Source organism: Mytilus edulis, chromosome 1, assembly GCF_963676685.1.
Source record: "Mytilus edulis chromosome 1, xbMytEdul2.2, whole genome shotgun sequence".
Taxonomy (NCBI): Eukaryota; Metazoa; Mollusca; class Bivalvia; order Mytilida; family Mytilidae; genus Mytilus; species Mytilus edulis.
The window spans coordinates 72,367,288-72,418,386 of record NC_092344.1 but is presented as its reverse complement, the minus strand read 5'-3'; the positions used below and the strand labels follow the sequence as shown (position 1 = coordinate 72,418,386).

Here is a 51,099-nt window from a genome sequence, read left to right as displayed (position 1 = left end):
CGTCTGTAAACTTTTACAAAAATCTTCTCCTCTGAAACTACTGGGCCAAATTTAACCAAACTTGGCCACAATCATTATTAGGGTATCTAGTTTACAAATTGTGTCTGGTGACCCGCCCAACCAACCAAGATGGCCGACATGGCTAAAAATAGAACAGAGGGGTAAAATGCAGTTTTTGGCTTATAACTCAAAAACCAAAACATTTAGAGCAAATCTGACACGAGGTAAAATTGTTTATTAGGTCAAGATCTATCTGCCCTGAAATTTTCAGATGAAGCAGACAACCTGTTGTTAGGTTGCTGCCCCTGAATTTGTAATTTTAAGGAAATTTTGCTGTTTTTGGTTATTATCATGAATATTGTTATAGATAGAAATAAACTGTAAACAGCACAAATGTTCAGCAAAGTAAGATTTACAAATATGTCAGCATAACCGATATGGTCAGTTGACCCCTTTAGGAGTTATTGCCCTTTATAGTCAATTTTTAACCATTTTTCATAAATCTTAGTTATCTTTTAGAAAAATCTTCTCCTCTGAAACTACTGGGCCAAATTGAACTAATCTTGGCCGTAATCAGCATTGGGGTATCTAGTTTACAAATTGTGTCCGGTGACCCGGTCAACCAACCAAGATGGCCCCACGGCTAAATATAGAATATAGGGGCAAAATGCATTTTTGGCTTATTACTCAAAAACTGAACCATTTAGATCATATCTGACTGTGATTAAATTGTTTATTAGGTCAAGATCTATCTGCCCTGAAATTTTCAGATGGATCGGACAACCCGTTGTTAGGTTGCTGCCCCTGAATTGGTAATTTTAAGGAAATTTTGCAGTTTTTTGTTATTATCTTGAATATTATTATAGATAGAGATAAACTGTAAACAGCAATAATGTACGGCAAAGCAAGACCTAAAAATAAGTCAACATGACCAAAATGGTCAATTGACCCCCTAAGGAGTTATTTTTTTTCCTTTATAGTAAATTTTAAAGGTGAGCGACACAGGCTCTTTAGAGCCTCTAGTTATCTTCTCTCAATATTTATATAATTGTTTTCACCATTCACAAATATAACAAATTTACTGTTCAGTATGAAATATTTTGAAATTAATTGAAATTATTATTTGTTGTAAGTATGTACATGTAGACTCATTAACAGAATCAATAAAAGGACAGAATGTTTCATTCTTTTTAAGTTATTAGAAGAGGTTTCTCTATAATGTGATATGATACTTTGTCCAATTATGATCACTTGTGACAATTAAAATTTTTTGATATATTATATTTCAATTTCTTTGAAACTACACGCATTAAAACTGGTTCTGACCTCTTTCATCAGTCTTGATATACCACACTTGAATAAATTTGTCTCCTGCAATTTCCTGCCAAATATATTCTGAGTATCGCACTTAAACTTTTCCATTAAATAGTTAGTAAATAATACTTCTACCACTTAACGATTGTGACAACAATATTTGTCTACCATCAAAAGTTTAATTTTAAAATGCTTTTAAAATCTTGCATTTTAATGTATGTAAATTTATTTGTTTCAAATGGATAAATATTGAATCAATTAGATGGTAGAATTTTAATTATATATATATATATAAATCGGTTTATGTCTTTTCCCATCCTTCATCAGTTCGTCTGGCTGTATGGTCATCTGTGTTTCTGTCCTTTCGCCCCATGAATTTTTTTTGTCACACTTTTTTCAGGAACTACATTTCAGAGCTTTCAGACATTTTGTATCTAGCTTCTTGTGAGCATTTGATTGTTTTTGATGCTTTTTCAACCATCCCTATCAACTTCCTATTAACTGAATATGGGTACTTCTAAAAGAGGGTATATTCAACTTGTTACACACCACAGTCAACAGTTATCAACAGCTTTTCAATTTTCAATTATTTGAAATTAAAATGTTAAGAGTAGGAAATATAGTAATCGCAGTAAGTTAAAATTGATTTTATCTTATTTGATATAAAAATAAGAAGATGTCAAGTACTATTGCTATTGGGAAAACAATCTAGTAGAGTTCAAATAATGAAGATAAATGCAATTATGAATTTGCCACTGTGCAGACAAAAGATGCCTTAAAGTCACCTATAACAGATCCAGAAAAAAAAAATAAAAAAAAAAGATTCAATTGAAAAATTGACTGCCTAATTTGTACAATACAATTTATGAAAAACTAATATGAAACATAAAAAAACAACAACCACTGAATTACAGGCTTCTGATTTGGGACAGGCAAATATAAAGAAGGCGGATGAGTTAAAGAAATTGTTAGCCCTTAACCTTTCCCTTTCATGGGACAGTAGTGTTACAGCACAACATAAGAACAAACTAAAACTCAGTTGCAGATGGCTTAAGGGGGTAGACCTTGGTTCAGGGAGATAACTCTTTAAATCAGTTAAGCGTTTGTAATAGTCAAGTTCATCAATGTATTTTAAGCATTTACCTGAAACAGATTGAAAAAAATAGTCTCTGTAACCTAGAAGCTTAAATATATTTTTGAAAATGGTTGACACAAACGTATGGATGATTTTAAGAGTTATTTCCCTTAACCTAGGTCTACCTCCTTAACTCAATCAATATTTCAGTTTAAGCTCAAGCAAATCAAGTAACATGTGTGCACATGCTGAAATGTCTCACGTGTTTTACTTAACATTGAATTTATGTTGAAAGTCTATTAATACATGAAGGCTTTACTACAAGTATCACATAAACTTAACTTTATCAATGTTCTATGATAAAGAGGTCATGGTCAGATGAACCAAGCCAGACAGACATGTACACCTTACAATCATTCCGTACACCAAATATAGTTGAACTAATGCTTATAGTTTTTGATAAACTGACAAAATTACAAAAATGTATTATTCTCTAATGAACAATGAAAATAAGGTCATGGTCAGATAATAACTGCCAGACATGTACACCTTATAATTCCATACACCAAATATAAATGACCTATTGTTATTAGTATTTTCAGAAAACGACCAAAATTCAAAAATTTAACATTGAACAATGAACTATGAAAAAGTCGAGGTCAGATAATACTGGCTAACAGACATGTCTACCTTGCATTCATTCTGTACACTAAATATAGATGACATATTGCTTATAGTACTCGAAAAACAGATCAAAACACAAAAACCTTACATTGACCAATGAACCATGAACATGAGGTAAATTTCTGATAACCATGTACACCGTCCTTCATTCCTTACACCAAATAAAGATGACCTATTGCTTATTTTACTTGAAAAAAGACCGAACACAAAAACTAGACATTACCCAATGAACCATGAAAATGACGTAAAGGTCTGATAATACCTACCTGACTGACATGTACACCTAACAGTCATTCCATAAAACCAAAGATAGTTGAACTATTGATTATCCTACTTGTAAAAAACAACCGAAATATAAAAAACTTAACATTGGCCAATGAACCATGAAAATGAGGTCAAGGTCAGATAATACCTGCCAGACTGACATTTACACCTTACATTCATTACATATGCAAAATATAGTTGACCAATTCATACAATTGATTATAGTACTTTAAAAACAGTCCAAAACTCAAAAACATTACATTTGCGAATGAACCCTGAAAATGAGGTCAAGATCAGATTAAACCTTCCGAAATTACAAGTTACTGTTACAATCATTCTCTACACCACATATGCCCAGTAGTTATATATAGATATAAGATGTGGTATAAGTGCCAATGAGACAACTCTCCATCCAAGTCATAATTTGTAAAAGTAAACCTTTATACATTGTAGGTCAAAGTATGGTCTTGGACGAATGACTGACTAAAATTTCATAACATAAGGTATCTGCAATATCCAATTATGCATTTTAATTTGGGAAGGGGGGAGGGGGGTTCTTGTGTGTGTGAACTTACTCACCATTATGCTATTTTCAGCTCTTTGTAGGATTGATAATTGCCATTAACATTGAAATGTAGTAATTTTGTGTATTTAGATCTTCATGTGAAGTTAAAGATAGTGCTGATCAAATTGTAAGACAATTATAGACATCAGAATGTTATAATAAGCAAAACACATGGTAAATATCCAACAAAATACCAGTAGTTTTGTCAACTGCACAATCTGATAAAGAATCTCACATTAGCTTGAAAGCTGTTAGAACAAGTCTCAAAGGAATGCTTTCACAAGGTGTCCATATGCAACAATAACCAAGTCTTTGGTCAAGTCAGATCCTTATTCCCAATCTAGTTCACTACAGTACTTTATAAGTCATGCCTGTATTGTATGGCTAATTCCAGATCTCAAAAACAGGTATTCTTCACATATATTTATTGATATTATAAAGCTTATAAATAATAAATAACAATTTACATAATTTCAAATTCATTCATATTTTTTATCCAACTGCAATACCAGCTAAGAGTTTATAAGATTTTGTAATACATGACTCCTGACAAATGTTAAAGAGTATTGAACATAGTTAGTCACTTTTCACAATATATATGAGATTATATATTCTTTTTATAAGTGGAGAGAATTTTATCATATCCATTTTCTCCATATATAGTTTGCCTTTTTACCTTTCACATATGATCATTACAAAAAACCTGATTATATCTTGATTGTTAAAGTTTCTTGTATTAGTTCAGCTATGAGACAATTATTTGACTAAAATTTGTATATTTAATTTCCTTGGATTTTATTAAAGTTTGAATGTATATGCCAATAGAAAATTTGCACTTTATTAAACCTGATTTTTCTATACCAACCAAATTTTGTATCCAATGAATAATAATGAATCCCCAGTATCAGTGGAGGCTGGGGTCACGACAAGCAAACCTTAAGTTGACGAGACAAAAGTTAAGCTCCTGTCCAACATCTTGATGACAACATATAACTGCATGCCCTAAGTCTAGGTATGCATACTAATGAGCTATAACTTGATCCCAATCAATTTGATTTGAAAAAACTTCAATATCTAACCATCGTTCATAATTTTGTTTAAAATCTTCACAAAGTTCAAGGTCTTCTCCCAACACACTTTGTGTACAATTATCAACTGGTTTAAAATCTGGATCTGTTCCATTGTTCCCATAACGCCTGTTGTTAAATCTGTCCACACAAGCACGTAAGGCACATTCCTCAGCTTGGAAATCCCATGGTCTTGCATCCATATCTATTAATAGATAAAAGAGTTTATAAATGTCAATTCAACCATTAGATTGTTTTATATTTTACCAAGAGACATAATGTAGTTAGTTAAACATTCTTTAGATCCTATCCATTTCCACATAAACAATTTATAATATATATATATACTAGTCAACAAAAGAACGATACAAGACTTCAGAATAAATTTTATTAAAGATATTAAATGTAAAACAAAATGAGATACACTATTTTAAAGAGCTTTCATTTGCAATGTATGCACATATGATAATGAAAATCAAAACCTGTTGGAAAGTATCAAAATTCCGTGTAAATGATCGTAGGGTGCAAATTAATTTTGCGGAAAGTTGGATAAAAAATCGACACACAATTTTCTAAGTACTAAATGAATTTTCAAATTTGTTTAAAAATATTCAATATGCTAATCATGTTATGTTCATAATGTAAAGGTTGAAATATAGCTTTTTTTCATTTGTTGGTAAAATCTCAAAAAATGCAAAAAGAAAAAAATGTTTTCGTCTCAAATCAATGCTTTAGATATGAAAACAACACACGGTTAATTTGGAACCTTTCCTATAAGCTTTAAGATTGTTACAGTTTTTTTCAATTTCACTTTACATATACTGTCTATCAGGTAAATCAATGGATTATGTATTTATTTTAACGATTTCTTGTAGGGCCGACCTTTGCTTTACAAATAAACAAAGAAACTGTGCGATTTTTAAAAAAGAATTGATGGCTAACATGGTCTTAACCTTTAAATGAGAGGTTGACATCATTAGTTGGAACATCTGTTTTTAAAATTGTCGTTTTATGTAAATTTTGTCAAAAAATTCAAATTTAGCCAAATGAAGTCATGAAAGCAAAAAAAAAAAAAAATTTCTAAACAGATTTATATTTCCATGGTTATTAAGTATTACTACCTTCAATATTGGTCTTCTAAACGGAAAACTTCATCTTGAAATTTGAAAAAAAAAGTCGTGTATCGTTTCTTTTGTTGACTAGTATATATTCAGATTTTCAAATTACAAAATGTATGAATTTTCAAGTCAGATCAGAAATTAATTTTTACAGTGTCTTGCAATGTTTCAAAATTGAAACCCCATGAAAATTGAAAACAACATGTTATAATTTTACGTGTCAGAGAGTTCTTTTGAATTTACCTTGAACAGGAATGCTGAAGCAGAACATTGCAAGTCAAGGACCCTAAAATGAAGATTCATATCTTCCCCTTTGTTTTTAATTTAAATCTTTCTTTTATGACCTGATTGCAGTTGAAAAACTACTATATGAATGCTATAAAATGTCTTCCACTTACCATTACCAAAAGCCCAGTCATCATTTAGTCTGTGTCTGACTTTCTGATAAATAGCAGACATTGTTTTCATATTACTCTTTCTCCATTGTCTACCTAAGTACTTAGTTTGCATCTTGAGTAGTTTTAGAATATAAAGCTGCATCATGGCTTGTTTTACTTTCAATCCTCTTTTTAAGATTGGTGCAGATTTGAATACTACTAGCATCTGAAAAGTATGATTGTTACATTATAACAATCTCAAGGCAACCAGTTTTCTGAAACTGGTAACTATCACATTTCAGATTTTGTTTTTTTTTTCTTTTAAAGTTATACAAGAAAATATCTATAAAATCTCATCAATCCAGTGAATTTTGTTTTAATCCTATTTTTTTCCCTTATTTTTTTTTTTTTTGCATTAAAAACTTTATTCAAATTGAAAAAGAGTATTTCTTACAAATGATATGAAATTTAAGTCTACTTAAAAAAAAACACTGTTTGTTGGGATTCAACTTCACTTTCTTCACATTTACTCAATATCAAGGTAGTCCCTCTATTTACAAAGCAAATGTGAATATGGTGAATTGATCACACTATGTCGTATAACCATTGCAAATTTGCAACTAATGATTCTGAAAATGTTTGAAGTCGGTCTCAAATCCTTACCATTGTTCTTGAGTGCTTCCACTTTGTGAGTTTATTGAGAATTCTCAGTAGATTTATACAAGAAAAGAGATTCCTCCAACAATACTGCTGATTGTCACCATTCTCCTGTAAAAAGATGATTCAAATTATATAAAATTTTCTAAACAATCACAAGTCACAGTCTTGAATAACTCCATATAAACATATATATACAGATTTCTCTCAATCAATATTTATTACCAGTAATGCAGATTTATTTATGTTTGTGGATTTTGGAAAAAATGTTTATTTGTGAATATTTGATTAAGTGCATTTGCCAAAGTCTGTAAACAAGCATTATTAAAAATAGATACTTCATTTAACATCTAAATTAGTAACTATTTCACATAAAAATTTGAAGTTTTTTAACAGCTGTTGTATGTCTTGTAAGGAATTTTAAAACCATTTCTTTAACTTTATATGACTAAAATATATAGAACAGTTGATTGACTTACCAATGCCTCTGCTGTCAGTTCAACTTGATCTCCAATTACACAACATGGGAAATCTAACACTGGTATACTGTATCAAAATAATGAAAAATAATATAAGTGCAAATCAAAGTTTTTTTTAATCTTAAAATAAAAAAAAAACAGAAAGGTATTTCTCTATTTTTTTTCAGCTGTTGGCTCACTGTTTCACAGATTTTGATCCCACTTTATCTTTTATTCAAATATGAATTCTCACTATATTAATGACCTGTTTTAATTTCGAAAATTAATTTTTATTCAGTTTCAAATTTGAATTTTTTTTAATATGTAACAGAAATTCTTTGGAAGTAAAATATTAACATAATTTTCAAAGAACTTACCTATTTTTAGCACCAATGTAGGACATGATATTCTGGTTGAAAAACTTGAGCACTAATGGTATACAGTTGGCAAACACAAGATGTTGACTCATAAACTCAAACTGAAAAAAATCAATAATGCTTGTCATAAACATTTTTAAGTTCAAACATTTGTGAGAATTTTTTGTAAAAGATAATTCAATTTCCTTATGTAAAAAGATATTTTTTTTGATGACCTTCATCATATCAAACATTGATTGGTTGTTGGTTCATCATATCAAACATTGATTGGTTGTTGGTTCATCATATCAAACAGCTTTGGTTTAAGATTTTACAGCAATTGTGACTAACAACTTTTGACTGTTCTGTTCCAATCAGGAAATAAAAGATATACTTAACTCCTGATTGGTTTTACAAAGGAAAGTTCAAAGTTCCTGGGAAATATTAAAAGATAAAACAACAAAAATTACCTTTGTACTCATGGATCTTTTTTTGCATTATGTCGATTTAAAAAGTCAAGTTATTTCGAAATGATTTTTACAGTTTGCTCTTTGGAAGTTGTGTTGACTGTCTGAGGTCAGGGCAGGTTAAGCACTAACACAAATGTTAAACTCAGCCACATTCTATATGTCAGGATTAATTAATTCAGTGGCTGTCATTAGATGCTGTCTGTCATATTTTTTTTGTTTTGTCCTAAATCAGGCTGTTGGTTTTTCGTTTAAATTGCTTCACATTTTGTCATTTCTTTTTATAGCTGACTATACAGTATGGGTTTTGCTCATTGTTGAATGCTGCATAAGGACCTATAGCTGCTTACATCCAAGTTATTTGAACTCAGGTGCATAAATGTCTCTGACTTTGGCATCTTATTTTTTTTTAATTTTTATTTACAAAAGATAAAAGTAATAAAAGTATATTCATGGCACAAAATCTCTCTAATGTATGATTGTATTTTAAAGATGCATCAGTGGAAACTTTCAAAAAAAAATAACACAAACCCAGTGAAAGAACAATATATTATCTTAAAACAAAATGCAATGACCTTTTAAAAGTAGACCATAACAAACTTACCTGATATACATGGTTCAATTTAAAATGCTTCAACAGTAACAATGTCAACCCTGATATGGCCTTGACAATGATTTCTTTGTGTCTGTTGACATCTATACCAAGTTTCATTGATTGCAGCACTGTAGTTCTATAAAGCAAACAGAATTTCAAGTATTTTATATACAAAATTGGAAGATCATGACCACCAACTTAACTCGTGGCGCATACAAATGGTGACTGTCAAGCTGGTTAACATAACTGTCATGAGTTTAATCAACATGGAAATGAGAAAATCAACTATTTTGATACTTAAACAATAGAAATCCTTTATTGCCAAATTTAAAGTGTTAATCATTGTACTTATAGTGTCTAAGTACATTGTACTTATAGTGTCTAGGTACATTGTACTGATAAAAAAATGTGAAGTGATACATACAGAACATGGACAAAAGACTTTGACACATGCAAATTTTCCATATATATTTTATATATAACAATTTCTTTTTCTAATTATCTTTATATTATTTTCAGTTTAATGCATAGTTGTATACTTATTTCATCTATAAATATTTTTTCATCTCCAAATAAAAATATCAAACAGTGTATTGATACTTACGGCATTTCTTCAGGTAAAACATCAGACAGGATATTTATAGAATCAGTCTTTGTTTTAGATGTAGGTGCTGCTGCCAATAAAATCTTCAGCAATGCAATCTGTAGATAGAAAGGATCTAATTAGAAGCAATTAAAACAATCTTCCATAGTAGATCACAACGACTTACTTTCACAAGATAGTGCACCTGCATAAGTTTCTAGAGTAAAGCTCAGTAAAGATCATGGAAATAAAAAACTAATAAATATCTACCTATAGTAAATTTTAGCAACAAAATAACAGAAAACTAGCGTAATAAAAATAAAACAAGATTCTGTCAAAATGACATCAGTGGAACAGGACTGGGATCAGACATAATGCTAGGATTGTTATAAACCATACTTTATTTCGTTAAGTTTTCCCCTGTTGTTAGATATTTACAACACAAAAACAATTTATTGTTTAAGTAGTAACATACCATGTACTGTGGCAAGTTAGGTAATAATTCCTGATAAAATATTTCTACAGGAGTACTCTGGATCTCTCCTTCTGGCTACAAACATAAACAATTCTGGATGATATATTTCTGATATTTGTGGGTCCAACTATAATTTTAGTCTTTGTTTTAAATGTAAACAACATTTTATTATTAGCATCTAACTGCTCATATACATGTGAAAGACATTGAAATTCATATAAGAAATTCTTCCCTCAAATTAATTAAAGTTTTTTAAAAATTTTATCAGGTTAATTTTGCTTAATCTTAATCTGTAATATTTCAAATTATGGGTAAAGAATTGACAAGAGTACATATCAATCTATATTATTTTGATATGAGCGTCACTGATGAGTCTTATGTAGACAAAACGCGCATCTGGCGTACTAAATTATAATCCTGGTACTTTTGATAACTATTAACATAGATTGTGAATAATTTGCGATATTTTCAAATTTCATGTAGCAGCAGCAAATGATATCTAAAAACTTACCTTTGACAAAGGATTCTTTGCCATTTCTTCCTCTTTTTTTATCTGAATTTCTGTGAGTGATATGTATAAATGCTGAAAAAATATAAAATTCATTATATTACAATTCTGATTTTTGCCTTTCTGTGTAGACCGTTTTTCATTGTGCTTTTGAAAGCAGTATTTGGCACCCTAAACTGTTTATCTTGACCACACCTGTTAAAGGTGACTGAGGATTCTTTTGTATTCCTGGGTATAAATTTTCATGGAACTGATAGATTCTGCATACAGGCCTCTAGGAATTTGTATTTTGTTGGAAACCTAAATTCATAGGTCACTTTTTTCTAGAAGATGAGTATTGAATGAATAATTTTGAATCCAGTTATTTTAGAAGCATGTGTCATATAATTTTAAATCTGTATCATAATTAGGTTGCATTGAAAATACGAGTTTATTTTTGTTTTCACTAACATGAGGACCAGAATCTGTTTACTCTTTCAGAACACCTGAGATCAACCACAGGTTTTGGTGGAGTTTGTGTGTTCCTCAGTTTTAGTTTACTTATACTATTGTTTTTTTTTCTTTTGGTCGCTGTTTTGCCATGGCATTTTCAGTTTATTTTCAACTAAATTATGAGTTTGAATATCCCGTTGGTATCTTTTGCCTATCTTTAACAATATATAATGCATATGTACAACTGGCTAAATCTGGTCTGTTTACTTTATACAATGCTTTACTTTTGAATAGAGGCCAGCAATAAACTCCTCTTATCTGTACATGTAGGATTTTAGATTATGAAATGGTGGCCTCTTTAATACAAATATTTCCATTTTCAAATTGATGAAAGATGCAGTTGCTTATGTTACCATTGTAGCATGGATAATATTGTACCTGTTTTAGAACCTTTACACCTTCATGTATTGGTCTTGGTAACCCAGCTAAAGATGTAAAATCATTCTTTACATGGAAACCAACAAATTTCTTCCTTGTGTGCTCTAAAAATAACTCTAAATCTTTTTGTCTGAAAAATATAAATAGATAAACTAAATCAAAATTCAAAGAAACTTGTAGAACCTCAAAATAAATATAATTAATATCATTTCCAAAAACAATTCATTACAGAAAATCAGAATGGCTAAAAAAAGAACATGTTAGTTTTTTTTGTTTTTTTTTTTTAAATATTTCCCATTTAGAAAACTCTAATATATACCAAACCACAGACTCATAAAATTAAAGAGTTGAATAGTCCCAATACAATTTTAACCCTGCAGTAGGTTTATAAAGTGGCTGTAATCTCTCTACTGTTTTTTTCTTTTTTTATGACATAATCACTAGATGAGCTCAAAACCTACCTAACTTTAGGTTTCCATGGTAATATTCTATACTGTGGAACTGTTGGTGTTGAGGGTCTAGGTGGTGTTGGTGGAAGCTGCTCATCATCCCCATTGGGTTTCATCCCATCTACATCTTTCATCAGATCATCTGTACCATTCTCATTCTCAAAGGGGTCATCATTCAAACTACTCTGTTTAACCAAGATCTTTAAATTGCGATGTTGCCGAGCAAGCCATACAGTGCCCGTAGAAAGATAGGATAGATGGCGCACAGAAAAGAGGTTAGAAAAGCAAGCATATTAGCAGAAGAGCACACATATTAATATATTACACCATTCTAACGTACCAAATACACAAGCTGTCTCTATTAATAAAAATTAAAGGGGAAGTGTAGAAGGGGTTTCATCCTGAATTCCAGTGAAAATAAAATTTTGAATCCTTAATTCCCATGAAAATAGTGTGCCCATTCCCACATCACAATATAATTGTATCTGAATTAACAAAGGTTTCATTGGCTTTTCTGTTATTCCAGTATTTAGTGAACTAAATGGCTCAAATAACAAGTTCCTGAAAAAGGGTCTTTTGCCCCTAATTTTAAATATTAATTTTCATATCTTTCCTCTCCTGTTTAATCGTTTGAGTCCTTGACCCATTAAAAACAAGATTGCTGTGTACATTTGTTACGTGTGACATTGTTAGTTATAGTTATATATATACAAATAAACAAACCCAAACCAAAGTCATGCACTCTTACAGATCGTCATCAGACAAAATACAATTACATACAGTTATGTACATCAACATATTCATTAGTGATGTAAATGGATTATAAGATAGCCTAAAACTACTGTATTTAACTCATCGAACAATGTGAATTCATTTATTGTCATGGATACTAATTTCTTAGACAATGGAAAATTTATAATTTTCCAGGATATTTGACAAAGTCTGCATACATACCAGTTAAAAATTTGTACTTCTATGAACATTTAACATCTATAAATTCATGATTTACAAAATCAATATAAATTAGTATTCCATGAATAATAATGAATCCACAATACTTTTTTCCAACAACCAGTATTGCTTATTGTAAGTAGAACTCTTTTTTTATCTAATATACACTAACCATGGGACAATTTGCGAAAACTTATTGGCATTTGTTGTTATATTATATGATATCATATGTAAAGAAGTGAGGTTTTTTAAGGCTTTTCTAAAACTGACATATAATTCATTATGCTTTGGTTCCTTTTTTGAATAACCCATTTCTCAGCCTCAAACACAAGACCTGCATCACAGACAACAACTAACCAGCACCATTTTTTTGCAGCTGCATATATACATAAAAATATTTATTGCTGTTATATTTAGTAACATGAAAAGAACAAAGACATGCTTATACAACAGGACATTGAACTAAAAAAAGGTTGAAAAAATGTTAACAGAGAAAAAGAAAATACAAGGAAACTAAAAACAAAGTGTACATTAATCGTTATTTTATTATCTACTTAGAATGCTACCATTAACTTTTAACTTGATTTCAGATCAATCAAAATAAAATCTCTGACTGAAAGGTTATATCACATTCTCTATATAGCTAAAGTCTGCCAAATTAAGCTTTGGACATGGCCATACTATCCTAAATTATGAATCAAATTTAGCTGTCTAGCAGTTCCTAGCAGTCATGGCAGTGTATCACCTAGCACCAAGAATTGTGATTTGAGCTGACTACCATAAACAGATCTTTTATAAGGACTTGTACCAACACATAGGTGATTCCAGGGGGCTTGGGGGTCAGTCCCCCCCTTTTGTGGGAAAAATTTGGTTGGTTATACAGAAAATCACTGAAGCATGACTGGAGTGTGCCACTCCCTTAGGTCAGTCAGTGGGTTCCTTATGAAAAGTTCTGGATCATTTTTATATAAGTGTAAATTTTAATGTGAAAAATTCAATTCATGTTACAGAAATTGGACTGGTGAAGAATGTACTTAAACGTTATAGTCAGAGGTACATAATCAAAACAAGGAATCAGTTCCACAAAAGATCATGTGACCACTGAATTATGAACTACTAATTCTTATAGGCAAACCATGCACTAAACAACTTGCTTCAAATCCTTTTAAATATTAAACAGAATATATCACATAACTTGTTCACATAAATCATCATGCCAAAATTCTCACATCATTATACAATCTCTGAAATTCCTTTGGTATGGACTTTCTTTTTTCTAAATTTTCCACAGAGTTTAGTATATTTTTTATTTTACATTTTACATAACTGAATAAAATATGAAGAAGCACCAAATACCAACTTGTTTGATCTGAATGAGAAGTGAGTCCATATTTCCCAATGAGGTACATATGTTCATGGTGTATTGTCACTCTCTTTTATCTTCCTAAGACACTTTTGCAAGGGAGACAATTTACAAACTGATAAAAGCATAGCTTTGTCTACTAATAAAGAACTTGAAAAATATAAACTACATGTACAAGTGACACTGTTTAAAACAATGTTAGTTTTAATTCAGATCAGTAAAGTCTGTTAGTCTTAAAAAGAAGATTAGGAAAGCCTAAGTCACTAATGTGGACAAAATTTGTATGCTGTTTCTTTAAATAAATTGGAATTAGATCGAAGTTACAAATGTGTTCCCTATAGTGACCTTAACAGTATTACTTTATTGAAATAGCAGCTATATTTTATTTTTTTATTTTTACAAAATAATGGTTTAAACCAGCAGAAACAAAATATGAAATAACTCATTGTGTGAATACATGTACTGGTATATCAAAATCAGGAATCCAAAAAGTTATTGATAAAGATGTCATCTTTTGCATGTTTTGTAAATCTAAATTTTTTGTTGTGATTTTAATTTCATTTATTTAGTAGATAATATCAATACACCTGCTATTTTGTGTATATGTATATTCGAAGAAATTACAACCCTAAGGAAAGTTTTAACTTACAAAGAATATTACTTTTAAAATCTGGAATTTTAACCCCCATTTTAATTTCATTTGAGTTTCTACTGTAAATACTTTTGAAATTCCATGCAGAAAAATCAGTTTTAACTACTACAGTGTAACCTGGTTAATCCGACACCTAAGTATTCCAATATCCTACTTTAACCGACACATTTTCATGGTCCCAAAATATGCCTACCCGTGCAGAAAAAAACTGAGTATTCCGACACCCTGCTTAATCAGACATTTTTTTTCTGATCCCCCAGTGTGTCTGATAACACAGGTTACACTGTATATATACTAGCACATGATTAGTAGGCCATGCAGAGGATTCTGTTTATAAGGATTTATTTATCATATGATGCATTGCAATGCCAAATATTGACAAACCTTCATCATAAACAGATCATCCTATATAAAATAGGCAGAAATTAATTAAATATAGGTAATATTAGTTTTAAAAAACTCTTATATATTGTATTGGTATTTTATTTTTTGTTAGCATGGAGATATTATATTATGACTAGAAATTCTAGAAAAGTTGAGAGAGTAAAAAGATGGTTAATTTAGTTTTATTGCATCTGGCATCCTATATCTAAGATTGTTAAGTATGTTTACGTCTAATACAAGTTATGGGCATTCAGTAAATATAAAACATTTAAAATAACCATGGAAAATTCATCTTGTACTTATAAAATTGGCTTGCAAAAAAACTTTCCATGGCTAAATCAAACTTATTATCATAGTATGAACATCATTTTTTTCAAAAATCGGTCATAAAAAATAAGTTAATGTTACGACAATGCTATATGTATTTATCCAGAGATAGTTATCCAAATTATTTGCAAATTTTAAGAGGTGAATTGTGAATTTTTATAATTCTGAAACTAAGAATAGAAGATTGAGTGAAACTGAAAAAAGTTATAAATGATTTTTGAACAAAACATAAATCACTAATTTCAAAATTAAATTTAATACAGGGTTAGGTGGGATCAAATGGAAATTTTTCAGTTCAATATGAGATTTAAAAGAGAGATAAATGTGTGTATACATACCCGCTTTCCTCCCCTGAAAGCTCTACGTGGAAGTTGTTGTTCAATCAAATCAACAGCAGATGCTGGAGGAGATGAAGCTCTCATGTTCTTACAGACTTCATATGTATCCTCTGGTAGGGGAGATATCCCATGAGCCTCTCTCACTTTATTCTTTGTGTCTTGTAAATCTTTTAATCCTCCCAAACAAATCTGTAATGAAAATTTTTATGTACCGTAATCATGAGATAAATGATTCAAATATTTGTTATAACAAATTTTGCTTTTTTAGCTAATTTCATTGATAAAAATGTTCACATCGTTAGACCTTCCAGTGGATAGCTTTGTTTGTTCTTATTAACAATATTTCAATCAAAATAACCTCTTAACCTTATCATATTTGTCTGTAAATTTGCAAACAACTGACCAATTTAGCTTAAAACCATCAAATCAAGCAACTAAAGTGAACTCTTTCCACCTCTTCAAAATTTTTAGATAAGATATTAAACAAGAGGCTCTCAAGAGCCTGAATCGCTCACCTGGTAAAAAATGCCTTATTGAACATATTGAACCATGCCAGGCAAACATGTACAGCTAACAATTCTTCAATATTACAAATATATATGACTTACTGTTTATAAATAAAGAAAATGAGACCAAAACACAAACACTTAAAACTTAGCAATGGACTGTGAAAATGAGGTCAAGTTCAAATAAAACCTGCGTAATCGACATATAGATCATAAAATATTTCCGTACACCAAATATAGTTGACCTAATGCATAAAGTATTAAAAAAATAGACCAAAACTAAAAAAGTTAACTTTGACCACTGAATTATGAAAATGAGGTCAAGGTTAGATGACACCTGTCAGCTAGACATGTACACCTTACAATCATTCTATACACCAATTATAGTAGACATATTGCATATAGTATAAGAAAAACAGACCAAAACACAAAAACTTAACTATAACCACTGAACCATGAAAATGAGGTCAAGGTCAGATGACACCTGCCAGTTGGACATGTACACTTTACAGTTCTTCTATACACCAAATTTACTGGACCTATTGCTTATAGTATCTGAGATATGGACTTGACCACGAAAATTTAACGTTGTTCACTGATCCATGAAATGAGGTCGAGGTCAAGTGAAAACTGTCCGACAGGCATGAGGACCTTGCAAGGAACGCACGTACCAAATATAGTTATTCAATTCCGCCGCCGGATCACTATCTCTATATCGAGCTAACTGCAAGAAAAGTTGCAGGCTCGACAAAAATGATCAAGACAATTTTTTTTAACTAATTATTTATTAAGAGAAAAAACTTGCATACATGTACTTACTGTACATCTTTTTCTAAAATAAAATTTTACCCTGCTAGGTAGAGAATAGGTAGGTAGATTATGTTGGACATTGTTAAACTTTGAAGCCCTTAACTAAGAAACATTGACTATGAAGATTACTTCAGTACCATAGTATTAGTGTGTTAAAATATGGTTACAATAGAAAAATCCTCAATTCTCATCCCCTCCCATATTGATTTTTCAAGTCTCAAAAAAAATTATTACGATTTTTAGCCAATTTTATGTGATTTTGTTTTAAATTGACATCTCTTTCAATTAAAATAGTTGACTGCTAAGCATTGTACAACTGACCACTTCAAAATGCCAAACCAATCTACAGCATTTAAGCTAAGAAAAGTGTTACGAAAATTTTAACATTTTACAGTATCGACAAACAAGATGAAGTTTGTTGATCATGCCAAAAGCACTTATACTTTACAAATTGTCACAACAAAGCTGAGGTAATCTTCATACCAAATATCAAATCAATCTGATGCAAAGTAGCTGAGAAAATCTCAGTTTTCAAGACAAATGGAAGGACAGGCATCTGTAAACCTTAAAACACAATACAACGGTGTTGTTTGAAGATAAAAATATATCGATTTATAGTTAATCATCATAAATACCTGTAGTAAGGGATAGACAAAGAAAAAAGATGCATGCAATTAAGGATGTCTGCTGCTCAAATTTAAAATAACAAGGATTTCATGCGGTTGCTTACAATGAAAACAACTTTGATATTCAAACAAAATAAAGTAATAAAATCTTTAGTCTCGTGTGTAGTTTTCAAAATACGAGACATTTAGAAAATGGCAGGAAAAGGGTTTTCTCCACTTTGCTATTTGTTAACATTGGAATTGTTTTTTCCCTTTAAACCAAGAAAAATAACAAGGATTTCATGCCGCGGATCACTATCCCTAAGTTTTGCTAGGCGAGACAAAACTTCAAATTGTCTTAAAAGATCTATTGAACAAATTTAATGCATTTGTATGGATAAAACCTGAGAAAATCGAAAAAATGACAAGAATTCAAAAACATGATCAGCAGACATCCTTAAAGTAAATAGAGAACTTTGTCTCTTTTTGAACATATTTACATGTAAGTATCTTTATAATAACATTAAAAGAAAAATACAGTCAAGTCCATAATTATTATTACAGAAAAGTTAATTTCTACATGTTGTATAACATTTTGCTTGTTATTTTAACATTAAAAATTCTAATGACCAATATTTTTTCTTAAATTTTGAAGAGATACACAAGTATTCACCATGTTAGTATGCGAACAAATGGGCAGAGTGAAGCAATGTCAAAACCAGCTTTAAACTGTTCATGATGGAGGGAAAAAAATACTGATTTAAAACTCTTGACAATATTTCAATAATCATGATCATAGTGTCAACATAAACACATGAAGTACGTATACTTGTTCATTTGTATGCAAGCATGTTACTTGTGCATGTTCATTTTTTGTCTACAAAGCAAATTTTGTGACAACGTCTTCATTTACAGTGCACTTTATAGAGATTATATCAAGAAAATAGTCTTCCAGCTGGTCAATGTCATTTAGATAGTCAGATCTGTTCTGACTATTAAGGAAGTCAGAAATTGTGTCGTGGAAGGCAACAAGATGTGTGGTCGTTTTGTTTTCTTTCAAGTTAAATCTGCTTGTAACCTTGAATTGAAAACTTTCAACATTTCCTTTCAAATTACAGTGAGGGCATTTTATTTTTTTGATTCCCTCTGGAATGTCCATTTTCTTGTTGCATGATCCACAATGGAATTTTTTCACTATTTGTATGTTTTGGATCTGTCCAATCTTTTCTGGTAGTTCATTTTCCTCTATATCATCATTTATTTCTCCTAGGTCATCATCCTGAACAGTAATTTTTGTTGATTTTGTGGTGGTAAGGTAAAAATCACTATATTTTCTTGAAGACAGATTTGTTAGTGTGCAGCAATTATCAAGTTGTAGTTCGGCAATCAGGTTTTCAAAAACAGCAACTTTAACATTCCCAGTGGAATCTGCAATTATTATTTCTTTTTTCTCTTTCGTATTACCGAACATCTCCACAACTTTCGTTTCTCCTATTGAAATCACTTTTCCTTTTAAGTTGTACTGAAAAAAAATTATATTTAGAAATAAAAGAAGTTTAGTCAGTGATTGGGAAACTAATGCGTTTTACCTACAATGTAAGATTCTCACTAAAAATGCCTCATTAATTAAGTTAGTATATTGTGTGCATTGAATTTTTGGTTGTTGTTGTGCTTTGTTTTTGATAGTTTTATATTTATAGTCATAGTCATACCAGTACAACTAGAAGTAATATGATCAACTACATGCACTAGTACATATGAAGACTTACAATCCTGCAAAAGTAAGGGTCTCAGAAGAGTTATGTTCAGGAAGAATACATTGAAACAGAAATAAAATATATTTAGATGATTTTTGTGATACGCAGATGTACCCTAGTTCGTTTAAAAAGCGAATTATGCTTTAATTAATGATAGTTGTTTCTGCTGAATGGTTGGGTTGTTGTCTCTTTGACATATTTTCCATTTCCATTCTATTTTAGAATCAAAAGGTTTTTCCATACATAAAGTGTGTTGAAATATAATATTGGAAGCTGGTGAAAAAGCAGTACAGAAAAAATTAAAATGCCCCAATGTTTTTTAAAACAGCCATACATCTTAGATGGCATAATATAATATTGAGGACTTCACTGTCTATGTTGTGAATGTTAACTCTGCTCCTAATAAGTAAGTAATTGAAATTTAAAGCCTGCATATGTTCAAAAAAGAAACATGAGCTCTTTAATCGACTACAACAGACTTTTATGCACTTTGATTTGATTTGTATGTCCTCAAGGCCCCCTTGAGACCTAAATAAGATAAATGGTTTGGTTCTTTTTTAAATTTTTGATGCCTTTGTACCAGTCCAAATAATTATGATGTCTTGAAAGTCTTTTTCAGGCATATATAGGCATGGTAGATATAACAAGCAGAGAATGTATATATAATGAATATGCATGTTTCTGACACAAGCTTAAGATATTAAAGGCCTGATTAGTTTTCATGGCAAAATTTTGAAAGATCAAAGGAAAGTGGTGCCCAATAGGCTTGTCTATGCTAATTTCATCAAAGTTACGTGTTCGTGAGATTTGACAGCAGTGTATTGTTTGAACAATCTGTATCTATAAATATACGTTGAAGATACGAAATCTAGGTTTTATTCAAGGGGGAGAGAGACACCTATTGACGGTGTTGGAGGGCTGCCTTGACTGTATTTGCGCATACAATAATATCTTAGTTGTTTCCAATGTATTATGCTCTCGACAAAGAAAAAGTTCTTATAAGGATCTGTATTATATGGAATAGTGACTACTGCCTTTGTATTGTTCTCAACTGAATTAGTCACTATGTTGGTACTTTCAAAGTTATCAAATTTTTTGGGTTTAATTTTTCTCTTGGGTTTACTTTTAACCAGAACAAATATTGTTTTGGGTCTAAAATTTAGAATAAAGACATAACTGATATAATTATAGCTTTACCATAATTTGAGTTGATGATCGATCAATATTGTTAATGCTGGTTATTGTCATACTGCTTTTACCCAATCCACTAGTGCTTGGGGCTGTGTCTGCAAATTCCAGTCGCTTCTGAAATTTTACGCTTTGAACGAAGTCCACTTTGGTGCGTGTATTTACAAGAATGTCCATATCCCCAGTTTTACTGTTTGGGGAAAGACTAAAGTTTTTCAATTTTACAGGAGAACTGATCCTTTGAGCAGTCATAAATTGATTGTGTTTATCTACGTTGAAGCTGACAACTTTGTAATCTTTGGATTTGGTTTGTAATGAGGCATTAAAATATCTATTTTTCTTTGCGGACATCATAATTGGCGTTACACTAGTCAGGTAGCCTTCTTGTTCATCTTCGGGAGCTGGTAAAGCTCTTTCGTACTTCCTTTTTTCGGCCATGGTTTCTCTGCTTTTCCCGCGAAATTCTGCGATGCCTATCGTAAAAATCCAAGGTGTCTGGCATGTCGTAAAAGTCCGAGATCCCGAGTGATGAACATAAAACAAGTAGTGCTTTTTCGACCACTGCACGTTATTGTTGTAAAAAATGTGTCGGCGTCGGTTTTATTTTACATCACTTCTAGTATTTTTGGAGAGGACCCAAACTGTTCAAGTCAGTTTTTTGCAAAGTTTATTTATATATAACACCTTGTATAAATATATTTAAAGAGCTAAAATGGTTAAACTTCATATCTAGAATTTCATATCATAAACTTATTCTTGTTCATAAAATTTTCAGCAATAAAGCACCAGATTACCTAAAGGAACTATGTTTTCTTATTGTTAACCTACAACATAGAAATCTAAGGTAATCTGAAAATAATAATTTAGCTGTTGTGCTTTTACTTATATCTATGTACCCCTTTCAATTTTGTGATAAGGGTTTAAAAAAATAACAACAGTGGGATCATGGCATCCATCTCTTTAGGCCCTGCTAGTTGAACCATTTATGTTGAATACACACTGATAATCTTGGGTTACATACTTAGGGAGCTACCATTTGATTTTTATGGGGGAAGGGGGGGGGGGCTAGGAAGAATTTGTGTCTTGCCTTTTTTTTCACTATACTTGATCTTGCCTTTTTTTATAAATTTATTCTGTTTGTTTTTTTTGCCCAGTTGCTCATCCTGCCTTTTTTTACTCAAATTTCCTATCCAGCCCTTTTGTCTTTACCTAAACCCTCTGTCCTGTTTTTTTTTTGTCAAATTTTATCCTAGTTTCTACCATCACATACAAATCAAATGGTAGATGCCTTAGATAACATGCAGGATATATAATTGTGGATTTTTATAATTAAGTGGTATATCAAAGATAATAACTTGACATTGAAGTTGAAGTTCAACTAAGAGTGATTACCAAGATGAAGAATAGGAGTTTATATCAAATTGCTTTAATAAAATTATTGATTTTGTAACATAGTCATTATTGGCATTCCAGATTTGTGCCATGATTAAAGTCAGACAAGAGTGGATACACTGAAATGTTTCGCCCGTTCTAGTGTTCATAACATAACTAATGTTGAAAGTATAAAAAAGAAGTATATACCACAAGCATTACATTGAATTAAATAAAACATGTAAATAACCAATGTACACGTCAAGGTGACATCATCCCTTTCAGACAGACATGTGGGCCATACAATCATTCCATACAAGAAATCTAGTTAACCTATCGCTAAAAGCATGTTTGAAATTAACCTCATAAAAAAATGACTTTGACCAATGAACAATGAAAATTGGGTCTAGGTCAGATGATTATTGCCAGACAGACATGTACACCTTTCAAACATACCATAACCATATATAATTGACTGGATGCTTAAAGTTTCTGAGAAATTCGGTTTATATAAATAAAAAGATGTGGTACTAGTGCTAATGAGACAATTGTCCACTCAAGTCACAATGGTTAAAAAGTTAACAATTATAGGTCAAAGTAAGGCCACCAAGGTCAGATGACACCTACCAGTTGGGCATGTACAAGTCAGGAGCCTGTAATTCAGTGGTTGTCGTTTGTTGCTGTGTTATTTATTTGTTTTTCGTTCAATCATTTGTATCTTAATTCGGCTGTTAGTTTTGTCGATTGAATTGTTTTACATTTGTCATTTCGGGGCCTTTTATAGCTGACTATGCGGTATTGGGTTTGCTCATTGTTGAAGGCTGTTTGGTGACCTATAGTTGTTAATTTCTGTGTCATTTGGTCTCTTGTTTAGAGTTGGTCTCATTGGCAATTACACCAAATCTTCTTTTTTTATATAAAGTTTGTTACATAAGGCATTTATAAACCAAGTATGCAGCATCCAGGTCTACTACCTTCTGAAATATACAGCTTTTAAATCAAGAGCTAACACTGTCGCTGTCATCTCCAGATCACTACTCTTAAGTCTTGCTTTTTGTGACAGAAGTTGCAGACAAGACAAAAATTGCTCCTATTGTGGCTGTCATTTTTAATGAAATCAAAGAAATAAAGCCAAGCAAAATCACACTATTTTGCATTTTACGTTTTATTTATATACATATCTAGTTGATTTCACAATAAATTACAATGCATTTATTTCCTTTATGGAGATAGAATGTGTCATGCTTCTATGGAGATACATTTATAAAACATTCTCTTCTCAGAAAGTCTATATATATATATATACAATGTCAGCCTTTACATCTCACTCAACTGTTGAATTAGTCCATGCTTCATGCATACTAGTCAATCATTATAGTAAATGTCCTTGTTAGATTTTATAACAGTGCAATATATATTGCTTACAATATTCTCTACACATCAACATATAAATTGAATCAAAATACAGTTGAAAGTGTTTAGTACATAAGCAGTTATAAAAAAGAGTTCTTAAACAACAATATATACTCATGAAAAATTATAGAAACAAATAACAAAGTATCATTTAAATCAGATTCATAAAGTTTATTATATGACCATAGATGACTTTTTTGTTTTGTCTGGCCCAGCGACACTGTCGCATATGCGAGTCTAGTGTCTGTATTGGGAGACTGAGCTCCTGCATATGTATCAGGTTTTTATGCCACCACATTCTTGTTTGTTATTCGTGCATGGCACAGGACACCTGTTATCCTAGCATAGACCCTGACATTACATTATACCAGAACTTTTCTTCGAGCTATTTCTTATAATATAAATGTTTTTAAAAAATTTGCTTGCTTTAAAAAAAAAAGTTATTGCTAACATTTAAACCTGTTTTATAACTGCTTATATACTAAATACTTTTAACTGTTTAAAACATGTATATTGTGAAGTGATTTATTTTTCTACAATTATTTTAACAACATGAAGATCATTCATCTTATCTGATACTTGTACTATTAAATTATCAAGATTATATCACAGCCATCACTATATGCTACAAATTGATCAATCAACTACAAATATCAAAGAATTCAAAAATAAAACACAAATGATACCTCAATTATTGTCCTTGAAACATTTCAAAATGTTTCAATAAAAATTATTCAACATTTATTCTAATGGACCAAAAAATATATCCTAGATTCCCATCCCCTTTATACATGTACCCAATTTTTCCAGCCTTCACAATAAATCATTTAAATTTTTTGTCACATTTTGTTATAAAACTTAAGTATGTTTGAAAGCAGTATTAATGGTAATGGTCCTTTTGGCTCCAGATGTAGCAAAATTTTGAAATGTGGATTATTTCTTTGTGTGATATATAATATTTGATATAAACATGTTTAACAAAATATAATTATCTTGGTTTTCAGATGCCAATTATGCCCCTTACCATTCATACTCTTTTAACTGTATTGTCAGTTCCTTCCACAATTACACAGGCAAATTTTGTTCACGTGAATTTTATGTAAATTTAATTTTCACGTGAAATTCATGTGATGAATTGAGCTTATACATGAAATTCGTGTGAACTCATTTCATTTGAGTTTTGATGTGAAATTCACATGAATTTTTTCACGTGAATTTCACATGATTTTTGTGTGAAATTCACATGAACAAAATTTGTCTGTGACCCCAACCTTTATAAGATGGTGAGGGGAACCCACGAGCAAAAATAAACCCCTCTTTGGACATTTAAGGTTGTTCTATTGAACAACCTTAAATGTCCAAAAAAATGTGGTGGGTTTTACACTTCTTTACTTTAATACATTTAATGTAACTGAACTGTAACATAAATAATCTGATGGTCGGACCAATAGGCATCAAGAATATCTGTCTCATAATGAAAAATTTTATCAATATTTAGGAAAATATGATCTAATAATGTTGTGTATAATCTGGTAGGCTTAGTAAGAATTTGGGAGCACATAAATGTGTCCAACATAAAGTTCAGGAAATTATCATGTCCAGATAGCAAATCAAAGTTAAAATCTCCCATTATAATTAAATTTGAGTGTTGTAAATCCAAAGTAGGAGCAAGATCATAGAGGAAAGCTGTCTTCAAATCTTTAAGGGAACATTCTGATGCTCTGTAGACAAACACTACTTGGAAGAGTCCTTTGTTAGGCACAATTATTTCCACTAGTAGAAATTCTAATGTAGGTGTTGAATAAGGCAATTGTCTTTGAAGTAAACAGCCATTTTTCAAGAATACAACAAGTCCATGTGGAGGTCTAGTATTTGGACGTTTTTGATTTTGATCAACTCGAATAGGTGTTTGAAATCCAGGAAATAAGTAATTTTCGTTGCAATCTGAAGGAATTAACCTTGATTCTGCGATACCAATGACATCAGCATCCATAATGCTGGGATCTGCTCTAATGTCTTCGTGATGCAAATGCATAGATCTCGAATTGTTAAAAACCACCTTGAAATTTTCACTTGGCAAAGAATACAGTGGTTTGAAACACAATGAAAGGACCGCCTCAGATTTCAATCTCTCAACTTCATCCTTGACACAGTCAGACACAGCAATATTTTTTCGATTCAAGTTAAGTATTTGCAATCCTGATAAAGTTGTTACTCTGCTTAAAGCAACATAATGAATATGAGGAATCTTCCCTTTGCATTTAGAATCAAGACTCACAACTACTTCTTTTAAAGTATCACCTTGTGACTTGTGGATTGTTTTTCCAGCAGCAGGTCGAAGAGGCATCTGGATTCGTTCAAAATTTTTGTATCTATAACTAAATGATCTCTTAATATCAAAAACTGGTGTCCATCTTTTGTCAATATTTTGACTGTACAAGTGGTTATACTTTTTTCTTGTATTTGTTCCAATTTTCTCATCATTAAATTTGACCCATACTATACTTGGTCTTTGCGATTTCGTCTTGTACTCAAATAATTTCACCTGACAAGATGAACCATTGGTGAGACCATCTGTTACTTCAATGTTAGCTGTTAAATCATATTTCATTCCAATAGCTAACTCCACTTCTTTGGCTAAATTGGCTGTGTCAGACTGCTTTCTAGGTAAAGAACTGATCAATTTTGCTTTAATAGGAGGGGAAAAGTCTCCAACTACGGTGTCTACAGCTTTTACACTTACTTTCTCAGATGTCAAATTTGTTATAAACTTGTTGTTAAATTTATCAACAAGATCATTTTGTACAAATAAGTGTGTACTGTTTTTATTGTATGATTGATCTTCAATCCGGACAGTCCTTGTATCAAGAATAGCAAAATCATTGTCATTGAGATTATTAAGTCTCAATCTATTCAACAACTCTGCAAACTCTATATCATCTTTTTGTCTCATTATCTGTGTAAGTTCATGAACCTTAAATAACTCCTTCCACAAATTAGGAGAAAGAGCAGATATGCCTTTGTTAAGATCCTGAAAAATCCAACCATCAAATACTGGCTTCAGTTGAAAGAAGTCTCCAATTGCAATCACACTTACACCTCCAAATATCTGGTTGCTGCCTTTGATTTTCTTTAATCTAGCATCCAAAAGGGAGAACATTTTGTTTCCAACCATTGAGATTTCGTCAATCATTACAACTGATAAATTTCGGTATTTCATTCTTAGAGTATTTAGAACATCACATGACAGAGATTGATTTAAACCTTTATTGGGCTGTATTTGAAAAGCATTATGAATGGTCAAACCATTAATATTATAGGCTGCTTTTCCCGTTGGAGCACATAACAGAATTCTTATATCATCAGGATCTTCCCCTTCGGTGGAACACAAATGTCTATGCAGTGCTTGAAATAGAGCTTTGACTACTACAGATTTTCCTACACCTGCACCACCTGTCAAGAACAGATACAATGGGTCACATTTTCTTTTAATCCATGTGATTACATGAAGGAAAAATTCTCTTTGTTTATTATTCAAAGACCGTATGAGCTTGTAATAGTCATCATCTTCAATGCGATTGGCATGATTTTTTACATCTATTGTTCTAGCTGCTACACCAACTTCTTCTGAAATATCATAATGTCTATGTTCTGTTGGTCTATCTGGGTTGAAATGTACATACTGATCTGCCTCTGTTGACCCTTCTTCAACATCTTCAAGCTCTACTTGCTGAGTTCCAGGAGCTATTTCATCATATTGATGGCAATCATTCTCTGCTTCCTCAATGGCTTTGTCAAGTTTTTCAACATTATGTTCATACTGTTTGGCTTTACTCTCTACTATTCTTCGAACAGAATTGTACATACTTTCAAATGTTTCGTTTGTTCCCTTTAGATCAGATTGTTCATTTCTCCAAGGATAGAACAGTAGCAATCGTTCCCTGTAAAAATTTTCAGAATCTGTTTTTCTATTGTATCGGACATACCTAATCACTTTTTGTGATTTTCTTTGTCGAATGATTATGCCATTTTTAAGAGTAATTTTTATTTTTCTATGATTCTCATTTGACATTTCTAGCTCATCTTCAGTTTCAGACTCATTCTCTGACTCACTTTTGTTTTGTTCGTCATCTGAAGCAGGAAATTTCACTTCAAGTTGAGATATGTAGTCTGCAAGACACCAGTTTTGTAGAAGTGCTGGTCTTTTTGAATAACGTTTGATGTCATTGTTTGACTCTACATCAGTAGAATCAGGGGATAATTTTTCAAGCTCTGATGTTTGTTTTAGCAAAAAAGTTCTCTTGTCAGGTGGAGAAGTGTTTATGAATACTACAGGTCTGGTAGCTTTTGTCAGAGGCATTTGTAGCAATAAATACACAGCTTCTTGAGCACAAGTTTCGACTGAATTTGTAAAATAATTTCCAATGTGCCTAACTTGTCGCTTGAGGTCCAAATTTCCTTCTCTAGCTTCCTTTGCAGCTTGGTCTAGCAATCCACTCATTCCCTTTTGAGACTTGCTTATATATGAAACAATGTATACAGCACATGCATATGGATCTAGGACAAACTGCAAATCATGATTTGCTTTCCATGCCGGTAATAATGCTTTCATGTATGGATTTACACGAACTTCACTTGGCTTTCTTTTAAGGAACACTTTTGCACTAGATAGATTGCTTCTGATTGCTTTAATATAATCCTCTCGACTTAACTGTAATACATTGTTAAGAAGCTCATCAAAAGTAATATCTTCAACATTATCCATTGTATAAAGTGAATCGACCTTGGTTTGGATTTCTTTATAAATTGCCTTGTATTTATCAATATCTTCATTTAATGGTTCTAAAATTACTGTCTCATCCAAAGGTGGCAAAGGAAACCCAAAGCGACATATTGGCCGACCTTTAGTTCTGCACGTCTTTGAATGTTTGTGAACTTGTAAACTAACCAAATCAGATGGAGCAGATGATAATGAACAACTTACATATTTGTCAATAAACTGAACGAGGTCTTCATTTGAATCCTGTTCATAAATTGGAGCATTTTCAATCCATATCAACATGTGAATGTGGGGTGACCCTCTTTGTTGAAATTCAACACGATAGAAATAATCAATCACTTTCCCAATAGGGTCATGATCACTCTGTAAAACTGTCTTGATGAATTGTTGGACACGATAATCAAAAAACCTAGAGCATGTGACAGGATCTTTCTGTACTAGTCTGGACTTTGTATTCCAGTCCATTTGATCCAATTCATCATCAGAATAATATTTACCATCATTCAACTTTCCAAGAATTCTAAGTAAATCCTTCCAATTTGTATCTGCTGAAGAAAAGGAACCAAACCATGTTGGTAAACCTAACTGTCTGATCATTGCAAATACATCTTTCTTTCTCTTCTCAAGGTAAACAGGAGAGTTTCTAAGTGATCTGAAAATGTAATATCCTTCATCTAACTTTACTATATCATTTACAGTTGAAGGGTTCAAAAAGTCTCTTACTGTCCATTTTTTCCCTTCTGATTTGCATCTACGTAAGGCAAGATTTACTCTATCATTTATATGTTTCATTTGTATTTTCTTTAATTTGAAAAACAAATTTGGTACTGACTGTGCAACTCTTCTGTCTACAGATCTCAGTTCCCACTTTACAATATCTGAATAATGCACAGAAACTAATCTTTCTTTGCTATCTGGTCTGCGTTGTCCACAAAATATACTTGGGAATGCTAAATACTCAGCATCTGTGTCATTGTACAAACTCAATGGTCTCTGCCCTTCACCTGGAGCAAAAACATACTGAGAACTGCCTGTGTTACTGGTCTCATCAAACACTTCGTCTAAAAGCGTGTCGGTATTTCCTGCATGGAGTTCCTCCTCATTGATTTCATCAAATTTATCACCTGTGCTTGTTTCTTCATCTTCATTGCTGGTATTATTAGCTACTTCACTTTCATCATTGTTTTGTACAGCAGTGATTTCTCTTATCCAGTTTTGATCTATTTGTACACCAGAGGTTTTGTACAAGTCACTATTCTGCATAAGATAATGCAATGCACAAAGTACAGCAAACGGCCTAACATTCTCACTGAAATCACATTTGTTATATGACAGTTTTTTTTTCAGTTTTATTGGTATTGTACCTGATTTCTCCAGAGTATGAGGAAGGGAATTAATTGTAGGTTGTACATCGACAGGTACATTTACTACATTTCCTTTGACTGAAAGTTGACCTCCTCGTGGTAACAACCGAATTTGCATAAATGGTATTCTTAATGACAATAACCTTTCTTCTAATGGATACAGATTCAATTCTATTGGTTTTACTGGAAATCCCATTTTATTTGCAACAGAAAGCCTTGGTATTTTATTTTGTCTTATAGATTGTAAACATGTATTGCAAATCCATTCAATATTGTTGACGGATTTTCTATCAGTAAAACATTGCTTCAAATCACCCTTAACTGTCTGCTTTATTCTACAAGCATTAACAACTGAATTACTAAACCATGTCTGAGTACATGATGTGCACAGGTAAGTCGGACCTTCAATAATGTTTTTAGAAAATATATCAATGCATTGTTCAAGAGAAGAGCCTTGCTGTTTTTGTTTCTTTAATTTTGATTCATGACAGGCAAATTCTTCTGCCTTCCTCTTTCGACTCTTAACTGATCTATCATAGTTTCTAATCTTGGATCGATCTCTATTTCTAGAAGCTTGCTTACATAATCTTTCTTTTTCATTCACTTGGTCATCCTTTCTAGCTTTTCGCTTGGCATCTAGTTCTTTCTGTCTGACTTCATCATCCCTTCTCGTTTTTCGCTTAGCATCTAGTTCTTTCTGTCTGACTTCATCATCCCTTCTCGTTTTTCGTTTGGCATCTACTGCTTTCTGTCTGACTTCATCATCCCTTCTGGTTTTTCGCTTGGCATCTAGTTCTTTCTGTCTGACTACATCATTTCTTCTCGTTTTTCGCTTGGCATCTAGTTCTTTCTGTCTGACTTCATCATCCCTTCTCGTTTCTCGCTTGGCATCTAGTTCTTTCTGTCTGACTACATCATTTCTTCTCGTTTTTCGCTTGGCATCTAGTTCTTTCTGTCTGACTTCATCATCCCTTCTCGTTTCTCGCTTGGCATCTAGTTCTTTCTGTCTGACTACATCATCCCTTCTCGTTTTTCGCTTGGCATCTAGTTCTTTCTGTCTGACTTCATCATCTCTTCTCGTTTTTCGCTTGGCATCTAGTTCTTTCTGTCTGATTTCATCATCCCTTCTCGTGTTTCGCTTGGCATCTAGTTCTTTCTGTCTGATTTCATCATCCCTTCTCGTGTTTCGCTTGGCATCTAGTTCTTTCTGTCTGACTTCATCATCCTTTCTAGCTTTCTTTCTTGCATCAAGATCTCTATTCCTTTCTTCAGACTTGTAAGCTTGATTTTGTCTTTTCAATATTTTAGCATCAAGTTCTTTCTGTCTGACTTCATCATCTTCTCTAGCCTTTTGTTTAGCATTAAGCTCTTTTCGGTGTATGTATGGATCTTCCCTTCTTCTTTGCATGTATGTTTTCATATATACCTTACGTTTATCACATTCGTCTGTCTGGGCTTTGGTCGAAATTTGAATTATATTTCTACGATTTTGATCTTTAAAATAACTATTAATCTGCCTCTGAAGTACTAATGAGTTGTCCATGTCAATTAACTTCACTGGAAGAATTTCATACTGTGACTGTAAATCAATATGCATGCTTGTGTAGTGAGAGTACATATAATTCACCAGACTTTGGATATCTCTGAATCCTATGAGTATTGACATGCCTTTAGACTTTCGTGGCTCATATAAACCAGACTTGTCATGTGAATGAGAGTCAAAGAAAAAATAAGTATCGTTGTCAAAATAAACACCAGAACATATAGCGCCTATCATAACTAAAGCAGCCTTAGCCTTTTCAAATGCTTCTACAAGGGCTTCTTGTAATGTAAGGAAGTCATTTGTTGAATCAAATTGAACAGCAGTACCAAACAAGACATTTTTTCTTTCCACTATAATTTTTTGTCCTCTAATTTCAAAGACATTTGGAATTTCGTTTAAAGTCAATAACATGTTTCTAAATCTACCTTCCTGTTTGAGATTCTGCACAGTTTTGAGATAAACTTGATCTCCTATTTCCAAAATATCATCTAAGTTATACTGTTGGTCATCTATATTCTTAGTTGCAAAGGCCAAATAAATTAAACAATTGCATGTGCATTGATTTCCTCTAGTAAAATTGGAAAAACGACCATCAAATTGATCAAAACTTCCAAAAGTCAACGTAACATTATCAAAAATATGAAGAGCATTTATTATTGAGTAGTTCATAGGTGTATCATTCGCATATTCTTTAGTATTTTTACTTTTAGTATCAGTAAGAATAGTTCTTGTTTTCCCACAAGGGGCATAATTTGCAATCTGTTCAGTTTTCCTACAAGAGGTGAAATATACAATCTGCTCAGTTTTCCCATAAGGGGCATGCTCAGTTTTTCTGTTTTTAGGGAGGACAGACTCCTCAGGCTCATTTTCAATAGTATTCCCACAAGGGGCATTTGTTTTTCTGTTTTTATAAAGGAGGGCAGACTCCTCCTCTCTGTCATCTACTGAGTGTTGGTCACCAGCCTTCGTCATTGGATTGGCAGCCCCCATGATGGCTTTGGAACGTTTCCAGTTCTTTCTTCTAGGCATCTTGAATGACTGCGAAATCACAAAAGAATGTGTAAAAATCATCAAATGAACAAGAGAACTTTCGAACATAGGCATCCTCAAGTTGGAATTCTGTTGCATGTGGAAACAAGAAACTGATTTGTTATTTATCGCTTTAATGAACTCTGTTTTTGTTGAAGCTAGGAGCATCTGTAACTTTGACACTAACAGTATACATGTAATCAATCATCATGCACCTAAGACTTCTAATACAGACTGAAATAATACTCACATGTGTACTTCATGTTGGTAAATATTTTTTGTATAAATTACAATTTTTTCTTTGAGCAAGTGTTATTTTTTTCGAAATGCACTCTTGTTTCAGTTTAATAAAATATTTAGGATTATCCTTTAATGTTATGAACTTGAAGTGTTTTGATATATATATAAAAATAGAAGACACTTACGGCGCTGAATTATCTACTTTTTACATTTACACATAATAAACTCTGGCCAAAGTCGTTTCTTACTTAATCAGATGTTCATTCTGATTCTTTCTACAAGATCATTAATGCGCCTTAGTAATCGTTATCAGGCATATATACAAGAGCTTGGAAAAATATCAAATGCAAATGTTTCTTTTGGGTTAAATTTGTACAACACTGAATATTGTATTCATTCAGTCTATAAAACTTTTAAAAGACCTAGAATAAATAGATTATCTAATAACCAACAAGATTTGGCAATGGACAAAATGACGAATTTCTGTGAACAGTATGATTTCTATCATATCTTATATACAACAACTTTACATCACTATATCATGTATACAAACAATTGGCAAGGTCTTTTAGCCACTCTAGATTTCAAGTGCTGTACCTAAAACAACTCTAATACATATGAAATCTCGAGTTGATTTTGACCAGTCGGAACTACTATTTTTGTAATGTTGCACTACAAATAACTAAGTTATTGTGTTCTGATTACATTTTGGAACTTTTTAATGCAAAATGCAGCTTTATCAAACAATTTAAAAATAAAACATAACACAGTTTGTTTTATAAGACTTGGTTGCAATTAATTAAAATTAAAAACAATGCATATAACATTCAGAAGTAGGATAATTTGCCTTAACTCATTATACCCCCCATGAAGCAAACAAAATCGCTGGAGCCTAGATACCATTAAAGGAAAGCTGCCTTTAAAAACATGCACTACATTGTAAATGTACATGAACTGCATAAAAATACAGATATACTCCATATTGCTCTTATTTCTATTTCTTGTAAATGTACACGAACTGCATAAAAATACAGATATACTCCATATTGCTCTTATTTCTATTTCTTGTAAATGTACACGAACTGCATAAAAATACAGATATACACCATATTGCTCTTATTTCTATTTCTAGAGAAATCCCAAAACTAACATACATGTATAGTGCATTGTGTAATATAATTTTGGCATAAAATTTTGAATTGTGGTGATTTTATTCTTATCAATTCAATTTATGTATGGATAATCATTTACTATAGCGCTTGTATTTGTGAAAAAACTAAGAATGTGTCCAAAGTACATGGATGCCCCACTGGCACGATCATTTTTCATGTTCAATGGACCGTGGAATTGGATAAAAAAATATAATTAGGCATTAAAAATTAGAAAGATAATATTATAGAGAACATGTGTACTAAGTTTCAAGTTGATTGGACTTCAACTTGACCAAAAACTTTAACCTGAAACATGCACTTTCATTTTCTATGTTCAGTGGACCGTGAAATTGTGGTCAAAAGTTTAATTTGGCTGTATTATTAGAAAGATCATATCATAAGGAACATGTGCATTAAGTTTCAAGTTGATCGGACTTCAACTTCATCAAAAACTACCTTGACCAAAAACTTAAACCTAAAGAGGGACAGACAGACGAACGAACAGACGGACGGACAAAGGAACGGACGCACATCTAGAAAACATAATGCCCCTCTACTATCGTAGGTGGGGCATAAAAATTGAAGATTTACTTGGCAATATTTTTTTTAAAAACATCGATTTTGGTTGAAATGATAGGACATTTTTTGAGTGGGAACTCAATCTTGTCCAAATACTGTATAGTCTGAGCACTTGTTTCATGAGCTTGAGTACGCTTATTTTATCAAGAACAATAAAATCATATTTGCGAACGTCTTGTCCAGGAAATGCAAACCAAATGACATCTGACAGAGATATAAAAAAAAAATAACGTACACGCGTGCTTCCAATGTTTTAATTATTTTTCCTGAATATAAGAGAACTAGCGGTGAAAATCGTAACAAAAAGTCTTTATAGATCGATGGAGAAACAATACCAACAATGCTGGATGAACAACAACACTACTATTAAGGGAAATATTTTCAAGAGGCTGAATGCAGTAATATTTTCTTACCATCAACTTACGGAAAGACTGTTTCCGGTCGGTCACACTAAAAACAACCCGGACGCGTCCGAGAGCGTCGGAGAGAAATACAAGTTCTACCATGTATACACGTTTCCTTCTAATATAATATGCATACAAGAAGAGCGGCAGGACGTTATTTTTCTTACATTATAGTTACAATTAAAGAATTTTAACAATAAAATTGTTATTGTTACATTATTAAATTGTTATTCTTTCGAATTTCTTCATTCATGATTTGGATTTATTCCACTGCTGAGAAGGGGCAAGGGGGCTCCAATAACAGCAAAACAGTTAAATTATTTCATTAATAACAGTAAGGCATGGACCATTTAACTTGTAGGGGGGCATGGTTTTTTTTCTGGTCAGAATATTTTTTATTTTTTGGAAGTAGCACAACAAATTATTTTTTTTGCATATTTAACATTATTTTTTATGGTAAACGTCCTAAGTCAGAATTTTTTTTTGTCCTCTTGCTGGCCAAATTAAATTGATACAGCAGTTTCAAAGGAGAAGAAAGTAAGTCAACATGATGAACAAATTGTGAAAAGGGGTCAACTGACAATTTTGGTCAAATTGACTTATTTGTAGATCTCACTTTGCTTAACATTTTTGCTAGTAACAGTTTATCTGTATCTATAATAATATTCAAGATAATAACCAAAAACTGCAAAATTTCTTTAAAATCTTTAAATAATTCAGGGGCATTATACCTGAAAAACCAGTTACCCAATTCGACTAAAAATTTCAGGACAGGTACACCTTGACCTAATAAATAATGTAACTTCTAGTCTTATTTGCTCTAAATGCTGGAGTTTTTTAGATATAAGCCAAAAACTGCATTTTACCCTGTGTTCTATTTTTAGCCATGACGGCCATGTTTTTAGACAAAATAGAAAATTAAACACAAACTTTATTTTATACACCCTACTGATCATTCAGTTGAAGTTTGGTTGAATTTGTTTGATTGGTTTTAGACGAAAAGATTTTTTAAAGTTAGCAAATATGATGAACAAATTGTGAAAAAAATTGTCATTAAAGGACAATAACCCCTTAAGGGGTCAATTGACAATTTTGGTCATATTAACTTATTTGTAGATCTTACTTTGCTTAACATTTTTGCTGTTTCCAGTTTATCTTTATCTATAATAATATTCAAGATAATGACCAAAAACTGCAAAATTTCCTTAAAATTACCAATAAAGTGGCAGCAACCCAACAATTGGTTGTTTGATTCATCTGAAAATTTCAGGGCTGATAGGTATTGACCTAATGAACATTTTTACCCCATGTCAGATTGCTGTAAATGCTTTCGTTTTTGAGATATAAGCCAAAAACTGCATTTGACCCCTATGTTCTATTTTAAGTAACGGCGGCCATGTTTTTTGACGGATCAAAAATCAAAGCACACACTTTGTGCAGGATAATCTAAGGAACAATCATGCTAAGTTTTAACCAAATCCATTCAGTAGTTTCAGAGGAGAAGATTTTTTAAAGTTAGCAAATATGATGAACAAAAGGTGAAAAATTGTCATTAAAGGACAATAACCCCTTAAGGGGTCAATTGACAATTTTGGTCATATTAACTTATTTGTAGATCTTACTTTGCTGATCATTTTTGCTGTTTACAGTTTATCTTTATCTATAATAATATTCAAGATAATGACCAAAAACTGCAAAATTTCCTTAAAATTACCAAATAAGTGGCAGCAACCCAACAATGGTTTGTTTGATTCATCTGAAAATTTCAGGGCTGATAGATCTTGACCTAATGAACATTTTTACCCCATGTCAGATTTGCTCTAAATGCTTTCGTTTTTGAGATATAAGCCAAAAACTGCATTAGACCCCTATGTTCTATTTTAAGTAACGGCGGCCATGTTTTTTGACGGATCAAAAATCGAAGCGCACATTTTGTGCAGGATATACTAAGGAACAATCATGCTAAGTTTCATTCAAATCCATTCAGTAGTTTCAGAGGAGAAGATGTTTGAAAAATTGTTAACGACGACAGACGACGACGACGACGACGACGACGACGACGTCGACGACGACGGACGCCAAGTGATGAGAAAAGCTCACATGGCCTTTTAGGCCAGGTGAGCTAAAAAAAAAATCCAAAAGAAAATAAATTAAATTCTATTTAAAAATGTTTTACTTACCAAAGTTATTTTCCAAAGTAATAATAACACTTTTTTCATTGGAAAATGTGGGGCATTTCCACTGCAGAACTTTGTTACCATGACAAATAAACTCACAAGCAAGACAGAATCTCCTATATATGGCTGGACTGTAATAAAAGAACAATTTTATTTTGTTGTTGTTTTTTTCTTTATAAAAAAGACAATAGTTTTTAAGTATTCAATACTTACAAATTGCTTGCATCTGAATAGTGCACATGGTGCAAAGTGACTGCTCCTAAAAATCTTTATGGAGACAAGCTTCACTGGTAAAACTCAAATAAGCAACCCCACTCTATTTTCTAATGTTATTAATATAATTGACACAAAAATATACTGTTGGCATGAATATCCAAATGCAATGGTGGTGATATATATCTTTCTTTGCCCCATCTCATCAAAATGTATATTTTGTCTTTTTCTATTCTATGCACATAAATACATTGGTATTCTGTTATTCTTTGCATTTGTAGGTGAAATTTCAAAAGATCAAAGTGGAAGTGGTTGAGGGGTAGAGGTTGTGAGTTTGAATCCTGCGTGCAACTCCAACCTGAACTTACTAGGAGTGTCAGTTTTACTACCTAAGATCAGTGATTTTCTCCTAGCACAACAGCTTCCTCAACCAATATAAACGGACCACCACAAAAAACAGCCAATTTTGCTGAAAGTGGCATCAAACACAACCAATCAATTGATGATGGGAATTTTTAACAACCTTGACTAGCTATACAGCCATCACACGCTCGGCTGATCAACTGATCTGGCTGTTTCATGATTTATTGTAGTTTCAACTTTTGTCTTTTTTACCAAATAAAACTTTGTAAAATTATGTTGAACAGTCTCATGACACATCAAGACTGATAGTATCTTGCACAAAAAGTGTAAAATGTAGGTGAAAGTGACCTAGTTTATACTGAAAACTAATAATATCTCACCCAACTCTTCTGTAAAAAGTTCTCTATTGCGTTTATGTTCCTCTGTTTCAGACTGTAATGGTACTCGCATAGTTTCTACCATAGTGTACAATACATTTAATATCATCCTTAAAAAATAATTGTAAATAGATTCATTTCACTTTTATCTAACAATTGCATTGAAAGTTGTTGTTTAATAAGTAATTTAAATTATAACACTACCTTTCAGCAGCTACAATTTACAGTAAATTCAGAAAGTATTGTGTGCATTAAGTAATGCAATTTCGTCATTTAGACTAAAATGCAATGTCGATTTTTGCTACATTGAGAAAAATCCTTTTTAATTCATATAAAAAATTCAAAATGCAAATTTAAATCATTGCTACTATAACCCTGTCACATTTTTTCGCAATAATTTCTGAATTTACAGTTTTCAATATCATTCAAGAAAAAATACTGTAACTATAATAGCTCAATCCCTTCCTGTGATCAACTCTCCCAAATGTAAAAACTTGAACACTTTTTACAATAGAAACCCGTCACAAAACTATTATTTTGACTGGCCCTCTCTGGATGATGGTTTGGTAAGACTGATACTTACCTAAGATCTAGACTTTGACTGGCCCTCTCTGGATGATGGTTTGGTTAGACTGATACTTACCTAAGATCAAGACTTTGACTGGCCCTCTCTGGATGATGGTTTGGTTAGACTGATACTTACCTAAGATCTAGACTTTGACTGGCCCTCTCTGGATGATGGTTTGGTTAGACTGATACTTACCTAAGATCAAGACTTTGACTGGCCCTCTCTGGATGATGGTTTGGTTAGACTGATACTTACCTAAGATCTAGACTTTGACTGGCCCTCTCTGGATGATGGTTTGGTTAGACTGGTACTTACCTAAGATCAAGACTTTGACTGGCCCTCGCTGGATGATGGTTTGGTTAGACTGGTACTTACCTAAGATCTAGACTTTGACTGGCACTCTCTGGATGATGGTTTGGTTAGACTGATACTTACCTAAGCTCTAGACTTTGACTGGCCCTCTCTGGATTATGGTTTGGTTAGACTGATACTTACCTAAGATCTAGACTTTGACTGGCCCTCTCTGGATGATGGTTTGGTTAGACTGATACTTACCTAAGATCTAGACTTTGACTGGCACTCTCTGGATGATGGTTTTGTTAGACTGATACTTACCTAAGATCTAGACTTTGACTGGCCCTCTCTGGATGATGGTTTGGTTAGACTGGTACTTACCTAAGATCAAGACTTTGACTGGCCCTCGCTGGATGATGGTTTGGTTAGACTGATACTTACCTAAGATCTAGACTTTGACTGGCTCTCTCTGGATTATGGTTTGGTTAGACTGATACTTACCTAAGATCTAGACTTTGACTGGCCCTCTCTGGATGATGGTTTGGTTAGACTGATACTTACCTAAGATCTAGACTTTGACTGGCCCTCTCTGGATGATGGTTTGGTTAGACTGATACTTACCTAAGATCTAGACTTTGACTGGCTCTCTCTGGATGATGGTTTGGTTTGACGGATACTTACCTAAGATCTAGACTTTGACTGGCTCTCTCTGGATGATGGTTTGGTTAGACTGATACTTACCTAAAATCTAGACTTTGACTGGCCCTCTCTGGATGATGGTTTGGTTAGACTGATACTTACCTAAGATCTAGACTTTGACTGGCCCTCTCTGGATGATGGTTTGGTTTGACGGATACTTACCTAAGATCTAGACTTTGACTGGCCCTCTCTGGATGATGGTTTGGTTTGACGGATACTTACCTAAGATCTAGACTTTGACTGGCTCTCTCTGGATGATGGTTTGGTTAGACTGATACTTACCTAAGATCTAGACTTTGACTGGCTCTCTCTGGATGATGGTTTTGTTAGACTGATACTTACCTAAGATCTAGACTTTGACTGGCCCTCTCTGGATGATGGTTTGGTTAGACTGATACTTACCTAAGATCTAGACTTTGACTGGCTCTCTCTGGATGATGGTTTTGTTAGACTGAACCTTACCTAAGATCTAGACTTTGACTGGCTCTCTCTGGATGATGGTTTGGTTAGACTGGTACTTACCTAAGATCTAGACTTTGACTGGCTCTCTCTGGATGATGGTTTGGTTAGACTGATACTTACCTAAAATCTAGACTTTGACTGGCCCTCTCTGGATGATGGTTTGGTTAGACTGATACTTACCTAAGATCTAGACTTTGATTGGCCCTCTCTGGATGATGGTTTGGTTTGACGGATACTTACCTAAGATCTAGACTATCTGCTAGAGATACTGCTGGTTTAATCAAGGCATTTGCTGCTGCTTTTCCATTTCTAAAATGATTGATACATTTGACATTTAGGTTAGAAATTCATGAAATACATGTATAAACAAAAATAGAAAATAGCCAGTGCATTGCTTACTTCACCTAAATTTTATGTTACAAAGTGCTTTAACACATTTTGATTGAAATATTTCATTATGCATATGTGTAATAGATTATAATACTATGATCATGTATATATATGTGTTATAAATAAATATTGTTTGAAATTCTAAAAAAATGATTTTTCCTTTTAAAAGTATATCATATTTTTTGTCCTATTGCCACTCATTAGACTAAACAATGCTAAAGGGGAAGATGTTTTGTTTTGTTCTATTACCATTCATTTGATAGAAGGGGGTAGGCAATTGACATATTTACACTTGTATGCAAATTTGTCCGCCATTACGTAAAATCACACAGGTTACCGTAAACTTTGACATCATTTAATTCAAAACATTTGATGTCACAATTAAAAAGTGATTGTTTCTTCACGTCAAAAGGTGATTCGGAGTAGATCTAAGGTCATACGGAGGCAAAATACAGCTAAATTTCAAAAGTTTAAATACGTTTATATTATTAGGTAGCAAAGGAGAGCCTTGGTGTAGTGATTAGCGCATCAGGGCTCCTGGTTCAGTCCCCTTTCCTAGAAATAAATTTCTGGTACTGAATTTTTCGGCTCTCCCTTGACACCATTTGCGAGTATGATCTTGAGAAACGATGATCGTCCGTTAGAAGGGCACAATCAATGGTCAACCCCTGTTAAGAGAGAGCAATATCTCTTGCATGATAAAAAGAGCCCGCTAATGCGGCTTCAATGTAGCACTCACACCAGCAAAGTGGAAAGTGATTACTATAAGTTGTGATAACTTGTTTCCCAATCCACAATAAATAAATATGTTTTTAAACTAAACCAAAGATCTAGTATATAAGTTTCACCAAATTCAAGGTTAAAGAGGAGTTACAGTTTGTGGACCACAAAAGAGAATGGAAAAAGTACAACAAAAAATGTAGATGTACATCAACTAATCATTAAATATCTTCAACCCCACTATATATCATTGTATATGCTGAAGTTATAAATAGTACTTACTCAGTTTCGAAGGATAATAATTCAACAAAAGAAGTAAAAATTCCTTGTTCATATAACATGTGCACATTTTTGTGTTCCCAGTCCATCTGTTCTTCTAATGAATTGCATTCTCCAAAAACACCTGGATAAAAAAATATACTGTGAATTCATTTATTTTTGGAGTAACAATTTTCAGGATATTTGATTTTGAGATTATATAATGGAGAATGGAAATGGGGAATGTGTCAAAGAGACAACAACCTGACCAAAGAGCAAAAATCAACTGAAGGCCACCAATATGCCAATGTTTGCATTAAATAAAAAAAGAAGATGTGGTATGATTGCCAATGATACAATTCTCTACACCAAATGACACAGAAATTATCTGCTTTAGGTTAGGTAACTGTACGGCCTTCAAGAATGAGCAAAGCCCATACAGCATAATCAGCTATAAAAGGCATTGAAATAACAAATGTAAGCCTACAGAAATTTATAATTAGTTGAACATTTAAATTTGTCATCAACACTTACCTTGGACAAGATAAAGAACAGCATGAACAGCGTTTGTTCTCCTTTCTTCACTAGCTATTTCTAGTTCATTTTGTAGATACACTATGTGTTTCTTTCTGATTTCACTTGATGTCTCTGTCCACTTGTCATACCCTGCAATATAAGTTGAATCAATTTATTTGTAATAAAAAAAAGTTTCAATGTAATGAATGTATACAGTTCTTGTCCTGCTTTGTTCATATATGTCCTTGACTTGTTTGCCATAGGTTTACTTATACCAAGTAATAATTAAAATACTTCACAAGATGAATCAAAAATCTCTATCAATAACATATGTCCCATTTATTGTCAAACTGTACTCAAATTTACGTTATTTTTCAAAATATTTCTGAAATTCTAAGAATCTTAGCACATTGCAAATAAATTTAGTACATTTTCAAATACTGCACTTGGCTGATCAATTAGAAATTTCCACTTTCCAATAGTTTTATTAAAACTGTGAAAATCAGTATAACATAAATTTAAGGGGCTATACTCCATATAGGGTCTACAGATTTCATTATATTTTTAATGTTTCAATTCATAAATGGTTTTCAATGCCACGGTGAAATCTTTGAAATGTTTTAATTGATAATAACTGTTAACCTTAGAGGTTTGACATTGATTGATAACTGATTTTTGTAACAACAAAATTTAGCCAGGAATAAAGCTAGTAACTTGACTGATAAATGTTATTTGGATGTCAAAATCTTACAAACTTCAACTACTGTAAACCGGGAAATTTTCGCGCCGTCTTTATTTCGCGATTTACTTACACGATCCAAATTCGCGCCGTTTTGAATTCGCGATTTTTAAGTGGCCTAGATAAATATTTTCATAAATGATTTGGAAAGTGAACAGCTTTACATATATCTTAAATCAAATGATAAAATCAATCAGAAATATTTTGTTTTCGGTTCATTAATGTTAAATTAGATTGAAAGTTTGGCATCTTTCAATGCTCGTAAAAACACATACACAATAATAGAAAAGTAAACCTAATTAGGAATGAATTAAAATAAAGTGCTGTCAGGATTAATGCTAATTAGTCGATCTTTTGATCTGATCAATCTTTGTAGTAGATTCAACGAGGTGATACTTTTATTACTGATTGACAGGTGTCATTATTATAATGGTAATGAGTGTTTGTTTACATAACAATATCCGTAATGTTCGCTTCAGTGAAATAACTGATTTGAGTTAAAGACATGACTTTTAACATCGCTTTTCATTAAGAGATACTGTTATAATTTAAATTATATAGTTGTCGTCTTTGAAATCAGTGTTATACAGTATTCTTATATATATTATATTCATAAACGTGAATATAAGAAGATGTGGTATGTGTGCCAATGAGGCAACTCTCCATCCAAGTCACAATTTGTAAAAGAAAATGTAATTAAAAGAGTTTTTCCTTGATATTTTCGCGGTCGTTTTATTTTCGCGTTTCACTTCTTACCGCGAAAATAGCGAAAATAAAACTACCGCGAAAATTTCCCTGTTTACAGTAATATGTAGAACAAAGACTAAACAGTTTATTACTTGCAAAGCTGAAACTGTTAATATTAGAGTAAATAACATACTGAGGATTCATTATTATTCGTTGGATACCAATTTTCGTGGGTTTCGTGGGTATGGATTAACCACGAAATCAAATGTTCAACGAAATACATATTCTAATAGGCTTAGTAAACAGAGATTGTCAAAAACACGAAATCAAATATCCATGAATATGCAAGTTTTCAGCAATCCACGAAAATAAATGAATCCACAGTAGATACAGTCATCTGTAAAACAAACTTAAAAGATCAAGGTTGTCCCTGTCACAGAAGAGTTTTTTAGACACCTTGTTTTTTATTTGACATTTTGGTAGCTCTTAAGTCTCTAATTTATTACCTTTTGCTGTGAATCCATCTTCAAAGCACTTTCTATTTAATGCAAACTCACTCTCTTCTGTGTAACTGTATAATTCTACAAAAAATGATTATTATTGTATGAATTTGCATTATATGCGTTCTCTAATTCTTTGGCAATTCAACCCCTTCTGTACCATTGTTTAAAAGATTGGTTCTGAAAAGGCCAAAAATTTCTAAGGTTATTGGACCATATATATTTTGGATAACCATGACAGCAGAAAAATTCCTTCAATCACATGGCAATGTTAGCGGTCTTTTATTCAACAAAGTTTTAAGTTAAATGAACAAAGATGCTGGTACAGATAAACAGATGGAAAGTCTGATTCTTAAATGCCCTTCAAAGTTTGTTTGAGGGGTATAATGAAAACAGAATATTGAAATCATGACTTGCTTTTAGAAGCCAGTTTGATTCAACCTCATAATAATGAGCTCAAAAACATTGCTCATAAAATATTGACTTGCAAGAAAAATAAATTGCTTCACCGAGCCCAGCTGGATACAAACGCAGAGGTCCAACCCTGAACAGTTGGGACAAAAATGGACATAATATTTGAGCTTGATACAGGTCTGAATTTGAATTGTAATTAAATATTTGACACCTAATACATGTAGGTTCCTGACACAGAATAACTGTAGTCAAAGAACTTAGAATTAATTGGTTGTATGATTTGAATTTATATGTTTTTTGCTTTTTGGCAATACACTATGCTGTTGCGAATTGACCTCCCCCAAACCCATCCCTAAAAAAAAATGTTTACATTTAAACAGATATAAAAAGTTATTGTCTGGAAACTAAAAAAATGCTTATTTGGGCCCTTTTTTTGGCCCCTAATTCCTAAACTGTTGGGACCATAACCCCCAAAATCAATCCCAACCTTTCTTTAGTGGTATTGAACCTTCTGGTAAAAAATTATAGAGATCCATTTACTGAAACTTAACTTATTGTCCGGACACTAAATGCGTCTTTAGACGATGACGACATGATAGCATTATACGATGCAAAACAATTTTGCGGTTGTATAAAAATGATTTCAATAGGGTCTGTATGCATGCAACTTTAATTTTGACAAATAGAAATGAGTAGGAGATGTGATCAGCCTGTCCAGTGATTAAAACTATAACTGTTAGCTGACAAAGTGAAACTAGAGAAGAACACAGAAAGACATATTTTGTTGATTGATTCCACCCACAACAAAGTCTAATGTATAAGTAATGAGTAAACAATTTAATAATTTATATGTTTAACTTTGTATATCTCTGAAATGTGATCAGACAAAACTAAAAAAAAATCAACACAATACTTCAAGTCTTGTTGCATCTGCCTGCTTGTCTTTTTGTATTTGTTAACCTGTCTGTTTATATTTATAAATAAATAATCATGTTGACAGTTGATTTGATTGATTCCAGTTAGGAAAACACAAGAAAGTTGATACTAATTAGTAGCTGTTCAATAAATTGTGTATTATTTCTATAGAACTCTTGCATTGTACATACATGTACCTCTAAATACAGGTTTAGTATATATTAAATAAAATTTAAGAACTTGAATCAACTAGGGGGCATGAATTTTGACAGATAATTGAAGTAATGTCAAATATATGCATTTAAAAGAAATATGATTCTTTGAGAAATTATCAGTTACAAATTTAATTATTCATGTTGTGTACAGCTTATAATATTTCTAATAGTCAATAATTATCTGTCAACACTTCTTTTATCTATACCTGACATTTCACTCTGGTAAGTGTCTGCATCATCATACAAAAATTCTATATCTGGACTATCCGTCATACTCTGGAAAACAAAAGGACTCAATTATCTAAATATTCATAAACAGTCACCTTCACTCAAAATATTTTAACTACATGGAACTGGGGGTAAAAAATTACATAAATTATTGTTTGCTTTTTCTTCATTTCTTTTATTTACAAAATACATTACAAATGTACATTGATATCATACGTATACTCTTACTTTTCTAAATTGTATACTACATGTATCTGAAATTGTCTATAATACATTTGTATATGTTCTAATAACTTGAAATCTTATAGTTCAATGTACATTGTACATCTATGAGATAATTTCTATACTTATTCTGTCATCTGTAATTATAATGTACTATGCAGTTACTGCGTCTGAGTTTGTTTAATAAAGTTGAAAGTTGAAAGCAAATTCTATGATACAATGTAGTACCTGTAGTAACCATTATGTCAATGGGGGTTACAAAACAAGGTAACTGAATTATGGTGCACATTTTGTGCCTTATATGCCCTAGAAATACAGCATTGAAGGAAATGGCAATGGACAGTTACTGATTTGAGACCAGTATCTATTTCCAATACAGATTGTAAAATAAGGATTGTGTATCAAATACAACTAATTCATTAAATTATCACAGACATGAAGCAGTGCCAGTAAATTATTTCACAAAACCTGGTAAGACAGTAGTAACAAAAAAGAAGATATTAAAAATCGAATATTCAATTATCAGTGATAGTTATGAAAAGTGAAAAGTAACATATAACTGAGAACCTGTATCATTTAAATTTTACATTACAAAGTGTAAATTTAGTCTTTAGTTTAAAATTAGTCACTGTATAAATCTCTGTAAAGACTAAAGTTGGGATGATTTTGACAGCGGAAGTAACATTGCATTTGCTGATTGGTTTTATTCATAGTTTGTCTTAAAACTTATATTTATAGATGTACCTCTGACAGCGAATCTTCTCTTTGCCTCCGCAAAAGGTCCCTTAATTTGGGCAACCCCTCGCCCTTTCGAGGCCCAGCATCCATCATTATTATTATTATTTAGAAGGGAGACAATCATGTATACAAAACAGAGTTACTTACCCTTGGAAGTAAGACAACTCGCCCCATTAGCAATTCGCCCCACTTTTTCACCCTTAATGCCAATATTTAACGTCTTCGGTTAAATTAGTCCCCTGTGTATTTAAGAGTTATGTTATAATCAATCAGAGTGAAATAAATTGTTATAATAATAATTTCCTCGACATGGACCCTTTAATTTGTGGCCTGAGTTTATTTCTTATGAAATAAGAATTTTGCAATCTGGCAGTTAATTAACTGGGTGTAAATAATACTAGAGACGCTATAATACATTATCTATTGCAAGTCTCCGATGATACCCACCCCAGTACATCCGCGTTAAAATTTTACCAAAATCTGTTGCATAAACACATGTTGAATAATTGAATGAAGATATAAAAAAAAATACATTTGAAAACAGAAACTTGAGGGAAAAAATTAATTTTGACAAAAAAGAAAAAAAGAGATTTTGCCAAGATGATTTGTTCCCTTCTAAATCTTAAAATCATCTTTTACCTTAATGTCCGTCATTAATGCGGTTCAAGTCACTGGCTGGGGAGAGAGGGTTCAACAACCGCATGATACGTACATATATGAATTTATCTTATGTAAAGGGAGTTCGCTTCTCAGTTTCAAAATAATTAGCTTTTCATAACACTAGTTTAACATGACAGGGAATTAATAAAGGAATCAAAACTAAAGAGCCAACAAAAAAAAATAGGTCAATGGCTTGTTTTCGATATATTAGTAAGTTATTGATATTTTGGCGGGGAAATATTCTCTTTTGACTTTTCATAGCTTTATGAAGTTTAAGTTCTCAAAAACTATTGAAAAATAATTAAAATTTTATAAGACTTTTATAGATGGCTTATCATTATACATGTAAAAGATTTATAAAAAGAAAACTGTTTTTTTTTAATTCATTCAAATGGATAAAACTAGAGTTCCGAAAATCTGACAAAAATCCCAAAACATGACCAGGCGAATAATGTTAAATTATTTTTGAAATGTATTATGTAATATTCTGTTTTGTTTTTATGTATACCACCTATACCCCATTGGGGTATAATTAACAGTGTAATATTTTCAATTAATTTTATATAGGACAACCACTTTATTTGCAGCCGGGGTCGCCGCATTAAAAATATATGCGTTATTCTTGGCAAAACACTCTTAATCTGAATGATTGTTTTTAATATTAAAGGAAATAGAATAGAATGTGAAGATGGCGTTAATTAAGCTACTGGGAGTTACACTAGATTACAGATTAAATCTTGATAAACTAATATCTCAGATTTTTAAGAATCCCTCTCGTCCACTTAATGTTCTTAAAGTATTGGTAGGTATTTGGAAATACTTGGTTCGTGTGGTTGTCTAACACTTTATTATTCATTTATTTTGTCTAATCTCAATTATTAATACTTGGTTCGTGTGTTTGTCTAACAATTTATTATTAATTTATTTTGTCTAATCTCAATTATTGCCCAGTCATCTGGCATTTTCATTAAAAAAAAACTCAGTTAATGATAAGAAAAAATCCAAGAGAGAGCCTTGATATTTGTTGATTAGGATTATGATAGCTCTGACATAAAAAAGAAAAGATCTTTTACATAAGACAAATCATCAGAAGAAAACGATCAATACCTATAGAAACTTTTAAAATTATACACTAAATGACAGACTATCATATTTACATGATTTGGTTATTAATATGAAAACCACACTTTGATACAGTTGAACAGACTCAGGTAAGAACAAGAAGCTATGACATCAATTCCTTTCGCTATAAGTAGCTGCAAAAATTTTGGAATGAACTACCAAAGAGTTTTAGAGAAGAAACCATTTTAATTAATTTTCGTAAATAATTGTTACCGGGAATGGTAGTTCATGACTATGTAATGCCTGCAAATAATTAATGCTTAATTTATAGGGATTTTCTGCTCAATGTGCTAAAACTGCTTACTAGTATGTATTTGAAGTGCTTAATATGCTTCTAATATTGATTGAATACGATACTTTTAATACTTCTGCAAAGTATAACATACATTAACGTCTTCGTGTCATTTTATTGTATATGTCCTTAAATGCAATGATTTTGTTTGGTTGTGTTGCTCTTTTGTATGCTGTATGCTTGGTTTGTTTTAAACGGGCATGTTTTTTTAATGTTTTGTTTGTAATAAGACGATATGAAAGCTCAATAGAGCTTATGTTTTCTGTATACTGAATATTCGTCTATATAAATATTAAAGCTTTTGTACTAACATGAGCAACACGACGTTTTCCACATGTGGAGCAGGATTTGATTACCCATCCGGAGCACATGACATCACCCTTTAATACTTCTGCAAAGTATAACATACATTAACGTCTTCGTGTCATTTATTGTATATGTCCTTAAATGCAATGATTTTGTTTGGTTGTGTTGCTCTTTTGTATGCTGTATGCTTGGTTTGTTTTAAACGGGCATGTTTTTTAATGTTTTGTTTGTAATAAGACGATATGAAAGCTCAATATAGAGCTTATGTTTTCTGTATACTGATTATTCGTCTATATAAATATTAAAGCTTTTGTACTAACATGAGCAACACGACGTTTGCCACATGTGGAGCAGGATTTGATTACCCATCCGGAGCACATGAGATCCCCCCAGTTTTTGGTGGGGTTCGTGTTGCTTAGTCTAGTTTTCTACGTTGTGTTTTGAGAACTATTGTTTGTCTGTTGGTCCTTTTCTTCTTTATGGTGTTGTCAGTCTATTTTCGACTTATGCGTTTGAATGTCCCTCTGGAATGTTCCGCCTTTCCTTCATACATACATCAAACAGTCTACTAAATTCTATAAAAGTCAGGGCCCTTTAGAATTTTTTTCAAAACGAATGACGTCCATGACATTAGTTCTATATTCACTTATGTTGTAATATTATAATCTTAAGTAGCCTACGTCCTAATTGGATTGTAAACATTTCGTTATAGAGAGATGCAATTGAACTTTATAAAGTGTTTATGTCCCAGAAAAACGGAAGAGTGTCCACTTAATCATGAGTACCAATAATTATATATATATTAAGTCACTGACATCATTTTAATACTTTAAATTTGGAAACGTATTTAACGAGTAAGTATCTTTTGTTGAAGTTAATTGTATATTTAGTTTTCAGTTTTCGAATTACTCAAACATAATTTTATTTTTATAACTTAAATGATTTTGTGAAGAATAATTTATATTTTAAAGTTTTAGTCTTTTCAGATATTCAGGAATTGGGTATCAATGCTGATCAACTTATTTTGACCTTTTTAACCATTTCGATTTGAATATCACTGATGAGTCATGTGTAGACAAAATGCGCATCTGCATGGTCCATGTATAAAATTTTAACCCTTGTATCTATGATGAGCTATTAATCGCACTTTTTCATCTATATTGTCAAAAAAATAATATATTACGTATATACAACAATTTAATAACATCGCAATATATCTGTCATACAAGTGAGAGGTTTAGCGCTATAAAACCAGGTTCAATCCACCATTTTCTACATTTGAAAATACCTGTACCAAGTCAGAAATATGACAGTTGTTGTCCATTCGTTTGATGTGTTTTGTCGTTTGATTTTTCTATTTGATTAGGGACTTTCCGTTTTGATGTTTCCTCGGAGTTCAGTATTTTTGTGATTTTACCTTCTGATACTGCATTGGCAATTGTCTGTTTTCCCATAAATGCCTTTGAGTTTTTGTCACGGCTGTCGTGTTGCTGTCTCTGTCACATGAAAGGCATCGCCTTTTATTGATATTCATAACTTTTTTTATGTTGTTTGGTTGTTTTCTATCTGACACACACTCCGTACCTTATGTTATCAACAACTCAGTTGGTACTGAGACTAGTTTCGGCAGAAGAAATTGAACAATCATATACATAATTTGTTAAGGAGAGAGACCATCAATTTGCAAAACAAATTGACGCAGTTAAGTATAAAACAACTATTCCCCTTTTATTGGTTGTTTTGTGTTCAGTATTGATCTGATGAATTGAACCTATTTCAACTATTTTTACTGATTGTATATAATGTTGTTGAGTTACCTCGATTGGCGTCTGTCATTTCAGAATCGCCCAAAGGACTAAGGGTTATCTCATTATTCGGACACCAAAATGAAACTAACGTGATTTCATTGGTTGAATACATTATGACCGTTTTTAACCAATCACAACGTTTTGCTGCACGCTAAAAACATTACCAAGGATGCATTAGATTCTGAAACGGTCAAATGTCTTGAAAACCCAATACCTCTTTAACAGCAGCACACAAATATCCAAAACAGAACCAAATGGTTCGAATAGTCGGATTAGTCGAATGAGTAGGAACGTTTAATGAGGGGGAATTTGGTCTAGTATGCAAAATACAACATTGTAACATGAGATACCGTGATCTACTACTGAAATGTAATAAAATCCTTTATTATTCTTGAAACATACAGGAACAAGAAGAATGAAGATAACAATTGTTTTAGGATTAGTTTTCCTGGTTTTGGCATCAGATTTGGTGATGGGACGGCCAGCGGAAAGGCAAAAGGTAACTGCAACAGATATGCTATTGAAATGTTCAATCAAAACAATCATAATCATCTGAGAGAAAGACTGTAGTTGAAGGCG

General features: G+C 32.1%; 3 protein-coding genes across 6 annotated transcripts in view; 1 reads left to right on the top strand and 2 right to left on the bottom strand.

Moving 5' to 3' along the window:
- Positions 1-4,312: 4,312 nt before the first annotated feature.
- On the bottom strand, positions 4,313-46,489 carry LOC139488704 (striatin-interacting protein 1 homolog). 4 transcript variants are annotated; one of them, XM_071274531.1, is made up of 21 exons: positions 46,339-46,489; positions 45,351-45,420; positions 43,607-43,681; positions 41,693-41,824; positions 41,183-41,303; positions 40,031-40,099; positions 37,771-37,877; positions 36,818-36,945; positions 15,898-16,086; positions 15,233-15,253; positions 11,895-12,067; positions 11,434-11,563; positions 10,567-10,638; positions 10,056-10,130; positions 9,602-9,699; positions 9,007-9,133; positions 7,957-8,057; positions 7,601-7,667; positions 7,128-7,232; positions 6,486-6,690; positions 4,313-5,174 (listed from the first exon to the last, which is right to left on the bottom strand). In XM_071274531.1, exons 1-21 carry the CDS (start codon positions 46,423-46,425, stop codon positions 4,924-4,926), a joined length of 2,403 nt encoding a protein of 800 aa, XP_071130632.1. In that variant the 5' UTR covers positions 46,426-46,489; the 3' UTR covers positions 4,313-4,923. The 4 variants fall into 4 exon arrangements, with proteins under 4 accessions (XP_071130632.1, XP_071130625.1, XP_071130641.1 ...); XM_071274524.1 differs by having other exon boundaries at positions 11,895-12,082; positions 46,339-46,467; XM_071274540.1 differs by lacking the exon at positions 15,233-15,253 and having other exon boundaries at positions 11,895-12,082; positions 46,339-46,467.
- Positions 18,548-21,344, bottom strand: LOC139488728 (uncharacterized). Its single transcript, XM_071274560.1, has 2 exons — positions 20,773-21,344; positions 18,548-19,340 (listed from the first exon to the last, which is right to left on the bottom strand). Exons 1-2 carry the CDS (start codon positions 21,199-21,201, stop codon positions 18,696-18,698), a joined length of 1,074 nt encoding a protein of 357 aa, XP_071130661.1. The 5' UTR covers positions 21,202-21,344; the 3' UTR covers positions 18,548-18,695.
- A 2,966-nt stretch (positions 46,490-49,455) lies between the features above and the next one.
- The window catches only part of LOC139489559 (uncharacterized), a 10,256-nt gene continuing 8,612 nt past the window's right edge, over positions 49,456-51,099 (top strand). The window contains exons 1-2 of the mRNA XM_071276122.1: positions 49,456-49,566; positions 50,925-51,019. Coding sequence (XP_071132223.1) covers positions 50,936-51,019 — 84 coding nt within the window. The 5' untranslated portion in view covers positions 49,456-49,566; positions 50,925-50,935. The remainder of the gene's footprint in view (positions 49,567-50,924; positions 51,020-51,099) is intronic.

Excerpts from the sequence above, each read along its gene's own strand:
- LOC139488704 (XM_071274524.1), bottom strand. The coding sequence starts at position 46,425 with ATGATGGATGCTGGGCCTCGAAAGGGCGAGGGGTTGCCCAAATTAAGG. Across the intron at positions 16,087-36,817 it reads TACTTTGGAAAATAACTTTG|ATTTGTTTGGGAGGATTAAA; the intron begins GTAAGTAAAACA and ends TTTTCATTACAG. Across the intron at positions 8,058-9,006 it reads AATTGAACCATGTATATCAG|TTTGAGTTTATGAGTCAACA; the intron begins GTAAGTTTGTTA and ends GATTTTTTTCAG.
- LOC139488728 (XM_071274560.1), bottom strand. The coding sequence starts at position 21,201 with ATGGCCGAAAAAAGGAAGTACGAAAGAGCTTTACCAGCTCCCGAAGAT. Across the intron at positions 19,341-20,772 it reads GATCATCAACTCAAATTATG|TACAACTTAAAAGGAAAAGT; the intron begins GTAAAGCTATAA and ends ATTTTTTTTCAG.